Raw genomic sequence first — 72,089 nt, forward strand, 5'->3', positions numbered from 1 at the left:
TGAAAATAATTTTAAATAATTGGAAAAAATAAATAATTAAATTTCACCTATCGTTTCTCAATTTTAATATGTATAATTAATCATCTTTAAGTTTGAGCTTATAACACTTCAACTTTAATTTAATTAATATTAATTTATGAAACATAATATAATCATTTTGAGAAATTTCTTGCCTACATCAGGGTGTATAAACACCCAACTAATAGAAAACTATCTACATATATTTTTAAGTGGGACCTATCATGATTTTAATCAAAATGATAATTGTTGATTAGTTACGTGTATACACTCGGGTGTAGATAAGAATTACCCATCCATTTGTATGTTAATTTGCTGATGTCGCCTCTCTACATTCTCATCAAATTAAAAATTTTAATTTCTCACCTCAAACTTATTTTCTATAATATTTTCTTTCACTTCATAATAATAATTAAATTTGTAATATATTTTTATAGCTTTTGTTATTTATCTTACATATAAAATATTATCTATAATTTAATAAGATTTATATATGTTTTATTGATACTTTAAAAATTTTTAAAGGTTTAAGGTGAAGTTTGATATGTTGACGAGAAAACAAAAAAAGAAAATTTAATTTTTTTTAGTGTTTGATTGAAGTACAGGCATTTTTAATAAATTTAAATTTAAATATTTGTAATTTTTAATAATATTTTATTTAATTTGTTTTATAGATTTTATAAATTTATTTTATTTAAACAATATAAATTAATATAATTTAATTATAATTAATGAAATTTTAAAATTAAATTTATTTATTCAATAAAGCTTAAATAATTATTGAATTTTTTTTTAAGGATTTAAATAGCATTTTTATTTAATTCAGAGACGAAGACTTAACTCATTAAGTTTTGTATTTTATTAGTTAGTATTTTAAAAAAATTAAAGACTTAAATTGTCCATTCAATTTGATAAAAATAAAGTATTTTTTGCTATATTTAGAAACCTCAAAAGGCTCATTTGCCTATTAATTATGATAAACTAGCGGAATCCATAGCACGGTAAATAAATAAATATTTATTATTAAATTATTTTTTTTCAAAATTTTCTCTTAGCTAATTTAGTTTTAAAAAAAATTCTCTCTTTTGTTCTAGTAAAATTTTCAAACTAATTTATGGTATAAACTCAACTCAACTAAACTCAACTAAGCCTTTATCCCAAAAATTTGGGGTCGGCTATATGGATTCGCTTTTTCCACTCTGAACGATTTTGGGTTAAATCCTCAGAAATGTGTAATGCTTCTAAGTCATGTTGTACTACTCTCCTCCAAGTCAATTTAGGTCTACCCCTTTTTTTCTTTCTATACTCTAACCTAATGTGCTATACTTGTCTAACTGGAGCCTCCGTATGTCCACGCTTCACATGACCAAACCACCTCAATCTTCCTTCTCACAACTTATCTTCAATTGGCACCACTCCTACCTTTTCTCTAATACTCTCATTACGGACTTTATCTGGTCTAGTATGGCCACTCATCCACCTTAACATTCTCATCTCTGCAACTCTTATCTTAGATGCATACGACTCTTTTAGTAAAATAAATTGACTAAAATCAAATTACTTTCTAATTCGATAATATTTTAAATCTAGACTATTTTAAAATTTAATTCATTGATCTAATTGATATTTTGAATTTATAGTTATAACTACTATTTAAATATTTTGCTTAATTAAAAGCTTTCATTTTGGATTTTTTAAGAGATTTTCGAAAAAGAAAGTCCAAAATAAATTTTTTAGTTAAGCAGGATATTTAAGTAGTAATTATAAACATAAATATTATTAAATTCAAAATATCAATTAGACCAACAAATCAAATTTCAAAAAACAGTCCAAATTTAAAATATTATTGAATTAGAAAATAATTCGATTCGATCCAGTTTTTTTTATTTGGTAGAACTAATAAAGTTCAAATTGTTATAAAAAGAATTAAATAAAATATTTTTAATTAATTATATCATTAATTAATTTGAAAATTTTACTAAAACAAAAAAGAAGATTTTTTAAACTAAATTATTTAAGAGAAAATTTGAATAAAAATTAATTTAATAATAAAAATGTATCATTATTAAAAATTATATATATATATATATATATATATATATATATATATATATATATATATATATATATATATATATATATATATATATATATATATATACCTATTACTATCACATAGGATTTCAAAGCTATTAAATTTATAGTAAGTTGTAATTTTTAATTGTTTTTCCTTATACAATCACATAGGATTTCAAAACTATCACATTTCTATCAAATGTTAATATTTAATTGAATTTATTAAATTTTTTTCTTGTATTTCTTAAACAATTGTAATATATATTTATTATAGAATTTAATATTCTAAATACAATTTTTAATTAATTTGATCTTTCAAATTTAAATAATGAAAAAACATTAATTACTAAATATAATTATCATCTATTATTATATTCCCTAATTTTTAATTTGAAAACATCAATGACAATAAAATTAAGGCTTATGTTTATTTTAAAGAAAAATCAAAATCTTTTCATTGAAATATTTTTAAACACATTATTATTATTATTATTAAAAAATAATTTATTGTCATTAAAAAAAATTATGACTAACGTTTTAGAGTTTTAATATTTTAAATAGTAATGTTAAAATTCTCTAAATCCACCGGAAAAAAAAAAGAATAACTTTTTTTAATTAACAATGGTTTAATAACCTAATTAATTCTGATTTAAATTTTTTCTATCTCTACTTATAAATAGTTAATACCTTCCCATTTGACATACCAAACATTTTTCTTCTCAAGAAATATTCTCTTCTGATCTAATTACTCTTAAATCTTCTTTTAATTTGCTCTATTATTTTTATTGATTCTTTCAATAGTTATTAATTATTTATATATTTCTATTCATTCTTGTCTATCTATTTATATATATTCATTCTTATCTATCTATTTATATATCTAAAGTAGGCAGAGTTTTTATTGATGATGCCATGTGCACAAAATTTCTTCAATGTTCTGTGATATTTACTAGATCACGCTTCTATCTATCTCTATGAATAGCTTGATCTCTCTCGAAAACTATTAAGGAATGCAGGGAAGAATCTCATTATACCTAGGCATCCAAAGAAAAATAGAACCTCGTACTTCCAAATGATTGGAGCAAGGGCTGGGAGTCTTTCGTTGTGCCCCACCCCAAAGCTCGAGGTTTAGAGTTTTCCCTCCTTTGCATCCTCTCTCTCTTTCCCTTCACTCATCTTTCTCTTAGGGCACTCCATCAATCCCTTGCCTTGGTCTATGAACTCTTTGCTCAACACACTCTAGTGATAGCCCTATAAATTCGAATGGTACTGAATTTCATACCGGTGAAAATAGGAGCGCTCTTGCACTATATCGTTCTTCTAGTTCTTTCTATTTGACCCTATGAAGTGATCTCGTACTAAAGAAAAAGAAAGCAGGCATATAAAAATATTTTAAAAGATTCTTTTCGGACATGAAGTCATTAATTTCTACCACTTACAAGTTGAAACTGGCGATAGCTTTCTTATGAGATCATGGTAGGACATTGATCCAATAGAGTCTGAAAAATCATACCTATGACTGACGGGCAAAAACATTCAACTGAGCTGGAATGAATTCAATTCCAGCAAATAAAATTTAAGAAGGGGGTTGAACAAATGGATTGGAGACAACCCTTCCTCGACTTCGGAAATTTTGGCAACTTGAGAGCATAGTCCTTACTTGACTCCTTTTTAGGATTCTGCTGCTAAAATCTCTATCCCCTTTACTCTCTTATCCTTTAGTCACTCTCCGCATGAACAAGGAAAGGCAAAAGGCAAGGGCTATTTCAATTCTTCTTTATCTTTATATAAAGCATTCTCAGTCGCAGGACTAAAATAGAGGCTTTCCTTTCGACTTGACTAGTTACCTAAAATGGGAAGTGGAATCCAAAAAATAAAAAAATAAAAAAAGACGGAAGATAGAAGTTGGTATGAAAGTGGTTCTTCCTAACTCCTTTTAATTTCAGGAAAAATAGGTGATGTTATCATTAAAGCAGTACTGAGCTACAAGGAATGGATCAGAGGTGATAACAACACGGAAAGCAACTCCTTTTACCTAGATTCAAGTTATCCCAGGAAAAGTTTTAAGTTTTAGGATCAAGAGCGCATCGTCTACTTTTGAATATAATAAAAGGTTACCTTCAGAAATAGCTGCATTCATTCTGATATCCCCTAAATTTGTACACATGGTGTTAGCAAGAAAAACTCTGCCTACTTCAGTTATATAAATAGATAGACAAAAATCAACATAAATATAAAAATAAAATTTATAAATTGAGATTAATAACTCTTAAAAGAACTAATAAAAATAATAGAACAAATCAAAAGAAGATTTAAGAGTAATTAGATCAGGAAAAAATACCTGGTGAGAAGAAAAAAAGTTTGTTGTGTCAAATGGCAGAATGTATTAAATATTTATAGGCGGAGATAGAGAAAATTCATATCAGAATTAATTAGACCATTAAACTATTATTAATTAAAAAAGACGTTATTCATTAATTGAGAAAATTTTAACGTTACTATTTAAAATATTAAAACTCTAAAACATTAGCCATAAATTTTTTTTTAATGACCATAAATTATTTTTTATTTATAATAATAATAATAATAATATTATTATTATTATTATTATGTTTAAAATATTCTACTAAACGATTTTAATTTTCCTTTAAAATAAACATGAGTCTTAATTTTATTTCTATTAACGTTTTCAAATTAAAAATTAGGAAACATAATAATGGATAATAATTATATTTAGTAATTAATATTTTTTTTATTATTTAAATTTGAAAGATCAAATTAATTAAGAATTATATTTAAAAATTAAATTCTATAACAATTACATATTATAGCTATTTAAGAAATATAAAAAAAAATTAATTAAAAATTACTACTTGATATAAATATAATAGTTTTAGAATTTAATGTAATAGAACGGGAGAAAACCTATCCACTTTATTTATTTATATATATCTATATATATACACGAATTATAATACTCTTAATTTTTTATTATATAATATTAATAATATAAATTAAAAATATAAATGAACCACATTCCCATTCAAACACAAGTTTATTATAAAACATATAACAAATAATTTATTTCAATTGGAATGAGACTATGGATTAAAAATTTTTTATTATTTATATTTTTATTATAATTAAAGATGAAATTATTTTATTTTTAAATTAATCATTATAAAATAATTAATTAAATTATAAAACATTAATTCTAGATCTCACAAAATAAAAAATAATAATAATAACAATATTATTATTATTATTATTATTATTATTATTATTATTATTATTAAAAAAGATGAAAATATATACCCGATCAATATTATTTGTTTAAAATTTTAAATAAAAATTTAATTTTAAAATTTTTATTGTAATTTTATTTTATTCATAATTATCATTAAATGAATTAATAAAATATAATATAATAAAATAATGAAATAATCATACAAAACAATTCTAATTAATTATTTACATAACAATATTTTTTTATTTTCAAAAATATTTTTATTTATAAAAAATTTAAAAGTAAGTTTTTGAAATGATTAATGAAATATTAATACTTCATTTCAATTATGACAAATTTAAGTCTACTAGATAAAATTAATAGTAATTTTACAATATTAAATAAAATTATATCATTAAAATTTTTAGATAAAATTAAAAATATCTAAACATAAAATTTATGATAACTCATAGCATATAGAAATTTTACTTTATTTTTTAAAAAAAATGTAATAATTATGTAGTTTTTACCTCCATACATTGGATTGTCTTTCTTTTTACTTTTATCATAATATTTCTGTGGTTCACCTATTAAAAAAAAAAATAGAATGTATTACATATACCATAAAAGTTGTATGCATAGTAATATGGGTAATATTTACCTATAATAATAATAATAATAATAATAATAATAATAATAATAATAATAATAATAATAATAATAATAATAATAATAATAATTAATGAATTTAAAATTTTAAAGATTTTATTTTTAACATTGATTATATGAATTAGTTTAAAATTGTATAATAATATTTATATATTTATAAAAAAATATAAATGTTTAATTATAAAATTTTTATAATAAATCTAATCTTCTCTCTAATTTATTTAGAAAACAATAAATTTATTTTTATTATTTACAAATAATTTTATTTTTTTAATTTTTTATTAAATTTTATTTATTTATATGATCTTATCATTTTTACAAAATAGTTTCATGTTTTTATTCACATAAAAAATTTCAAATATAAATTTAATAATAACTTTTAACGTTAATACTATATTTTGGAGATGTATAATTTTTTTTGAAATTATGAGATAAGAATTATTATGCATTTTTTTTAAAAGAAAAGATATATTTAATAAAGTGCATTATGAACATACTAGGGCTAATTTAAAAAAAAAAAATTATATCATATCATAAAGGATAATCACCAGAAAACATGTGAGCCCTAAAAAAGAAGAAAAAATGTATCACACAAATTAAAAAATTTATATATTTTAATTATTTTAAGTATTATTATTAATATAGTTATTTTACTGCTTAACATAATTATTTTTTAGTGAAATATATATATATATATATATATATATTATGGAGATGTAATACTAAATTGCACAAACAAGTACACCAATGCCAATGCACAACGAAGCTGGTGAGGTCTCCCGTCAACGAAAGATTTATACGACGTCGTTAGGCTTGAGGCCTCATCCTTCAAGGCTTCAACAAGGCGTAAATTCTTATCAGCGATTAACCATTTTGTTCCCATTTCCTCTCTGCTCTTCCGAGTCTGCTCCAAAGCGAAGTTAGAAGCAAACCATGAGCAATCGCAGCTTCTTGGGATTGGAGCTATTAACCTCTACAACCCAATTCTCAGTCTTCACCACCACCGCTGCCGCTGCTGCTTTCTGCTCTTTTAATGAAAAAGTTTCACCAACAACCCTCAAATTTCCCTCTATATCGTCTCCCTCTCTTTTCCCGCCCACCAAACACAGAACAAGAGCAAAAAGTCACAGCTTTAACATCAGTAAGTGCCAAACTTTCTTGTTCCTACAAGTGTTTTCTTTGCTTTTAAAGCCTGAATGCTTTATGGGTTTCATTTCTTTTTAAGGTTCTAAAGCAAGTGGTGTTGTAAATGTTGAAGTGGAAAAACAAGTTGAGGTGGAAGTTGCAGAAGGGTACACTATGACCCAATTTTGCGATAAGATAATTGATGTGTTTTTGAATGAGAAGCCTAGAGTTAGAGAATGGAGAAAGTATTTGGTGTTTAGGGAAGAGTGGAACAAGTACAGAGAAAGATTCTACAATAGGTGCCAAACGCGGGCTGATATGGAGAGTGATCCAACTTTGAAGCAGAAATTTACTTCACTTGCGGCTAAAGTGAAGAGGGTATGTTACCCATGTCTTATTTTCTTTCTCTCCATAGTTCCCCTGAGAATTTCTGTTATTGTTAGCTTTGAATTTGCAGTTATTGCTTCGTTTGTTTGGTTCCAAAGAAATGACAGTCGCAAACTAAAAACCAATTGGTAGAGTGGGATTTTGATTTTGTTTTGGACGCTAGTTTTCTTCCCTTTTTCTAACGGCCAAACAGAGGGTTGATTGGCTATAGATACTCTTTTGGGTTTAGAGCTTCATTTAATTCTGTGTACTCAGGAATAAGCATTGCAGATTGATGAAGAAATGGAAAAAAACTCTCAACTTCTGAAGGAAATTCAAGACAACCCAACTGATCTAAATGCAATTGTCACAAAGCGGCGCAAGGACTTCACAGGGGAGTTCTTCCGTTACCTAACCCTTCTTTCAGAAACTTATGATGCTTTGGAGGACCGTGATGGTACATTACTGGATCTAAATTGCTTGGTTTGTTTTAGATTATTTGGAATCAGGATGATGATTGTAAAATAATATATTCTGTTAACTATTGGCAACTCGCCCTTTGTTTCAAAGAATTGTCTGCTTTTATATTAATACATCTGCATAATAGCTATGACTATGAGTCATATGATAAAAATTTTCCTACTACACTAATCTTGTTATTGCCCTTAATGACAAATTTTCTGAAAATGATTACCTATAAAGGTTTAGGTCACTCATCTGATGTGAATATCTATTTATTTGAACAGCAATAGCCAGGCTAGCGACTAGATGCTTGTCTGCTGTTAGTGCATTTGACAGGACACTGGAGAATGTGGAGACATTAGATGCTGCCCAGGCCAAATTTGATGAAATTCTTAACTCTCCTTCAGTGGATGTTGCATGCGAAAAAATCAAAAGCCTAGCCAAGACAAAAGAACTTGACTCTTCATTGATTCTATTTATAAACAGTGCTTGGGCAGCAGCAAAAGATTCCACCCATATGAAAAATGAGGTATAAATGTGAACCTTGTGTCCATTATCTCTCTTTTGGTGCTTCTTCTTGTTTTTAAAGGTAATCAGTGTATACTATCACAAATTGCATGGGCAAGGTGGTCGAGAGGCCTAACTGATGAAGTCTTATTTGGCTGCTTACTATATCCAAAACATATTTTTCCTTCTGTTTCGTTGGAGATTTTAACTATGATGCATTGGTTCTTGTACAATTGTTGACGCTTAAAAATGTCAGACTAAAAGAGTGCTGAATTCCATAGCTTGTACAAATCAGTGTTAAAGATTCCTGGCATTTGAAAAGCATATAGTTATATACTGAAACAATATTAAGTTCATTCTATGTCTGAGCTTTCAAAATTCAAAAAATGAATATAAACTTAAAAACATGTTGGAGATAAATATTAATGACCTGAATTGTCTGAGTATTTGTTAAATCTTTATTTGATGCAATTCCGTCCTCACTCCATCATTAGAGCATTCTAAATCTCTGGAGCTGTCAAGCGTTAGTGTCTAGTGTGTTTTCTTCATTAATATTTTACTTACTGAAAAGGTACTGACATGGATACTTCACTCAAAATTCTAGTTACTCTACAGTTCAAAATGGCTACATATACCAAATGTGCCCTAAAAAGACCTCCATTTAAAAAAAAAAAAAGACTTTTTCAGCATTGTTTTGTTGTGTTTGACATGAGTTCATCTTGTTCAAACAATTGATCTTGGACTTCCAATTTCAGGTTAAGGAGATCATGTATCGCATCTACAAAGCCACAAAGAGCAGCCTTAGAAGCATGGCCCCTAAAGAAATAAAGCTACTTAAGCATTTGCTGAACATTGCAGATCCTGAGGAGCGATTTTCAGCATTAGCAACAGCATTCTGTCCAGGTGATGAACGTGAAGCCAAGGACCCTTATGCTTTATACACGTAAGTGAGCATCTTAATTCCTCAGTAATTGCTGAGATTTGGGTGTCCTCTTAGCTGCATGACACATTTTGTTATGCTACCTTTTTGTGTTTGGGCAGTACTCCAAAAGAACTGCACAAGTGGATTAAGATCATGCTTGATGCATACCATCTCAATAAGGAGGAGACTGACGTCAGGGAAGCTAAGCAGATGACTCAACCTGTTGTCATACAAAGGTTGTTCATCCTAAAAGAAACTATTGAAGAGGAATACTTAGATAAAACCACTTTTCAAACAGAGACAGAAGAGGATGCTAAATCAGAAGACTTGTGATGTTCTGTTCAGTTTTTGTTGATATCTCTATTGCCTTTCACTTTTCTGGTAGATAGTAGTTTGTAAGATGATGCCTCAATTCTGAATTGTCAATCAAGCCAACAACCAAACGCTTTTTTCACATCATATTCTTGAAGAGCAAGGGAAACTTAGAAGAAATTTTCCATGATAGTTTCTGTTGGAGGTCTAATATTTCTCATGTAGGAAATCACCTGACATTTTTAGGTTTTTTTTCCTTCTTTCCTCTTGGAGGAGGGTTGATGCAGCCAAGGAAAAATTCATAGTAGAAGCTTAGGATTATGGTTCAATTTTACCGTTGAGTTTATAGGGAAATTATAAATTACTTTCTAGTTTTAGAGTTTTATTTACGTGTCTCTTTATAGTGTTATTAAATAATATGGAGTTTAAGAAAGCAAACATTTGGTCTTGTATTCATCTTTGAGGGATTAATTTTTTCTTTTAATATTTATAAACATTATGCTTACAAATTAATTTGATATAATTTTAATAGAAAATATATTTATAAATTATTTTTTTATTAAATATAATATTTTAATTAAATACATAATTTAATTAAACACGTAATTACCTAATCGTAGTGACAAATCATGAAAAAAATGTAAAAGCCGTTGTTTAATTCCATCATCATTTTCCTACTACAAGTTAATCCTTCCCTCTTGAAGAACTGTGAAGCCAAGTATAATTACCATGAGAAGTAGAAGTCAATATGTTTGGCATCAATAATAGCTTTCATTGTGAATGAGAAAACCAAGTAGCTTTAATTTGCTGTAGGAGATCATGGCGATGAAAACTAAACTCTTAATCTTATTAGCAGATCTTTTACTGCAACAGATCATAGAAGAAATATTCCAACATTGGTCGTTCTTGTTCGTACTGAACAACACGATGATGGCTGGTACTACACACATTTTTTTGTACTAACTGACCTCAATGGTACTGCACATCTTTGTTTCGTACAAGTAATTGCCATTTGCAAATAGTAGGTTTAAAGTCAATTTCAAGGAAATTTAATTTAATTTATTTTTAATTTTTTATTTAAATTAATTTTAAAATTTTAATTTAAGTTCAATAGAGCATAAATTAAAGCTCAATCAAAAGAAATTTAAATCATAAATTTTAATTTTTAAACTAAATTAAATTAAAATTAAAATTTCAAGATTATTTAAAAAATGAATTAAATTAAATTTTAGAGTGAAATTAAACATTTTGCTGCCATATCATTTTTTAATCAGTAAAAAGTTTAATTTAGTTCTGTATTTATTAATAAAGTTTAATTTAATTTATTTTTAATTTTTTATTTAAATTAATTTAAAATTTTCAATTTAAACTCAATTTAGTTTAAAAATTAAATTTTATGAGCTAAATTTTTTAATTTAAATAAAAAAAATTATGAAGTTTAATTTTCTTAAATTTAGAATTAAATTTCTCATTTTTTAATTTAAGTACAGAAATAGAGAAATTGAAATTTTTGGACAAAATTAAATCTAGGTTATTATTTTGTAACACCCCTGATTTTTTATATATTATTATTGGGCTTCGTGTAGGTATCCTCAATTCGCGGAAATTCGACAGTTGTCCGGATCTGTGAATTTCCGGCCAGACAAACCAGCTACCGGAAAAGTGTCCGAATTGGATCGAGGTTTTGGCTACCCCACCATTGTCAGGCATCCCGAGCGCGTTCCCGAAGTCGGAATCGGCAAAGGTAAACCCGAACCTTACTTTTTCGTAATTTTCTAGTGCTTAAATAGGATTAAAATCCATAAAATATTTGTGGTAGCTTAGAAAATTATGATTCTTTTTGCAATAACTTAGTAATATTTCTAAGGACCGCGGGGCAGAGTTTTATAATTTTTAGAGCTTATTTGAGTAGTTTTTGCAAAAATGATTGATTTGATGGGCCTAGGAGGGGCTGTGTGATGTGATTGAGTTGTGGATATATGGATTGTGGATATAGAAGTGTGTTTTGAGCCCTTTTGCAGGTTGGGTAGGTCCTAGGTATAAGGGAGACTCTGCTGGATTTTCAGCACGACTTAGGACGTATTGGGTCTTTTCTTGATTTGTATTGAGTCATTTGTATTAAATAATTGTAATATAATTTTTAGGTGAGCGGAATGACCTTCTTCTTCCGCCACCGCCACAGTGATTGCAAGTCAGTCTGTGAGTAAAATATTAATTTTAATTGTAATTTCGATATTATTATATGTCAGCATGCACATGCATCACTTATATGCATATAATTATGTAGTTAAACTCTAGGCACGATTTATGTTGCATTGATAACTGTTAAAGTGCCATGAATGTTGTTGCGGTAATTTGGAGCAGTGTGCGTGCGTTGGCGTGCGTGTGATGTGGTGTGGACTATGGATAGGACGGGTAGTCACGGCTTGAGTTCTTCGCTGGGACCAGATCCTTCGAGGGGTACTCACGGATTGAGATCTTCGCTGGGACACTCGATTTGGTTATTAAGTGGAAGTCCGAATGAGTTCTTCACGCACCAAAGTTGGATTTAAGAGAGTTGTATAGGGGATCAGCTCCCATATATTATGATTGATGTTACAGGGTGCGTGAGTGCTCCAAATTTACCTTTTTGATGTTATGATGTGAAAATGTTGTTGATGTTGCATTTCACTCTACAGGGTGCATTAGTTTTAGATAGTTATAGAGATTATGGTTAAAATTGATATTTTACTCTCTGAGTCGAACGCTCACTCCTGTTCAAAAATTTTTACAGGCCACAGGAGGATATTTTATTCTGGGTTAACCTGCTTTTCTACTTCGCAGGTTGTTTATCAATATTTGTGTAATTTTATTTACTCCTAGAATTTTCGCATGTGTTAGAAGTATTTATTAATTATGGTCTGTAATATTATTATCATGTTGGACCTGTAAACGTATAATGATATGCATGTTTGATGGATTGGATTAGGGAGCTGAGCTCCCATTTATTATTATGAGGATATGAGTATGTGGAGGGTGAGCTGAACTCCCCAATTGAGTATTTATTGTGTTTACAGGTCGGGTGAGTCGAAAACTCCCCGTTGGAAAGTCCATTTTATGGCCGGACTCTGTCCGTTTGTTTTCTTGATACTGGGCCCAAATGGGCCTTAGAGTTGGGTTAATGAACAGTTAGGCTTACTACGGGCCTGGGGGGCTTTAGGCCTGTGTCCTAGTCTGGTCCCACCATAGGTTGGGTCGTGACAGATGTGGTATCAGAGCTTAGGCTCCAGATTCATAGGGAAAAATTATCTAAGTGTTGGGAAGAGTCTACTAGGAGTCACATGCAGAGTATAAGATTCTGTTTCGTCTTTTCCTGTAATTCTTTGTTTCTAGATTCTACGTTATACCTCGGGAAATATAAGATTACCTCAGTTAGTGTCTTGATTTTTGTGGAGTACACAGAAATGTGAAATAGAGTTAGTAGACATGTGAGGTCTATCATGAGGATACGTACTCCAAGAAATGTTATATTTTTGTCAGTATGGGTTTAAAAGGTGTGCCCATTTCGTAAGGCACGAGTACATAAAAGTGAGTCTTAAAAGAAATGCTTGCCTAGATAAGGATGAGGATACCACTCTGGCGGTCATCGTAGATGACCCAGTCATAATAAGTTTGTGATAATAGAAGATTCGGAGAGATAAGAAATTAGGAGACCTAGTCTGTCAGACGTATCGTAGTAACTATACAATGTTCTCGATATGCGTGCATCGCAGATTATAGTACCGACATGAGATTATTGTGTAGAGTCGTACTTCCTGTAGTGCTTATGATGAGGATGTTTGCGAGTCTCTGCTTTGGTACAAGAATACCATAACAGAGTTCTATATCTGCAGAGGAGTTGGGAACTCCTAGTTAGGGTCTAGAGTTAGAATATTGAGAGGTCACAATGGGTGATAACTAGAGTCGGTGACTCGATTACCTAGCATGAGCTAGAGTTACAATAAGAATTGCCATCGGACTGCAGGTTTGGATTAGTTGCAAAGTAAAGGTGACACCTATAGAGTGAGATTATCTAGTATTCAAGTATGGAATTTTGGATGGTTTTTGCAAAGATGACAAACATTTGGTTAGAACTTAGTGAGAATAGTATACCTGGTGTGTATCAGTATGAAATAAAGTACAACCCTACTACCTAGGGAAAGTCGGAACTATGAATTGATGATTCACAGAGCTATAATATGATAGGAGAGTCATTAATTTGACATGGTTTTGGGCAAGGTGGTAAATGTAATATCTTTGTTGCAGCAAGTTAGGGTATAGTCCTATCTTTTCAGAAGGGATCGAAAGTTATTACTAATAATGGTGACCAACTAAATATTGCAACAGATGGGACTGTAGAGTGTGGTAGAGAGAAGTTGGCTCAGGTATCCTGCGGAGGATGCAAGTTCTATTATAGGAATCATATATAATCAGATCATGATGGATGTAAATCCTTTGAATTGGATGACGGGTTTGGGTGCCCGGAACCTTAAGTTTTGGCTAATTGAGTAAACATGGATAATAATAATAATAACAAATAAATAAAATTACTACGTAATCGGTTCTCGAGGTGGTAAGGGTATTATGTAAGCTAAAGGATAAGAATAGAGATCATACAATAAAAGTATGATCAGTAATTTCTTTGAGTTCCTTTCTAATTTCAAATTATTCAAAACAATAGTATAATCTAATTATAATAGTGTTAAGAGTAATAAATTAGCGAAGATAAATCACAGAAGGCCAATGGATAAAGAAAGTGCAGAATGAAAGTTTGGACAATTGATTGCAGATGCAATATAATCTAAATGCTAGTGGAAGTACTAGCTAGAGTGGTCAAAGGACCAAATTTGAGTAGCACAGACATATGATAACGCGATAGAGACTCTGAAAGATATAGTTAGCAAGTACAGCTATTATGTTAGGAAGAAGAATGGAACCAGGGATAGAATAGTCAAGTTCTATTTTGGGTAAGACAAAGGAAATAAATGAAAGGACAACCTAAAGAACGCATAATAAAAGGAACAAAGTTAAGATATAGGATAGGCTAAGTGTTATTCTTGGCAAGGAGAATGACAAGGATGGAAAACCCAAAATGGGACCACATTAGTGAGAAAAGTGATGGAGGTATGGAATACAATAATAATGAGTAAATGTTAGATGGTGTGCGATGATATTGCGGACTACCTAAATAGGTAGAGAAAGAGAAGTTAGTAAGCAGTAAGTTGAATAAAAGTCAGTCTAAGGGATCAAATAGGTATGATGAGAGGAAAAGAATGATAGATAATGACACATAGGTTTTAGGTTAGACTTTTGAGATAGTGAGAAGGTAGTTAGAGGTTCGTTATGAATGTCAGGCAAACATTTTTAGTGTGATCAACAGAATCACTTTGCAGTGACGCAATAACGACAGAGCAACAGTAGGGGTAGAATAAAAAGTGACAAGTATGGATGGTAATAAATCACTAGAAAGTTTAAGGATCAAATTAATGACCATAGATAAGGGTGGAATTAGTGTTTGAAGAATCTATTAGCGAGAGAAATCTTTCAGGATTCAACAAAGGTTAAGGGCACAATATAAACGATGATAGATATGAATCATAGGTCGAGTATAAGTAAAGTTAATAAATTATAAAATATTATGTCAGGAAGGACGATGGTATAGTAAAGGGTTCATGCAGATGATACCTTATAGGTAGAGCACAATTGTGCTAGGAGATGATGAAATTTGAAGAGAAAAACTAAGAAACATAGGTTAAACATTATTATATGGACAATCGGGCGTAGTTGAATATAGAGGATATTTTTCTTTCTTTTCAAGTTTAGCTTGTGTTTTTTATTCCAGAGCGTTATATAAGGAGCAGAGACTGAGGCAAGGAGACCTAGTTATTTGAGATTTTGATAGGTACCGATTCATATACAATTTCCTGATATGAGAATGACAGTAAGTGCATACCTAGTGTTAAGTATGAAAGGACGATCAGAGTAATGACAGGAGTTAAATTGAGTTAGCTACTAAGGCTTGCGACTGTTTTAAACTATGAGCTAGATGAAGTACTATTTATGGATGAGTTTCAATTGATGAAATTGTTGCTGATGGGTAATTTGAGGTTGAAGTTTAGAAAGCTATGGGCAGTATATATGATTATATTAAGGAGAATGAACACGTGAAGTATCTTGTTTGGAATTAAGGCATGACACATATTTCCTACAGCCGTGTTAGTTCAGATGGAACTTATAGTTTATGGGGTTCATATTCATCCAGGATAAGCAATTTCCTACTAAGGCTGGTAGGGAATGATAATGTTCTGATAGTTAAGTTGGAAAAAAGGGGGTACAAAAAAAAAATTCTCTATGGGTAATTATAAGTGTTACATAAGGTGAAGAATGTGCTGGTAGGAGTAAATCATAGGGTTAGAATTCTCGAAGTAATGAAACTAGTAATCAAGATAAGACTAAGAAATAAAAAGAAAGTTAAAGTTGATGATGGGATAGACATCTTTGAAGGAAAAGGTGTAAGGATGAGATAGGACTAAAATTAAGGAATAAGTACAAAGAGTTGAAAAGATACCAACAATACCAAAAATAGGAAAAGGAAGTGGATAAGATCCAAAGGACAGGAAGAGAGCTCGATAGAGTCGGTTATAATGATGAGGATAAGGAGTGTCTAACCACGCCTGTGTTAACACTACCTATGAGCGGTGAAGGATACACTGCATCGTGACGCCTTGAGTTGGCCTAGGTGTGTTTTGATGGGGAATGAAAAGTAGTGGCTTATGCTTCAAGGCACCAAGAGGCATGAGCGAACTATCCCACCCATGATTTGGAAATGGCGTGTAGTCTTTGCACTAAAAACTGGAGACACTACTGTATGGTGAAGTGTGCGAGATATACACCGACTATAAGAGTTTGAAGTACATCTTCCAACAGAGGGATTTAAACTTGAGACAGAGGAGATGGATGGAGCTCGGAAGACTATGATTGCACCATCCAGGTACCACCACAGGAAGGCCAATGTAGTAGTAGATGCTTTAAGCATAAATCTTACAGCGATTTGGCGCACATTTCAAAGAGAAGAGACCGTTGATTCAGAAAGTACATGAGTTGATAGATCAAGGTTTAATCCTAGATCTTTCAGATGAGGGGGTCTTGTTGGCTCATTTTTTAGTGAGGCCAGACTTGCGAGATAGAGTTAGAGTTTCCCAACACAGAGACCAACAATTAATGAAGATCATAGAAAGAGTACAGCTGGGTGAAGGTGGTGAGTTTGGATTTGCCAATGATGGCACCCTAGTGCAAGGTTCTAGGATATGTGTGCCCAATGTGGACAACCTCAGGAATGAAATCATGCGAGAGGCACACTATACACTGTACAGTGTCCACCCAGGTTCCACCAAGATGTACCATGATGTGAGAGATAGCTATTGGTGGAATGGCATGAAGAGAGGCATAGCAGACTTTGTGTCCATGTGCTTGACTTGTCAGAAGGTGAAGTTTGAACACCAGAGACCGTCAGGGAAGTTGCAAGAGCTCCCTATCCCAGAATGGAAGTGGGAAATGATCACTATGGATTTTGTGACTGGGTTGCCTCGTACCACACGAGGATATGATTCGATATGGGTAATTGTAGACCGCTTGACCAAATCAGCTCACTTCTTACCTGTAAAGACTACATACTCTGTGGCATAGTATGCCCGGCTCTACATTCGAGAAATAGTCAGATTGCATGGAGTTCCGGCTTCCATAATATCTGACAGAGGGCCCCAGTTCACTTTTCGGTTTTGGAGAAAGTTGCAGGAGGCACTTGGCACACAGTTGAACTTTAGTACGGCTTTCCACCCTCAGACAGACGGACAATCCGAAAGGACAATCCAAACACTGGAAGACATGCTTCGCATGAGTGTTTTGGATTTTGGAGGTCAATGGGATGATCAGCTAGCTTTGGTGGAGTTTGCCTACAACAACGATTATCACTCCAAAGATAGGAATGGCACCCTATGAGGCACTATATGGAAGAAAGTGTAGGTCTCTCTATGTTGGACAGAAATGGGGAAGCGAAGGTGCATGATGTAAACCTAGTGCAAGACACTTGAGAGATAGTTCCTTTAATCAGGAATGAGCAAAACAATTTCAAGAGGCGTAAGAGTTATGCACCAGACGGAGGATGTGGAGTTTGCATTGGGCGACTATGTATTTCTGAAGGTTTCTCCAATGAAGGGAGTCATGAGATTTGGAAAGAAGGGCAAGTTGGCACCTCGGTATATTGGACCTTTTGAGGTTACTGATAGAGTTGGAGCAGTTGCCTACCGGTTGGAGCTACCACCCAACCTCTCTCATGTTCATCCCGTGTTTCACATCTCCATGCTCAGGAAATACATTCCCGATCCTTCTCATGTACTGCAGTCGGATGTGATAGAGCTAAAAGAGAACTTGACATTTGAGGAGCAGCCTGTAGCCATAGTGGACTACCAAGTGAGATAGCTGAGATCAAAACAGATCCCTATGGTTAAGGTTTTGTGGAGGAGTCAGTCAGTGGATGAGTGCACCTGGGAGTTAGAACGGGACATGCGTAGCAAGTACCCTTATCTGTTCAATGTATAATCATGTGCTTTATTCTGCCTTGTGTAAAATTCGAGGACGAATTTTCTGTAAGGGGGGAAGAATGTAACACCCCTGATTTTTTATATATTATTATTAGGCTTCGTGTAGGTATCCTCAATTCGCGAAAATTCGGCGATTATCCGGATTGTGAATTTCCTACGCATGCACCACTACCGGAAAAGTGTCCGAATTGGATCGAGGTTTTGGCTACCCCACCATTGTCAGCATCCCGAGCTGCCTCAAGTCGGAATCGGCAAAGGTAAACCCGAACCTTGCTTTTTCGTAATTTTCTAGTGCTTAAATAGGATTAAAAATCTATAAAATATTCGTGGTAGCTTAGAAAATTACGATTCTTTTTGCAATAGCTTAGTAATATTTCTAAGGACCGCGGGGTAGAATTTTATAATTTTTAGAGCTTATTTGAGTAGTTTTTGCAAAAATGATTGATTTGATGGGCCCAGGAGGGGCTGTGTGATGTGATTGAGTTGTGGATATATAGATTGTGGATATAGAAGTGTGTTTTGAGCCCTTTTGCAGGTTGGGTAGGTCCTAGGTATAGGGGAGACTCTACCGGATTTTCGGCACGACTTAGGACGTATTGGGTCTTTTCTTGATTTGTATTGAGTCATTTGTATTAAATAATTGTAATATAATTGTCAGGTGAGCCGGGACAGCCTTCTTCCTCCGCCCAGCCGCCACAGTGATTGCCGTCAAGTCTGTAAGTAAAATATTAATTTTAATTGTAATTTCGATATTATTATATGTCAACATGCCCATGTATCACTTATATGCATATAATTATGTAGTTAAACTCTAGGCACGATTTATGTTGCATTGATAACTGTTAAAGTGCCATGAATGTTGTTACGGTAATTTGGAGCAGTGTGCGTGCGTTGGCGTGCATGTGATGTGGTGTGGACTATGGATAGGACGGGTAGTCACGGCTTGAGTTCTTCGCTGGGACCCGATCCTTCGAGGGGTAGTCACGGCTTGAGTTCTTCAGACCCTCGATTTGGTTATTAAGTGGAAGTCCGAGCTGAGTTCTTCGCTGGCACCAGGTTGGATTTAAGAGAGCTGTATAGGGGATCAGCTCCCATATATTATGATTGATGTTACAGGGTGCGTGAGTGCTCCAAATTTACCTTTTTGATGTTATGATGTGAAAATGTTGTTGATGTTGCATTTCACTCTACAGGGTGCATTAATTTTAGATAGTTATAGAGATTATGGTTAAAATTGATATTTTACTCTCTGAGTCGAACGCTCACTCCTGTTCAAAAATTTTTACAGGCCACAGGAGGATATTTTATTATGGGTTAACCTACTTTTCTACTTCGCAGGTTATTTATCAATATTTGTGTAATTTTATTTACTCCTAGAATTTCCGCATGTGTTAGAAGTATTTATTAATTATGGTCTGTAATATTATTATCATGTTGGACCTGTAAACGTATAATGATATGCATGTTTGATGGATTGGATGAGGGAGCTGAGCTCCCATTTATTATTATGAGGATATGAGTATGTGGAGGGTGAGCTGAGCTCCCCAATTGAGTATTTATTGTGTTTACAGGTCGGGTGAGTCGAAAACTCCCCGTTGGAAAGTCCATTTTATGGCCGGACTCTGTCCGTTTGTTTTCTTGATACTGGGCCCAAATGGGCCTTAGAGTTGGGTTAATGAACAGTTAGGCTTACTACGGGCCTCAGGAGCTTTAGGCTGGCCCAGGTCCTAGTGCCGGTCCGGCCCATATGTTGGGTCGTGACATATTTGGACAAAATCATGAAACTTATTATAGAGGTAATTGCATCTCAAACTAATTTTTTCAAATGAAAGAAAGGATAAATTATTATTTAATCTATATATTTTAATGAAATTAATTATTTGATCTTTATATTCTGAAAAATATACTATTTATCTCATGTATTTTACTTTCGTTAAACTATTTAATCTTTTCATTAATTTTTTCATAGTCAATACCAAATTATTATTTGAATTCTTCTATTCTAGTGAAACTAATTTGTAAATCCTTATATTTTAGAAAAACACATAGTTAGACTCCATAATTTAACTCTATTAACTATTTAATCTCATAATTATTTTTTATACATAAACTACCATAATCTTCTCCCTATTATTTCTCTCTTATCATCTTTTATTTCTCTCTCATTACTTATTTTTCTCTATACTTATATCTTCTTCCCTTATTCTCTTTTTATTTTTATCTGTTAATAAAAATAATACAAACTGTCTGTTAAAAAAGTTAATTAATTTCTTAAATTTTTAAGTAATAAAAAAAATATTTTTCTGTAGAAAAACATAAAGATTATGTTTAAAAAATTAAAAATTAAAAAAATATAAATTTAGATATAATTTGTACATGATAAAATTTCTATATTTTTAAAGTAATATATTTTTCAAAATATATAAATTAACAATTAGTTTCATTTAAATAGATAAATTAAATATTATTGTTTTTTAAAATATATAAATTAATAATTAATTTTTTTAAAATAGAGAGATTAAATAATATTTAAATAATATGAATAATAAAAAAATTTAATAAAAAATCAAATAATTTAAAAAAAATAAATATAAAATTAAATAATATTTTTTTAAAATATAAAAATAAATAATTAATTTTATTAAAATATATTCATCAAATAATAATTTTTCAAAAAAAATTAACAAAACGAAACTTTCTTTACGACAATAGTTTTCTATTATTCTTTCCTTCTTCCTTCGCAGAAAGGGTACTTTGGTCATTTGGACCGTACGACTGTTATTAGCCACTCATAATCTAATGCCTGTCTTCAACCTTACAGAGTAATCCAAAACTTGCAAATTCATCAAACTCTCTCAATAGTCAATAGCATCATTACACATAGAAATCCTACTCTCGCCGGGCCGGAAACTGTTGCCGGAGATCACCAAGCTTTCTTCGGTGACAAGAACAACTGGAAGATCATTCTACTTTCTGGTAATGTTGAATCATTTTTTAGCTACCATAGATGACGGACCTCTTCCATTTCAGTGGAATTGAAAGTCATTCCTGTTGATTTAATTATTCTGCTTCGGTGGTTACTGTTGTTGCGCGTAGCAGATTATGCTGTGTTTGGTTTCTTAATAAAATAAAGCGGGAGAAGAGTAAAACTTGAAGTTTTGGCTGTTTGAAATTTCTCTATTTAGAACTTGTATAGGCGCAAACGTTGACTGCATCACATGCGAGTTCCATTTGATTTTTTCTTTTTTAACTTTCCTTTCTGTCCGTTAAATTTATTTTCTTACAAAACAAACAGTCCTCCTCTGGGATAATTCAGCCTTAATTTAATTTACTGGTTGTGCATTTTATCAAATTGAAACTAAATCAAAGTTCAAACGAATATAATTCTTAATTTTCAAAGCCCTTGCAAATTGCATTTTCTGTACACTGAAATTTGCTAGATTTTTATATGTTTGTATTGTATCAGGTATGATTATTAGTATTTCAAATTTTAATAAATCTGGCTGTCTAATTTATTGATGTGATTATGATACGTGGAATAAATTATGTTGTATGCTAATAACCACCAAATTACTGCTTTATTATGTTGTGTGATTGCTGAATGGAGTTTATTTAATTAGGAAATACTTAAGAAATGGAGATGGAACAAGAGTTAGAGTGGCTTGAAGCGCAGAAGATAGCGATAAGTGTGGACCTTTTGGCTGCAGCCAAGCAGCAGCTTCAGTTTCTTGCAGCTGTTAATAAGAATCGTTGGCTCTATGAAGGCCCTACTCTTGAATGGGCCATCTATAGGTATGCATCTATAATCAAATTCCTGAAGTTGGCTTTTATGACTTGGGCACATCTTTTTATTTTTAATTTTTCCGATATTCAATTTTCAGTTCATTTGTTGCAGAATGATATGGACAGATGTTTGGTTTTTCTGGTTTTGGTCATCTCATATCGTGTATTTTTGTCATTTGTGCATTCATTTGGGAATTTTTGTATGTCTAAGTTCAAAATTACTTAGAATTTTGCAATACAAGTTGTGTATCTTTACTTTGGGGTGCAACTTGATATTTGCAATGATTTTCAAAATTAGATAGAGATTATCCACCTGTAAGTTTCATGGGATTTTTTTCCAAAGGCAATTAGTCATGGTTTAAAAATTTGGACAGTTTGGCATGTAATTATGTTGCTTATCTTTGCATCTTAGATTTGGCATGGAAGTATTTTGCTTACAAAGTTCTGATTTTTAGAAATGTTTATTTCAGGTACAATGCTTGTTGGCTTCCCTTGCTTGCCAAACACTCTGAGTCACCAGTTTCTGAAGGGCCACTGGTTGTGCCTCTTGATAGCGAGTGGGTTTGGCATTGCCATAGGCTGAATCCAGTAGGTTTCTGAAATGAAATATATGTAATATACAGATTTATAAATTTTGCTTTCCATGTTGAGTTGCTAATTTCTGTTTCATGGCTTTGCATTCAGGTAAGGTACAAAACTGATTGTGAGGAACTTTTTGGAAGGATACTGGACAATTCTAATGTTGCATCTTCTGTTAAAGGAGTCTGCAGAAAGCAAACTCAAGAAATTTGGAAAAAGTTGTATCCAGATGAGCCTTATGACTTTGACTTGACCAGAGCTTTATCTGCAGCTACCAATGAAAAACTTTTGGCAACTGAAAAATGCACCAAATATGATTTGGTTTCAGCAGTTAAAAGGCAGAGTCCTTTCTGTTATCAGGTATTAACTATCTTTGAATTTATTGATGAATAGTATAGATCAGGAACTATGTAATTTGCCTTGATGTTGAAATCAACTTTCAATTGAGAAATATAATTATATATATATGTAACAATTCTATAAAGTTTTCTCAAATATTTCAATGGTTTTCCAGTTTTTCAACATGTTTATTCTAGTATTATTTGGACTAAGGCTTTCTATAGCTCAATTAGTCTATGCATTTGTAAGGGCATCAAGGGAAATCCTCTTCACATGGATGATGCTTCCCACACATATCTCATGGTTTCTGTCATCCTGACTTTTTCCCCTTTTATTGTCGATGTGTTTTTGCTCCATTTGTGACAGGTGTGCAGACCTCATATTAACTATGATATTTTTCTTGAAGAAGCTGTGGCCAGATATAAGGGGTTTTTGCATCTAATTAAGAGAAATAAGGAACGATCCATAAACCGCTTTTGTGTTCCAACTTATGACATTGATCTTATCTGGCACACACACCAGCTGCATCCTATTTCTTATTGTAAAGATTTGATTGAAGCACTTGGCAATATATTAGAGCATGATGACATGGATTCAGACAGGACTAAAGGAAAGAAGCTAGATGTTGGGTTTTCTGGAACTACCAAGCAGTGGGAAGAGACATTTGGGACAAGGTATTGGAAGGCAGGTGCAATGTATAGAGGCAGAGAACCATCTCCTCTCACAAGAGTTCCATTCCTGCCAACTCTCTTGAGAAAAGATGTACTAGCATCACATGAATGTCAAAAGATGATTCAACTTCCAGAAGTGAAAATTGTGGAGGTAGTTTTCACGATCCTTGTTACTTATCCATTTCAAATTCTTGATCTCATCTAAGTAAGATGAAAATTGAAAGAAATAGGCATTGATGTCAATCCTTTGTGCTTAATCTCGGTTTGCATTATTTGTCATTAAAATAGCTATAATCTGTGCTTGTACTGTATTCTTTTTTCTTTTTAACAGACAATGACTTAGAGGTGTTCTGCTGACCATTGGCTGCAATCTTAATCAATTAAAAGTAGTTTAAGGGGCAATCACTGTAGCTTCCAAAGACTTCAATTCCCATCTAGTATCTTCAGTCTTCAGTCTCATTTTTTAAATGTTTTCTGGTTTTTTTTTTTACTACTGCAGGTCCTTTTGGAGATTGTGGGAGTTAAAAACATACCAGAGGGGCACAAGGGATGCCTTCTTGTCAGATTTAGTAAAAAGCAGCCTGATGTATTCTTCAATGCTAAGCAGAAAATAACAATTCTGTCAGAATCTGAAGAAAAACAGGTTGCTTCTTTCCAGTGTGAACCTAAGGGAGAGCTGTTCTTTGAACTTATTTCACATTCATCTTCCAACTTACTAGTAAACAAGGCATTTAGAACAATGGGTACTGCTTCATTATCTTTGCAAGACTATCTGAATCCAGTTTCTAAACTTTCAATTGAAAAATGGGTGGAATTGCAGACCAGTTCTGGCAATTTGAGCTCAAAGCCGATCTGCCTACGAATTGCTGTCTCATTGACTGTTCCCATCCAATCACCATATGTACTTCACATGGTTCGTTCAAAATCACTTTCAAAAACTTGTTTTTTCCCTCTTTCTGGAAGGGTTCAACATGCTAAAGTTTGGACACACATCACTGATGAAAATGATGCGGAGGTCATCAGCCTGCAAATGAGGTATCCTTGTGTCTACGTCTTATCCTAAACTATCTGTTAGGTCCTTGCGTGTTGAGGGACATTAATGCATATACCAGCTAGCACAAAGTTATTGTAATGCTTTAGTTGCATATTACTAAAGAAACCTTAGATTGACTAATCAGACAAACCTAACATTCAAATTTCAAATACCATATGACCATGTATGGTTGCATGAAGAAACAAGCTAGTTGATGGTTTCAGGACTCATTCTCCTATTGAAACTCCATTTAGGAATATTTTTAATTCATCATGGCAAATTAGCTGATTTATGATACGTGTCTGGTATGTCTTAGACTGTATCTCCTAGATCAAAGGACTTTATGCAAGATGGATTGTAAGAATACTTTGGCAAAAATGTATGCATGTGCATCTTCCCAGTGATATATGATACTGGTAGCTCTGAAATGGTATGTTGCTTTGTATTCTGAAGTCCTAGTTGTGTTATTTACTGGCTTGGATTATGTTCCAGGGACTCAACAGTGGCAAAGACAACCGACAAGAGCATACTTAAGAAGCAAGTAGTTGGTTCTATGAAATCTGGTGAGATACGTGTACTGGCAGAGTTTACGAGGACTCATTGGTCATTAATGGATTCTCAGTGGTGCCTTCAGTTTAAAACAAAATCTGATGAAGATGGTCATTACTGTGATCTCATTGGCAGCAGGACGGTAATCATCTTTTGCCTATCACCTGTTTTCTTTTAGAATCATTTTCTGTGTATTATAAAGTATTCTTATTCATAAATGAGCTTTTTGATTACAGTTAATTTTGTCCATTTGGTTGTAAATCATGCTTGTTACTTTATATCATGAAAATCTCTCCAAGTAGGTTGTTCAATTGACCCAGAAGCTTGAGATTTGCATATTACATTGCATAGTTTTCTCCTCAACGTTGATAAGGTTTGCATTTTCTGATTGTCACCTTAATTGATTTGGCTTATGCACACCTCTACAACTTTGCTTAATTATTTTTTTAACTTTCTTTGGCTATAGATTCTTTTATCGTTTCAGTTCAGGTGCCCAGCAGATCATTCATTATATCTATTTTCTTGGTACAGATAAAAGTTTTTCATGGCAGAAAGCTGGATTTTGAGCCCAAACGCTGTGAGAAGCAAAGAAATGAACAAGATTTTGTCACCGCAGTTGAATTTTCTGCAGAGGATCCATATGGTAAAGCAGTGGCATTGCTCGACTTGAAGTCTGGGTCTGTCAAGGTACAATTTTGCCTTCTCATTAAATCTGATTAGAATTGTAGTTAGAGGTCTTTTTGGCCCCATTTCTCTATGCATTGCCCTTAATTTAAAACGAATTAACAGGTGAAAGAAGAATGGTTGGTGTTGCCTGCAATCATTTCAGCTTTTATACTTGCTGATATTTTGAAAAATAAAGGGGATAGGGGCTTCATTATTAACAGTGAAAATTTGGAGTTGGATGGTAATATTGAAGAGGTCAGTGGGTTAAATGAAGAAACCAAACAAAAGACTACTGCAAAAAGCAAAGAGGAGGTGAATGTGGATGACATAAAGAGTGGAGGCTGTGGAGGTGGTTGCGGTGGTGCATGTGGAAACGTGGAAAGAAAAGTGGAGTTGAATGTGGATGAAATAAAGAATGGAGGCTGTGGTGGTGGTTGTGGTGGTGGATGTGGAAACATGGTAAAAAGTGGGAGCTGTGGGGGTGGCTGTGGCGGCGGTTGTAGTGGGGGATGTGGAAGTATGGTAAAGAGTGGTGGCTGTGGTAGTGGATGTGGTAGTGGTTGTGGCGGTTGTGGCGGTGGATGTGGAAGCATGTTCAAGAGTGATGGCAAAGCGCCTGGAGATACAGTGGAGAGTGGTGGTTGTGGTGGCGGTTGTAGTGGGGGATGTGGAAGTATGGTAAAGAGTGGTGGCTGTGGTAGTGGATGTGGTAGTGGTTGTGGCGGTTGTGGCGGTGGATGTGGAAGCATGTTCAAGAGTGATGGCAAAGCGCCTGGAGATACAGTGGAGAGTGGTGGTTGTGGTGGCGGTTGTAGTGGGGGATGTGGAAGTATGGTAAAGAGTGGTGGCTGTGGTAGTGGTTGTGGCGGTTGTGGCAGTGGATGTGGAAGCATGTTCAAGAGTGATGGCAAAGCGCCTGGAGATACAGTGGAGACTGGTGGTTGTGGTGGCTGTGGAGCCAGTTGTGAAGATAAAACATCACATGAAACTATTGTTAGGAACCCCCACATGGATTCTTCCCCCATAGATTCATCCATCTATGCGAATGAAGCAATAGTCGCTTGATCACTATGAATTTATAAGTGCCTGCAAGGAGCATTCTTAATAAAGTTCATTAAAAAATGGAAACTCTTAAATTCAATAAAAAAAAAATCATGATCATGAAGTGTCATGAAGAAATAAGGTTCTCTTCATTATTGCCAAGTACAGTGGTATATATCTCTACATATGGTGTCTATTACACAAGGTTCTTCCATCTTCTTTGAGTCATGGGTCGAACCGACACTCCTTGTGTTTCCTACTTGGATGTTCATGAAACTAGAGTATTGGCATATTTCTGGTTCCTGTATTGGAGTGAATTAGCTATCAAAGTGATCTGACAAGTCTGCCTTGGTTCAATTACATTGATATTTCAGTTTTATTGAGCAGTGAATTTTATTATATTATAAAATAATATAATATATGAACTTTTCCTTTTTCCAGTCAGAGTCAACAACAGGACTTTGTGCGAAATTATGCTCTGCATCTGAACCGTGAAAGCTATTAGAAATTTGCAAATATCCCAAAATTACTGCATATCTTGTCAATAACAAGTGAAGATTTGTATTTCACATTCAAGGTTATTATGCTGAAATCAAAACAAATCCATTGGACCTACTAACTCCATTAGCTATTCAGAATATCTTACTCTTCACTCTAGAATGGGATGAATTTAACCTTTGGGCTAATTATTTAAAAAAACAATTTCAACTCGAGATCTAATTTTCAATTATAATTATTTTTTTTTAAATATAATTGAGGATTGTGATTGAAATTCAAACTCCATATCTCAATGGAGACGATTTAATATACATAATAAGAAATGTGATTAAATTGCAAATTTAGCATTTTAATTCAAAATTTGCAAATTTATTAATATCATTGGACAATGAATTTTGATATATTAAAATTTTATAAAATTAAAAATAGAGAACATTTTTTATACTTTTATAATGTAAAAGATTATAAAATTGAAAAAAATTTAAATTAACACATTAAGAAAAAAAAATTATTGACATTAATTATTCGAAATAATAGGTTTTCTTTTGGCATGCCACATCAAATTTTAAGAATTTTTTTTTTATAATCCTCATATTAAAAAGTTAAAGGATAAATGAAAAGTATGTAAAAAAAAAAGTAAAAAGAATAATCACATTTTGGACAAAATTAAAGAAAAAAAAAAGGAATCATTAGTGAATAATTATTTTAGACAAAAAAAAAGGCTACTAATTGATGAATAAATAACTTGAACAAAAATTGAAAAAAAAAAGGTGAATGATTGATGAACGCACATCCAAGATGAAATTTAAAAAAGTGATTAATTAGTACACACACATTGAGAAAATGTCACTGATCGGTGAACATTTATCATGGACGAAAATAGAAAAAAAAAAGTCATTAATTCATAAATACATAATTAGCAACGTTTAGTAAAATGTTTCTAAATTATACTAAATAAGGTCGGCCCAGACATAGCCTAGTGGCCAAGATATCGCTCACTCTGAGTAATGCCCGTATTTGAGCCTCCCAAATAAAATATACATTTGACAAAAAAAAACAATACTAAATAAGCTTATTAGAGACTTTTTAAATAAAAAATAATTTAATAATTAGGTAATTTTTCATTAAGGACTTTTTTATCACAAAATAGTCATCTCATGAGATGAACCTGTAATGTGTTCCAAAAACTATAGGATAGGTGACTATAGTGACATTTCATGTGATAAATATTTTTTTTTATTAAGTTTTGGAGACATTTTCAACATGTCTTTAATTTTCATTTTTCTTTAGCGGTAGTTGTAGTTTATAACTCTCTCTCTAGTTTCTTAGAAAGAGAAACTCTTTTTTTTTTTTTTTTTTCTTTCTTCTTTTTTAGGTTTTACCAAGCATTCTACCTTTCAATGGCCTTCATTTGCCCTTTCTAGGCAAGGGAAAGGTAATCCCCCAACTTAGAAGAGTGGGTTTCACCCTCCTCCCTTCTCTAGGTTGGGTTGTAGATAGTGTTCTTTTGGGTTGTTTTGTGCATACTTGTGCTTGCATGTGAGGGCTTTATTGAGATCTATATGGAGGAGTTATGTTCATAGAAGCTCTGCTCTTAGTTACATTTTCTAGATCTGAAGTGTGTAGCTCAGTGGACAGGGTATCAATAAAGCTTAGGACTAATGTATCCGCAAGGATGGCATCTATGTGGTCATACAGTTGATCTAGTTTTAATGGTCATCGACCCCTTAAAGTTACAATAAATTGAGACATCATTGAGCTCTGCCTTCCTACTCCACTCGCTTGTCACTAGGGGTATAAACGAATGACGCTGGGCCAAATTTTAAAGAGTTCAAGCTTAGTTCGTCGAAATTTTTTAAAGTTTGAGAGGAATATTAATAAGTTCAAACTTGACTCATTTAGAAAACGAGTCGAGCTTATATTGAGCTGAGTCTCAAGTAGTTTACAAATACCTCAGCTCATTTACCACCTTAATTAATGAGGTTTAGGTTTAGGGTTATAAAGTTTAAATTGCTTAATTTTGATTAGTTCTCATATACAATTAACTTAATTTTCATAAAAAATTAAATTTAAATTACAAATAACTATATTTTATAAATACATTTTATCATAGTTTTAAACAATATATTATTTTTAAAACATTCATAAATAATTTATAATACAATAAAATACAATAATTAATATAAATATTTTTACAAACCAATTTGTTCACAAGCTTGTTGAATAAACCGAGCTAAATAGTACTGACCTCAAGCTCGACTCATTTATTAACAAGTATAAAAATAAGGATTGAGCTCAGCTAAGCCTTAAGCAGTTTGCAAGCAACTTGTTTTGTTTATACCCCTACTTGTCATTGAAAAGCGTTTGTTTTTTAGTGATTCTTGAGGTCCTTATAGATGCTTTGGGGAGAAAGATATCTATGAATGGCTTCAAAAGGCTTCTTGAGCCTCGGTTGTTTTATTTCAATAGTGAAACCTTGCTTTCCACTTCCAGATGGTGGAGACTGGTGGCAACTACTACAGAAACTTTATTCTTTAAGCATCGATTGGTTTAGTTAGGGTTATTACGTCTCTTTAGGCCTTATTTATGAGAAGGCTAACTTGTGTGAGCCTTAAGTTTTCTTTTCTCTTTTTAGGTTATCGGGTTTGTTTTGTTCTAAATGTTCTTAAGCCCTAGGCCTTGTATTTTTACTCAAATACATATATGCACACTTTGTGTTTAATTATTATAAAAAAAAATTAAAAATGTAATAAATTTTCATAAAAATTAAAAAAGTGACAAATCAATTTTTAAATGTTTATGGATGCATTTATTCATTTATCATGTAATTATTCAACATTTCAACCTAAATAATGACACATCTATTTTTCAATTAGACGGGCGAGGCATAAACTTGAACACATTTAAACAATTCCTTTTTTATATTCAATGGAGATTTAATAATCAAATAATAATTGATGCGCTATGGAGATAGTCACCTCCCTAGTCAATAGAATCGATTAATTTCAAAATACATAGATAAAAATACCTACCTAAGTAATTTGTGAGCAACTTGTTTTGTTTATACCCCTACTTGTCATTGAAAAGGGTTTGTTTTTTAGTGATTCTTGAGATCCTTATAGATGCTTTGGGAAGAAAGTTATCTACGAATGGCTTGAAAGGCTCCTTGCACCTCAGTTGTTTTATTTCAATAGTGAAACCTTGCTTTCCTCTTCCAGATGGTGGAGACCAGTGGCAACTAGTACATAAACTTTATTCATTAAGCATCGATTGGTTTAGCTAGGGTTATTATGTCTCTTTGAGCCTTATTTATGAGGAGGCTAACTTGTGTGAGCCTTAAGTTTTCTTTTCTCTTTTTAGGTGATCGGGTTTGCTTTGTTCTAAATGTTCTTAAGCCCTAGGCCTTGTATTTTTACTCACATACATGCACGCACACTTTGTGTTTAATATCATACTACTCCTAACTGGATAAGTGATCCTTTCATCAAACAAATTACCATCATCTTACATTATTTGTATATGCAAAAAGAGATCCCACAATTTTGAATAAAGAAAAAGACGCAATTACTTCTCTCATCTTCCAACTCAAAATTCAAAGTAATGGGGACCCAAATGCCTCCCCATATCTTCAAAATAAGATTCTTGTCCACAAATGATGAATCCTTTATTTAATATAATCAACAGAATCTTCACCATTCTACACGAACAATGAAATCTCCCAGTCTTTCATTTTCGTTAGCGTTTGGATCCAGAAATTTGAATTTCTACTAAACTTTGAATTTTATAATATATAATTTTTTTTTACACAAATTTATCCATTTCAAATAAATTATGAATCACATTGATATATTTAACCAATTAAATAATACATTGAGCTGACCAACAACATGACCAACTTGGTTTATAAGAATAAAAGAATTTAGTTTAAATAATTTTTTTTGTGCATTTTTATATTTACAATAAAAAATTTTAATTCTTTTTAATTTAAAAATAATAATGATTTTCAATAAAATAGAAATAAAGTATGATTATGTGATAATTCAATTGAAAATTTTGTAACAAATTATTTATTACAAATGTAAGTTTCAACTTTGTGATATTAAAATTATTTTTAAAATTATGAAGTTTTAAATTTAAATTTCAATAAAAATTAATTATAAAAAAATGGTTCAACTATAATTCATGGAATTGAAAAGAAAATAGAGATTTTCTACAATTCCATAGGGGAATAATTTTAAACGGAACTATTAAATTTGATCTAAAACTTGACTCAATAAAGGATTGAGCTAATGAATTGACACAATATAAATTGACACAATATAAATTATCCGACTACTTAGATCAATGTCACGTATTTCATAAGGAGTTGTATTATACATTATCACTCAAATACCTTGCAGGGGTGTAATATATTAAACCCAATATGGGTTACATGTATCTATTTAATATTAAACACATCAAAGCTCATAAAATATCATAAAGAACCCTAGTACAATCAATTGGATACCCATCATACTCTAATAAGTCGTCTTGCAAGTCCTTCCAATCTCAAAGCCGACCCCTATCACTTATTCACTCATGACCAAATTGGCCTACCTATTAAGTGAATCTAATTATGAGTATTTGAAATATATATTCAATATACAATAACATCTATGCCCAAAGCATGTGTTGGTTAGACGGCTCAAACACTCGTTTCACTCACCTAGAGTTGAGCATTTGGTTCAAACCAAATCGAATCAAAATAAATCGTCAAAATCAAATTAACCAAATTAATATATTTTAGAAATCGAATCAAATCGAAATGCATGAAAAACAAAATCGAACTGAACCACTCTAATTCGGTTCAGTTCGGTTCAAATCGATCAATTTTTGTGTTTTGATGAGTTTTTTATTTAGACTTGATTTTCAAGTTATTTAGTCTGAGTTGAGCTTGATTTGAACCTAATAACCATTAATCAATGAAATTAAACAATACATACATATATATATATATATATATATATATATATATATATATATATATATATATATATATATATATATAAATACATATAATTCATAAAATCCCTATAAAAATAAAGTAATTTAAAATTTAATAAAGCAATTTGGTTCTGTTTTGTTCTGTTTAACTGATTTTTCTCTTCAAAATCGAACCAAATTAAAATAACCGAAATTTTTAAAATGCAAAACCAAACTGAATTGAATTACTGAATTAGGGCAATTTGGTTTATTCGGTTCAAACCGAATAGTACTCACCCCTACACTCACCTCTTAGACTGTTTGCCCCTTATTTACAAGTCAGCTTCATCTTTCACTTATCCTAACATACCTACACCCATAGACTTCCCATCATTGCCATTTCAGGTATGTCAGAGCCATCATTACCCTTATGATATGTGTAGACACCATATTTTAGCCCGCTATTAAATTCACAATTTATAAAAGTTGTAATACAATTTCAAAATTCATGAAAATGTTCTTTTCTTGAACGGATTTCTGATCTGAACATTGCCCGATCTTAATAAGTTACTTCATTTATGGTCTGATCTCAAGCCACCTTTCCAATTTTATAATATTCCAAATCACTCTTCAAATGTTTCAAGTTTCGATCAATATTCGGTCTTAAGGTAATCCTATCTCATGTTCATGTGCAATGGTTTTCTAATCTCTTTAAGGCGTGGTCTCATGTTCTTTGATTGATAACCGATCTCAGGATCATCTAGTTCTATGTTCAATTTTATTGATTTTCGATCTCAATTAGTTTCATGAGCACTAATAATTTTAGAGTTAATTTTTTTGATCTATTCAGTATTTGTGCATCTAATGTGGTCTGATATTTTTTCGATCTCATCAAGAAAATTGATCATCAAAATAGTTTATTCATTTCACGAGAGTACAAAGTTATTCAGCGGGAGGGTCTTCCCCAACCCTATCTTCAGTTATATTTTCAACATTCACTCCCTCCTCTCTCTCTTATTCACCCTCGCTCTCAACCTCGGCACCCGGGGCAAGCTCCTCGAGCTAGGTGAAGTCCTCTTTGAGATAGCGTTTGATGAGCTCGGCAAGGAGATCACTATGGGCTTTCATATAAGCCCCAGCTTCCTTAACCATAGCCTCCTCCTCCTTCGCTTTGATCTCATCGGAGAACTTAGCCCAAACATTGTCGAGTTCTTTCTCTAGCCGAGCTGCCCTCTCTTCACGAGACTTTGCTCGTTGTTCTAGTTCGATGATCCGAGCATTTGCAGTAGAGAGTTGGTTCTGCTCTGCTGCCGCATCTTGGGTCGTCTTTGACATCTCCCTCTTCATAAGATAAACCTTCTCTCTAATCGCGTGCTAGGTCACCATCGCTTCCGAGCTCAAACTCATTAAGAGGCTGAGAAGATCATTGATACTTTTGGAGCCCATTTGGGTTCGATCCTTAAGAAAGCAGATGATAGGGCTCAAAACTTTCGCCAAGTCAAGGTTGCCCTGCACCGATCTGTTCTTCTCCAGTGATTGGAGTAGTATTCTAGCACCTTGCGAGAGAGGTCGCCCAGACGAAACTCCCTACCCTGAGGATCCGCCCTCTGTAGTCAAAGAAACCAAAGGTTGGGAAGGAGGTTCTGATCGAGGAGGAGGTTCAGGAGTGAGGATCTGCACTTCTGGGATCGATTGCTCTTGGATTTGAACTTCGGAGCTCATCTCTTTAGTTCGGGCTCTCTTCTAAGTCTCAGCTCTTTTCATTTCTAGCACTTCCTACTGAGCTCCTTATTACGCTTTCGAGCTTCTTTCGCAGCCTCACCTTTTTCCATATCTGCACAGAAAAGCAAGTTAGTGAGATCGCTAGGACTAAGAGATTAAAGATTTGGGTTTTACTCATCCCGGGGCCGAGGTCAGAGAGTTGCAGCTAGATGTTCTCGTGGGCGATCACACTCATTATCCACCATTTCAGCTTGGTAAGGATCACATCCGAACATGAGTATCTGCGAGTGATCGCCTGGTTTTTCAATTCCTTCACCATGGCGTCCTCAGCTTCGTTTAGAGTGATCTTCTTTTCTGGCTTTGGGACCAAGTAATTCCAACTACGTGGAATGCCCATGAAACCACGAGGATCTTTACTCCTAAGGATAAAGAACTTATCTTTCCAATTTTTTAGTGAGGAAGGGAGATCAGTGAAGAGCCCGCAGTTCAACTTTGCTTGAAAGAACCAAAATTCATCATCTTTTCACCGAGCAAGCCTATGCAGTTCGACGAAGACCTTCACTGTGGGCTCAAGTCCCTTAGCTCGACAAAGACCTCTGAAGGCCGCCAGAGTCTGCCAGGAGTTCGGATGTACTTGAATTACGCAAACTCGGTGATACTTCAGAACGCCCTTGTAAAATTGTTCCAAAGAAAATCGCAACCCAGCTTTTAATTGCTCTTCGTACACCATAATCAGATCTACTTCATTGAAGAAGTGATCGGCTTTAAGATCCCCGTGACACCTAATGTGCTCGAACGAGTCGGTTGGGAGATTGAATTCTAGGCTAATTAATTCGAGATCGGCTATCCCAAGGATTGATGGGAGCTCGTCCACAAGTAGATTCTCTTTCCTCGTGACTGGAGCCTGCTGTTGGCTTGGCCTAGTGGGCTAACTGGCGATCGGAATGGTAGCTACAATAGGCTCGGATCACCCACTCAGTCCGGCCTCATCACCCTCTTCAGAAGACCACAAAAAGTGAACAGAGGGAGGGCTTGCAACTCTTTGACCCTAGGTGTCGCTCATTTTCAGGTGATGAAGTTAAAACTGACTGAAAAAAGATCAAATTATTACCAGATTGCAAATCGACATCAGAAAAGTTAGGGAAATTGAGAGAGAAAGATGAGAGGCTTGAGGGAATGGGGAAAACAAAGTGTGAAAATGACTGAATCCCCTCCTATTTATACTCGTCCGAGCATTAAATGCTCGCGAGACCCTAGGTAGCGCATCGATAATGAAAATTTTAATTGTATCCCAATTCCATATGTACTTCAAGATAAGATTCCAAAGGGGTAAGGATCGGACATTTGAGGCCAATTGAAAGGACTGACCAGAGATTGAGTAAGAGAGAGTCCGGACAAAAGTGATCGGTTGAAGAAGGTATTAGATAAAAGAGATCGAAAAAATAATCGGAATAATGCGAACAACAAAGACTATAATGAATAAATAAAAAAATAAATAAATAAAATAAAATAGAGTCAATCTTAAATAAAAGTCCATTTCATTTCCAAAAGATTACATTATTGGGCAGTCTTCCCCAACTCGATCATTAATTACAGATGTACCTACATTCTACCCTACATTCTACACATCCTACTTCTACAGTTCAGACACCTCCACAGTTCGGACACCTCTCGATCTCAAGATGTCGTTCAAGAGATACGTGGAGATTGGGAAGGTAGCTCTCATCAACTATGGTAAAGAATATGCAAAGCTCATTTTCATCGTCGATGTCATCGACCAAAACCGAGCTCTGATCGGGACCCCTGAGATGGTTAGGAGCCAAATGAACTTCAAGAGGCTGTCAGCAATATCAAGATTGAAATTAGCAGTCCCCTAGCTCGAGATCGATTTTTGGCCTAGACTGGTAGGCCAATTAGAGATCGGAACAGCAATCATTTTGGACTTAGATCAACTGTTTAGTCCAGTTCCCTCGCCATCATCAAATGATGTTCTCGTAATTCTTTGACCGTCGATATCATCCATTTTCAAGTGATAGGCAAAGGAAGTTATCGAAAAAAGATCAAGAGGGTTGTCATGATGAAAATTAGCGCCAGAGATGTAAGGCATGGAGGAAGGACACGTCAGAAATTGACCGGAGAAGGAAAGTGAGAATGTGAGAATGGTAGCCTACTACTCCCTAGTATATATATAGGCCTAGGCATTTAATGCTCACAGAACTCAAAGTGGCTCATCAGTAAGTGGAGAATTTAATGCTTCCCCGTTATTCCATGTTCACCGACATAGACCAAATGCAGAGGATGGATAGGAAAGAGATCGGGAAGCGAGAAGACAGCGGACATAGAAAGGGTTGATATAAGAGGTCAGACGAGAAAGTCTCAAAGTTGTCAACCATAATGAGAGATCAGGTAGGGGAACAAGATACAAAGATCGGATTGATCAAGATATGGCTAATAAAGATCGAAAGGTTTGGGAAATAAAGAGTTTAGAAATTACTTTCAGTCATGACCCTTGATTTGCAAGATCAACTCCCCCACCATTGGATTTGAGTTTATTAAAGCATTTAGGGTACAATCCAATCTCCACCATCCACCCCATTTGTAAGGATGAACCCGAACCATTGGATCTGAGGTGGTTAAAGCATCCTAGTACATCTCAATCCACACCATTGATTTCATTGCTAAGGACAGATTTTGGGCCATTAGATTAAAGTAAATAACAGGTTCAGCACCTTTCATTCCCAGCCTTTGAATTCACTCTATAAGGCAAAACTCTCAACCGTTGGATTAGAGAGAAAAGATAAAAGAGTCCTTAGCTAAATCCTAGCCTTCAATTCTTTGGCTCTTTAATTCCTGACCTTCGAATTTGGTCCTTCTAAATCCACACCCTTTAATTTTGCCGTCTGAAATCTTGGTCATTCATTTGAAGACCCCCGTTCCCTATAAATACTTGAATGCTTCACTGTAGAAGAGGTTAGGGTTTTTGGGAATCTTGACCTGGGGTTTTGGAATCAGTCTTTTGGTCTGAAATTCTTGGTCTTTGAAGTTTCCTTCATACTTTTTTCTTCGATCTTTAAATTTCAATCACTAGTTTTTACCTCTCTTCGAAAATATAGAATCACTGGTGCAAAAAAGGTTTTAGAAATGTGTTTTCTAAAGAATCTTGTTTCCAGAAGTCCCAATATTCTAATCCCTTTCTTCAGTAAATTTGTTCAATAGCTCGGTGGCCCAGTCTTGATTCATCAGTGGGATCCTGCCCCATTCGCTTTCGTTATCACAAAAGTGCTCTTGGTCGACCCTGCCTTAGCAACCTCATTTGGAAGCGAGACCTCAGCATTAGCTCTCCCATCACCTTCACAGTTCTTTATAGGTAAGTGCCTTGATAGTCTTTCCTCCGATTAGGTACTTTTGAGCTATATTGGTTACGTAAGCTAGAATCTGAACTTTCAAAGCATGTAATCGCTCCGAACTTCTAGAGTAAATTAGGGTTAGATTGACTTATCTTACAAATATTACTTTTTGCTTGTTACAGTAACACATACATCATTTCTAAAGTGTTTATCTCTTTACTTTTAGTAGTGTAAAAATAAGAGTTCGAGTGGTACAAATGTCACTTAGAGTTCAAAAGGATAGTGAAGAGTTCGAATAGGAGTGAGGTAAATACGAGTGTTGACATGGAGAGTTCAGGTTTGATAAGGAAGACCGGGAATAATAGAAGTGGGAGGTTTTGACATAATGAATCTGGCTCAATATAAAGAGTTCAGGTTAGATTAGAGAGATCGAAAATAATAAGGGCGAGAAGATCAGACATAGGTTCAGGTAGATATAGAGAGTTTGGGTAACTAACAAGAGATCGAAAATAAAGAGAGTGATAAAAGAGTTCAGATTGGAAGAGAGAGAGATCGGAAAACAATATGCGACTAGCCATTTCACATATCCACAAAGAATCGTTTTATTCTTTATATCATTCTTCCAATGTTCCTGTCTTTTTAGCGGGAGTTCAGGAGAGAGTCATTTCCTTGAATCCCCGCAGTTTTACGTTTCTACTGTAAAGTTCATCCTTTATAAGCACGGGAGTTCGAGAGAGAGAATCCTTTCCTTGAATCCCTGCAGTTGTAACATTTTTATAAAGCTCGTCCTCTATAAATACAGGAGATTGGGAGAGAATCCTTTCCTGGAATCCCCGCAGTTTAACATTTTTCTTGTAAAGCTCATCTTTTATAAACACGGGAGATCGGGAGAAAGTCATTTCCTCGAAATCCCTGATGTTGATTTATTTTCACAGAAACCCTACGAACGCTTGTTTTTAACAAAATGTTTGGTTCACGGGAGTATATTGGGACCCAATGGAGAGTCCTTCTTGGAGTCCACACGCTTATATTATTAGGGGAGAGTTCTTCCTTCAGTTCAGTTCAATCAAACAAAATATTAAAATGGCAAAAATATTAAATAGATTAAGATGAAATGATATGGATAAAGGTTTTACGGATAATTATACCGATGATGGGACTTTTCTTCATTAACTGAGAGTCCTTATTAATGAAGGGAACTCTCTAGGTCTTAATTAGCATATTCCTTTTGAATTAGAGTCTTAATTAAAAGGAATGAAAATCTATACCTGTGCTGGTTCATGTATATTCACTACACATACCGTACCCTCAATTATTTGGATGCCAATAATGAGGTGCATGATGAGTAAGCTGAGAGTCCTCCTGCAGCATCCCATGCAGAATGGGAAGGTCTCGGCTGGAGCGGTCCTCTGGGAGGACAAGACTCACTGGTGCCCTTATCCAAATGGGGGACAAGAATGAACCGAATCACACATTAAAATGGGGGAAATTGATCACTAGAGGTGCCTTTTGATGGAATGGCCTGGAGAATTGAAGAACTCCTAGGTTAAGCGTACTCGCTTGAGAGAAATTCTAGGATGGGTGACCTCCTAGGAAGTTCTCCATTCCACCTATGAGACAAAATCATGAGGCTCAAGATAGGGTGGGCCAAAGCGGACAATTACTCTAGTGGTTAGAGCAGGGGCGTTATAGATAATATTAGAGCCGAACCCCCTCTAGTAGATGTGTGGTTCGAGAATGAACCAAGGGGAAGCTGGTGGGCCTGTAACATCCCGTGCAAAAAGGGAAGGTCTCGGCTAGAGTGATTTTTTGGGAGGGCAAGACTTGCTGGTGCCTTTGTCCAAATGGGGGGTAGGAATGAACCAAATCATACATTGAAATGGGGGAAATTGATCACTAGAGACACCTTTTGGTGGAATGGCCTAGAGAGTTGGAAGAACTCCGGGGTTAAGCGTGCTCGCTTGAGAGAAATCCTAGGATGGGTGACCTCTTGAAAAGTTTTTCATTCCACCTATGGGACAAAACCGTGAGGCTCAGGATGGGGTGGGCCAAAGCGGACAATTCCTCTAGTGGTTGGAGCAGGGGCGTTACATTTTCTTACTCATTACGAATCTCTAGGGACCAAGTAATACCTCTTCAGGATGAGAGCCCTAATTTCGAGGAGGGAAGAATCTAATAAAATACATTTATGTATAATAAATTTAATAGACACCATCCCAGCTCACTTTGAGGTCGTCCCGTTTACTCGTGTTCTTGGAAAATCCGAAATAGTGAAATATCAAACATTCCTCTAATAAACAATGAGAACCAACATCGTAATTCTAATCCCAAAAGTTATCGGCTTTAAGTTATAAAGAGCACATCATTTAAATCTACTTGCTCTCGTTGAGGGACGATGTAGGGTGCCTAGTACCTTTCTCACACTTCCCGAACCAGAATCTCTGTTTTAGAAGTGGTTTTCTAATTTTTTTTAAAAATAGAAAATAAATGGTTTTATTTAATTTCTCTTAAAATTAAAGTTGCGACTTCTCACTTTCTACTTCGGTGAGAATCATCCGGCAACAGCAAAACCTTTGCGACAGTATGACGTAGTCAAACCTTAGGCAAATACCTAGTTGAATAAAACAATTCCACTTGGCATAGATCTCCATGTGTTAATTTCTTATTGAATTCCTTATAGTATATATAAGCACTTATTATTACAGGTAAAACATTCTTGAACCTCTTTCCTTATTTATTCTTATTGCTTTACCTTTCTATCACATACTAACTTAAGCATTGGAATGCCAAGTGGAAGTATCTCCTTAGCCCTCTAACCTTTATAGTCTTGCAAGAGAAGTAGCCGAATCCCTCTCCGGCCTTATCTAAACCACCTAGAAGCAGTCATAGCCTTCCTCACACTTCACCAAATTATCCAAAGTAGTCATATAAGTACCCTAAGCTTTCGTATTTCCTTATTTCCATGCCAAAAGCATGTGCTGCTTAAACAACTCAAACACTCATTTCACTTACCTCTTGGACTATTTACCCCTTATTTACAAGTCGACTTCATCTATCACCTACCCTAACATGCCTATACCCCTTGTAGACTTCCTATCACTGCCATTTTGGGTATGTCAGAGCCATCATTACCCTCAAAATAGGACATATTTAGACTTTAGGCAAAGATCTAATTGAATAAGACAATCCCACTTCGCATAGACCTCGATGTGTTCATTTGTTATTGAATTTCTCACAGTATATATAAGCATTTATTACCATAGGTAAAACATTCTTGAACCTCTTTTCTCCTTTATTCTTATTTTCCTTTTCCTTTTTATCTCATACTAAATTAAGTATCGAAGTGTTGAGTGGGTGCATTCCCTTGGCCCTCTAACCCTTGTCTTGTAGGAGAAATAGTAGGATCGCTCTCCAGCCTTTGTTTGAATCACCCAGAAGTAGCCGTAACCTTCCTTATTCCCTAAATTTTTGTATTTCCTTATTTCCACAATTTACACCTTATCCACATGATTACATCTTATCCACGTGTCATTAATCTAAATACCCTAGTATCACTAGTTATCATGAATTTTTCATTTAATCAATAAATCACTACTTTAATTAATGAATTATCAAAAATTAATTATATAAAAAAATAAATAAAAATATATTAATTAAATATAATAACTATTACTATAAAATTAATATTTAATTATTTAACATTAAACTTTTAATATTTATTCAATTATATTTATATATAATCTAATGATATTTTTAAATTTCATACAAAAATAATATTATTATTAAATATGTTTTTCTAACATTTATAAGAATATAAATATCTTTTAATATTTATAAAATATTAAATATATATTAAAAATAAAAATAAGTAAACAAATATATTATTTTATAAAATTTATTATATAAAATAAAAAAATTTTAATAGATAAATTTCTTTTGGACCTAAAATTTTTATTCACTGTTTATGCAGATCACTGGTCATTATTTTTTATTATTCACTTTTTCATCTGATTCAAATTCAGTTGGATTTAATATTTGACTCACCTTAACAAGCCAAATTTATTGGTTAATAACACTAGTTTTAGGATAAAGAGATGCTCAGAATTTAAAGAAAATTATTTAATTATATTATTTTATATTTGAAGAATAAAAATATTAAAAATTTATATGAAAATATTTAAATATTTTCATATAAATTTTAATAATATTATTAAGATATATGTAAATATAAAATAAATGTTATTAATTCTTATTTAATTAAAATTATTAAATTATATTAATAAATATAATAATTAATATATATTTAATTAATTTTTTCAATAACATTGATTGAATGATTCACTCATCGATTAAATCGTTGACTCGTCAATTGAACCAATAACCATTAATCCTATTAATCCTATCCTCAATTGGATCAATCTCCAGGGTCGGTTTAATAACTATGGTATTAACTACTACAGAAACAGAGATCAAAGAAGCATAGAGAAAGACTTGAACACAAACGTGATACATAATTATATTGAAATGTTATAGATCAACAACTCCACACATGATTATAAAACTAGAATTAATTATTCTGTGGAAGAAGCAGTTACAACTTTATCAGCAAACAAAGATGATGGATGGGTCACAGCAACACTCGTCAATAAGGCAGCAGCAACACAAAGCTGCAAGGCTGTAGTAATCAACAACAAGGGAAACAAACAAGCATATAATCAAGATTCGACAATAAATAAAGCCAAAACAAAGCTAAATTTCTTGGAAAAATATGTGAAGTTTTAGCTAGTTTTTTTAGGGGAAATAAGAAGCAAAATATGCGTGTGGAAAAATCATATGGGTAGAAGAAATTACCATCCTTCAAGGAAACCAGGCTCTCTTCTGGGTGGTGGTGCAGCATATTGTGGAGGGGCCATCACTGGGGGTCCTTGATAATATCCTGTCAACAAAATCAACCACCCAAAGCAACAAACAACACTTAATTTATTTATTTATTTTCAGAAGAAAAGAAGAGAGAGAAAGAGAAGGGCCGGGGTGTGGGAGGGAAAGGAAAGAAAAACCAAACGAGAAGTGAAGAATTCTTCACCAATAAGACAAATCAGGCGAAACCCATCAAAATCTCAAGGAAGAAATGTCACAAACATGTATGCACAATCAAGAAATTGTATACTCAAAAAGAAAATGGTACCTTGAGCAGGGTAAGGATAAGCATACTTGGGGTCACTCATTTCCGATAACCAAAAACAAAACAAGACAAGAACAAGATTTTCAGATTTTAAGAGCTGAGACTGTGTATGGAAATTTAGGAGACAGACGACAAGAAGCCAGGAGGCCAAGGACTTCTCGAGACTTGCAAAATATGACTCTCCTGTGTTTGGTTTTATATCAAAAACAGAGAAAGACCAAGACCACCTTCATGGGCCTTACAGAGAAACTACCTTCAAGTCTTCATATTTATTTTTTTTTTTTTAAATATTATTTTTCAAAAGTTATTCTCTCTCAATTTTCCATTCCTCTCCTTTTCTTTCCGTCTCAGTTACTTTCATAGAAACCGCTTTCTTTCTTCCTCAGAAGATGATGTGGGCACTCCCCTACAATGGGAAGCTCTAGCTGAGCAACTCTTAAACCTGCCTTTAGACCCGGCCGGTACAAACCATAAATCGGATTGGGGATCGAGTTTCAGTTTCTGCGTTGATCTAAAACTGGGGTATATTGGGTTGATTCTGATTCCCCCTTTCTTATTTGAATCAAAACCGATTTATAATCATTAGTTTAAATCAATAGTTTCAAATCAAAATGATATGAATCCAAAAATTTTTATTTTTTTAAATTTATATTTAGATAGTTTAATTTTTTTACATTAAATACTAAATAAATAATATCCAAAAATTTATTGTAATTTAATAATAAATGAGATCGAACAAATCCACAGTTTCAGTTTCTGCATTGGTTTAAAACTGGGGTATAAGAGAGTTGATTCCGTTTCCCTCTTCCTTATTTGAATCAAAACTGATTTATAATCGCTGATTTAAATAGTAGTTTTGAATCAAAATCATTCGATTCTAAAAATTATTGTATTTTTAAATTTATATTAAATTTATATTCTGATCTTTTATTTTTTTTATTAAAAATTAAATAAATAATATCAAAAAATTTATTATGTTAGAATTATGACTCAAAATCCTAATAAGATTTGAAAAAACATTTTTTATAATTTGAGTATGATAAATATTCCTCAATAGGATAGTTGAATATTTCTTATATAGAGTAAAACTCTTATTTTATTGTTGTTCCAAAATTGAGTGGGACTCATAATCAAATAATGATTGAGAGAATTAGTACTATAAATAGGAGAATGATAGAAAATGTTATTTGGCTTTTGCCCATTGAAAATAATGGCTTTCAGCTCATTGAATGACGTTGTCGCCCATTGTAGAAAAGTGCATTGCCAATTGCTAAGGATTTGACTTTGTCCATTGATGAGGGGCTTTTGTCCATTTTAATGGAGAAAAATTTCTACTTAAGGTAGAGTAAAGATATAGAATTCAAGAGGAATGAATTATTGTTTATTGATGAGAGGGCTCTTGTCTATATAGTTGAAGACACCCTTTATAATATAGTATTGTAATAGTAAATATATTAAGTTATGTCTAAAGAAGACTGAAAAAGACTAACTAATATATTTATTATGAGCAATTTAATATTATATAAATTTTTTTAGATGTAATTAGATTAATGAATAATATAATTTTAAATTTATAATAATAATTTATTACTCTTCACAGTTTATACACTTTCACAATGTATAATATATTATAATTTAATAATACATGAGCCGAATTATGAAACCAGCCAAATTAACAATTTTAATTTAAAATCGAGTCAAAACCGGCCCATGGCAATTTGAACCTGCGTTGTTACGTGGGGCTAGGGAGACACAGACTTATTGTCACTAGTGATGAGCGAATGAGGTGAAAGGTGGACAATTGCAGAAGTGCCAGCAGTTTATTTGGAGGAAAATATGGAGATTGGGTGCCCAAATAAAAAGATGGTCCAATATTTGGGTGCTTAACTACCTTAATAATTATTTTATTAATTTAATAAATTAAAATCATTTTTTTTAAAAAGGTCTCCTTTTTGGGGAGGGTAATTAGTGGAGAGACACTGACTATGCAACCTTCTCTTTGCCTTGAATATATTATTTTAAATAAATTTATTATTTTATAGAGGCTGATTTGCGTAAACTTTAATTAAACCAATGCTTTAAGAAATCATTTTCTTTCCTTTATTTTTATATTATTTTATCAACTTTTAGAAGAAATTATTGCTTTTATTAGTATGCATCTGCACATTATTCCTTCAATTCTTGTTGAAGAAGGGTATTCCCTTTCTTATTTTTTTTCTGTCAACTTGGATATGCTGTAAGATTAAATTAATATAACATGCAAAACATAAAAGTCAAAAGCCTTAGGGTTACATTAGCATTTCTCCTTCTTAAAGGATAAGAGCTAATAGAGATATTGATAAATGATAATTAGTTATATAAAAAGGCATTTTTAATATTAAGTGATTAGACCAATAACGTGGAGTTAAGTTCAAGTAAATTTTATTAATAAAATTAGGGATTTAAATTATTACTGGAAGAACTTTATTAAAATATAAAAAATTTACTATTTAATTTTTATATTTTAATAAAAATATTTAATTTTTATATTTGTCACGACCCAACCTATGGGCTGGACCGGCACTAGGACCTGTGCCAGCCTAAAGCCCCCAAGGCCCGTAGTAAGCCTAACTGTTCATTTACCCAATTCTAAGGCCCATTGGGCCCAAATTCAAGAAAACAAACGGACAGAGTCCGGCCATAAAATGGACTTTCCAACGGGGAGTTTTCGACTCACCCGACCTGTAAACACAATAAACAATCCATTGGGGAGCTCAGCTCACCCTCCACATACTCATCAACATAATAATAAATGGGAGCTCAGCTCCCTCATCCAATCCATCAAAACAGACTTAAAATATTAAGTTTACAGGTCCAACATGAATATAATATTACAGACCAAATTCAAATAATTACTGCTAACACATGCGGAAATTCTAGGAGTAATTAAAATTACACAAATATTGATAAACAACCTGCGAAGGAGAAAAGCAGGTTAACCAAAACAAAATCCTCCTGTAACCTGAAAAAATATTGAACAGGAGTGAGCGTTCGACTCAGAGAGTAAAATATCAATTTTAACCATAATCTCTATAACTATCTAAAACTAATGCACCCTGTAGAGTGAAATGCAACATCAGCAATAAATTCACATCATAGCATCAGAAAGGTAATTTGGAGCACTCACACACCCTGTAGCATCAATCATAACATATGGGAGCTGATCCCCTATACAGCTCTCTTAAATCCAACCTGGTGCCAGCGAAGAACTCAAGCCGGACTTTCGCTTAATAAACCAAATCGAGGGTCCCAGCGAAGAACTTAAGCCGTGACTACCCCTCGAAGGATCGGGTCCCAGCGAAGAACTCAAGCCGTGACTACCCGTCCTATCCATAGTCCACACCACATCACACGCACGCCAACGCACGCACACTGCTCCAAATTACCACAACAACATCATGGCACTTTAACAGTTATCAATGCATCATAAATCGTGCCTAGAGTTTAACTACATAAATATATGCATATAAGTGATGCATGGGCATGCTGAACATATAATAATACCGAAATTACAATTAAAATTAATATTTTACTCACAGACTTGACGACAATCACTGTGGCGGCTGGGCGGAGGAAGAAGGCTGTCCCGGCTCACCTGACAATTAGATTACAATTATTTAATACAATCTGACTCAATACAAACAAAGAAAAAGACCAATACGTCCTAAGTCGTGCCGAAAATCCGGCAGAGTCTCCCCTATACCTAGGACCTACCCAACCTGCAAAAGGGCTAAAAACGCACTTCTATATTCACAATCCATATATCAACAGTTCAATCATATCACACAGCCCCTCCTGGGCCCATCAAATCAATCACCCATCACAATACGCAAAATTTCAATTTAGTCCTTATTATTGATCATTTTTGCAAAAACTGCCCAAACAAGCTCTAAAAATTATAAAACTTTGCCCCGCGGTCCTTAGCAATATTACTAAGCTATTGCAAAAAGAATCGTAATTTTCTAAGCTACCACGAATATTTTATGGATTTTTAATCCTATTTAAGCACTAGAAAATTACGAAAAAGCAAGGTTCGGGTTTACCTTTGCCGATTCCGACTTCGGGAACGCGCTCGGGACGTCTGACAATGGGGGGCTAGCCAAAACCTCGATCCAATTCGGGGACTTTTCCGTGCAGTGCATGTCGGCGAAATTTGCAGACCCGGTCAACTGTCGAATTTCCGCGAATCGAGGATACCTACACGAAGCCCATAACACGGGGGTTAGTACATAAATTTTTCAGAATTTTCTAAGCTCATTAAATGCTCGGAAAAACACTGCGAAGTTTCGTGGGACCCACCGAAAAACGGTGTCGAAAAATTTTGAAATTTATGTCGTTGCGAAGCTCTCGACGAATGGAGCGTGCTGGTGGCCTCGGTTTTCTCGTGGGATTCACGGTTTTTGAGAAATCTAGCCCAAAAGTCGAAATGGGCTAAAATCTTCCCGAGCAAAAATCGGACAATCCGCTCGATGGATTTCGGCGTTCTTGGTGTCTATGGAAAGCTCTCGCAGAGTTGATGCTTTTGGAGACTAGACCCGGTCCTATTGGTGGCGGATCGGTGGATTTGGCCGGGAAGTCGAGCAAGGCGCGCCTGTGAGGGCATTTGCGCGCATTTTTAGGCCGTTCGGAGGCGGCCGGTCAATGCTGGCGGCCAGCCGTCTGTTGGTCAAGGTGGCGCTGGGCGTTGAGAGGAGAGAGATACGAGTGAGAAATGGTAGAGGGACGACGCGGGGAAGGGAAGAAGAAAAAGGAAAAGGTCGATTCGATCGATTCGATTCGAATACAAAATTTTGAATTTTACTCGCCTCGGGACCGAAAACGAGGTCCAAAAATTTCGAAAAAATTCCAGAAAACTCAGAAAAATACGTAGACTCCAAATATATTTTTAGTTTTGCCACGTGGTCTTTAAATTAATTTTTAAAAATCATCAAAGTTTATATTTTTGGAAAATCGAACCCGATTTTTAAAATCTGAAAAATCTCAAAAAAATTCCTAAAATTTAAAAAAAATTAAAATACCAAAATACTCATAAAAATTAAAATTTCGGGGTGTTACATTCTTCCCCCCTTACAGAAAATTCGTCCTCGAATTTTTACACAAGGCAGAATAAAGCACATGATTATACATTGAACAAGTAAGGGTACTTGCTACGCATGTCCCGCTCTGACTCCCAGGTGCACTCTTCCACTGACTGACTCCTCCACAAAACCTTAACCATAGGGATCTGCTTTGATCTCAGCTGTCTCACTTGGTAGTCCACTATGGCTACAGGCTGCTCCTCAAATGTCAAGTTCTCTTTTAGCTCTATCACATCCGGCTGCAGTACATGAGAAGGATCGGGAATGTATTTCCTGAGCATGGAGATGTGAAACACGGGATGAACGTGAGAAAGGTTGGGTGGTAGCTCCAACCGGTAGGCAACTGCCCCAACTCTATCAGTAACCTCAAAAGGTCCAATATACCGAGGTGCCAACTTGCCCTTCTTTCCAAATCTCATGACTCCCTTCATTGGAGAAACCTTCAGAAATACATAGTCGCCCACTGCAAACTCCACATCCCTTCGCCGTGCAAGTGCATAACTCTTACGCCTCTTGAAAAGCTGTTTTGATCGTTCCTGATTAAGGGAACCATCTCTGAAGTGTACTGCACTAGGTCTACATCATGCACCTTCGCTTCCCCCATTTCTGTCCAACACAGAGGAGACCTACACTTTCTTCCATATAGTGCCTCATAGGGTGCCATCCCTATGCTGGAGTGGTAACTGTTGTTGTAGGCAAACTCCACCAAAGCTAGCTGCTCATCCCATTGACCTCCAAAATCCAAGACACTCATGCGAAGCATGTCTTCCAGTGTTTGGATTGTCCTTTCGGACTGTCCGTCTGTCTGAGGGTGGAAGGCTGTACTGAAGTTCAACTGTGTGCCAAGTGCCTCCTGCAACTTTCTCCAGAACCGAGAAGTGAACTGGGGCCCTCTGTCAGATATTATGGAAGCCGGAACTCCATGCAATCTGACTATTTCTCGAATGTAGAGCCGGGCATACTGTGCCACAGAATATGTAGTCTTCACAGGTAAGAAGTGAGCTGATTTGGTCAAGCGGTCTACAATTACCCATATCGAATCATATCCTCGCGTGGTACGAGGCAACCCAGTCACAAAATCCATAGTAATCATTTCCCACTTCCATTCTGGGATAGGGAGCTCTTGCAGCTTCCCTGACGGTCTCTGGTGTTCAAACTTCACCTTCTGACAAGTCAAGCACTTGGACACAAAGTCTGCTATGTCTCTCTTCATGCCATTCCACCAGTAGCTATCTTTCACATCATGGTACATTTTAGTGGAACCTGGGTGGACACTGTACAGTGTGTAGTGTGCCTCTCGCATGATTTCATTCCTGAGGTTGTCCACATCGGGCACACATATCCTAGAACCTTGCACTAGGGCGCCATCATTGGCAAATCCAAACTCACCACCTTCACCTTCTTTGTACTCTTTCTATGATCTTCATCGCTTGTTGGTCTCTGTCTTTGGGAAACTCTAACTCTGTCCCTCAAGTCTGGCCTCACTGAAAAGTGAGCCAACAATACCCCCTCATCTGAAAGATCTAGGATTAAACCTTGATCCATCAACTCATGTACCTCCTGAATCAATGGTCTCTTCTCTACTGAAATGTGCGCCAAACTGCCAGAAGATTTTCTGCTCAAGGCATCTGCCACAACATTGGCTTTTCCCGGGTGGTACTGGATGGTGCAATCATAGTCTTTCAGAAGCTCCATCCATCTCCTCTGTCTCAAGTTCAAGTCCCTCTGCTGGAAGATGTACTTCAAACTCTTATGGTCGGTGTATATCTCGCACACTTCACCATACAGGTAGTGTCTCCAGATTTTTAGTGCAAAGACTACAGCCGCCATTTCTAAATCATGGGTGGGGTAGTTCTGCTCATGCCTCTTCAGCTGCCTTGAAGCCACTACCTTTCCATTCTGCATCAAAACACACCCTAGGCCAACTCTGGAGGCGTCACAATACACGGTGTATCCTTCACCACTCACAGGTAGTGTCAACACAGGGGCAGTGGTTAGACACTCCTTAAGCTTCTGGAAACTCACCTCACAGTCATCTGTCCAAATGAATGAAACATTCTTCCTGGTCAACTTAGTTAGGGGAGCCGCTATCCTGGAGAAATCTTGTACAAAACGCCTATAGTAGCCAGCTAAACCCAGAAAACTTCGCACCTCAGTGAGTGATGTAGGCCTAAGCCAATCGATTCTGACTTCAATTTTCTTGGGATCCACTTGAATACCGTCACTAGAAACCACGTGTCCCAAGAATGAGATGCTTTTTAGCCAAAATTCACATTTCGAAAATTTGGCGTATAGCTGGTGCTCCCTCAAAGTCTGCAACACCATCCTCAAGTGCCACACGTGTTCTTCCTCGGTCCGAGAGTATACCAGAATGTCATCTATGAATACGATGACAAAACGGGTGTTCATCAAGTCCATGAAGGCTGCTGGTGCATTAGTGAGTCCAAAAGACATCACCAAGAACTCATAATGACCATATCTTGTCCTGAAAGCCATTTTGGACACGTCCTCATTCCTGATTCTCAACTGATGGTAGCCTGATCGCAGGTCTATCTTGGAAAAGAATCTAGCTCCTTGGAGCTGATCAAACAAATCATCGATCCGAGGAAGTGGATACTTGTTCTTCACAGTGACCTTGTTCAGCTGTCTGTAGTCGATACACAACCTCAATGACCCATCCTTCTTTCTCACAAATAAAACAGGAGCGCCCCAAGGTGAAGTGCTCGGACGTATAAAACCCTTGTCCAAAAGCTCCTGTAGTTGCTCCTTCAGCTCTTTCAATTCTGCTGGTGCCATCCTGTAAGGTGGCATCGATATGGGGTTTGTACCCGGCACAACATCAATGCAAAACTCTATTTCCCTTCCTGGTGGCAACCCTGGAAGCTCCTCAGGGAAGACATCCATGAATTCTCTGACAACAGGAACATTTTCCATGCTGACACCTTCTACAGATGTATCTCTCACCAATGCCAAATACCCTTGGCATCCCCGCCTCAACATTTTTCTAGCACTAATTGCTGACACCAAATTATACGGAGCCACGCTCCTGTCACCATCAAAGCTAAACTCTTCCACACCAGGTATGTGGAAATACACCTTTTTGTTCCTGCAGTCTAAGGTGGCAAAATGAGTTGCCAACCAATCCATCCCCAGGATTACATCGAAATCCATTACTGGTAGAGGAACCAAGTCTGCTGGGAGGATCTTTCCATCCACTACCACTGGGCTACCCGGAAAAACCATATCTACATCTATGTTGTCACTAAGTGGGGTAGCTACCGACAAAGGGCATTCTAAAGTTGTAGGGTTTCTACCCAACCTCATGGCAAACACAGGGGAGACAAATGAGTGCGTAGCACCCGGATCTATCAAAACACGAGCCTCATAAGAACAGACCAGAAGAATACCTGCCACAACTGCATTGGAAGCCTGAGCATCCTGGTGGGTCAGGGTGAAAACCCGAGCTTGACCCCTACCCTGAGTGGCAGAACCCTGATACTGGCTTCTACCTCCTGATCTGCCTCCAAATCCACGTCCCCCTTGTCCTCGGCCTACCCAGGCCCGAATCGACGCTGCCATGTTGGAAGTACCGGATACAATCGCGAGGAACATTTGCAATGAGAACCTGTGACCCCATCGTGGCTCGGCCAACACGGGGCATTCCCTAGCAAAGTGACCTGGTTGGCCACACCTGAAACATACTCCTGAACCCATCAAACAAGGTCCTGAATGTCCTCTTCCACACTGTGCACAAGGTGCCAAAGAGGATCTGAACGAGCAGCTATCGCCACTGAATCGTTACCATCTTTGGATCCGTACCCTGGTCTGAACCCTCGGGATTTGTGTCTAAAACCACTCTTCTTATTCCTGCTTCTTCCTCTGTAAGTAGTTTGGCCACCACTATCCGTAGTACCCATGTGGGGAACACCTGAAGAACCCTCCGCTCTGTTTTTCTTTGCTCTACCGCTGTCATCCACAGCATAACTAATCTCAATCTGTCTGGCTCGATCAACCACCACATCAAAAGACTGATCAGACATCATGGCCAGGTTCGCATACCTCCTGTCAAGCCCCTTTAGGAATCTTTTCACCTTCATAGTCTCTGTAGATACTGCTGTAGGGGCATATCTGCTCAATTCCAGAAATTCTGTAGCATATTCATCTACAGACCTGCCATTCTGTCTTAAGGCCTCAAAGGCCCACTGTTTCTGATCTCTGAAGCTTTCTGGCACAAACCGATTGATAAAAAGTTCCACAAACTGAGCCCATGTCAATCCCTCCATCCGAGGTAACACGTAGTCATTCATCCATTGTCTAGGCATAGGCCCCATGACATGCTGCACACACTCTATCAGTCTTCTATCACCAATCAGACTTGCTCTCTGTCTGCAGGAATCTAAAAACCGATATGCATCGTCTGACACATCATAGGTTCCAGGCACCAACTTCTTGAAATTTATAATCTGTTTGTAAGATTCCTCTCTTGGTGCGGTGGACTGCTGCTGCTGTGGAGGGTGGACCATATACTGCGCCATCATGTCGATGGTTCTCTGCAGACCAGCTAGAGTAGCTGCCATGGGGTCCATGGGACCCTGTGCCATAAAGGACTGATCCTGTACTGGGGGTGGCTGCTCCTCTACTTGAGCAGCTCTAGGCCTCCTACCCCGCCTCCTCGGGGCAGGCGCCTCATCCTGTGCCGACACCTCGTCGGGCACATCTGGTTCTGGTGCAGTGGCAGCTCTCCTGCTTCTACGCATTTTCCTGAAATTCAGCAGCATTAGCCCACAAAAATTCAAAACTGCTCATTACACAGCTCTATAGACTCATATTTACACACAATATATGAAGCAGAAACTAGAAGCAAAGACGACAATGCAAGACGAATATGGACCCTATTTTTCCGCATGTGACACCTAGTAGACTCTTCCCAACACTTTAGACAACTTTTCCCTAAGAATCTGGAGCCTAAGCTCTGATACCACATTTGTCACGACCCAACCTATGGGCCGGACCGGCACTAGGACCTGGGCCAGCCTAAAGCCCCCGAGGCCCGTAGTAAGCCTAACTGTTCATTTACCCAATTCTAAGGCCCATTGGGCCCAAATTCAAGAAAACAAACGGATAGAGTCCGGCCATAAAATGGACTTTCCAACGGGGAGTTTTCGACTCACCCGACCTGTAAACACAATAAACAATCCATTGGGGAGCTCAGCTCACCCTCCACATACTCATCAACATAATAATAAATGGGAGCTCAGCTCCCTCATCCAATCCATCAAAACAGACTTAAAATATTAAGTTTACAGGTCCAACATGAATATAATATTACAGACCAAATTCAAATAATTACTGCTAACACATGCGGAAATTCTAGGAGTAATTAAATTACACAAATATTGATAAACAACCTGCGAAGGAGAAAAGCAGGTTAACCAAAATAAAATCCTCCTGTAACCTGAAAAAATATTGAACAGGAATGAGCGTTCGACTCAGAGAGTAAAATATCAATTTTAACCATAATCTCTATAACTATCTAAAACTAATGCACCCTGTAGAGTGAAATGCAACATCAGCAATAAATTCACATCATAGCATCAGAAAGGTAATTCGGAGCACTCACACACCCTGTAGCATTAATCATAACATATGGGAGCTGATCCCCTATACAGCTCTCTTAAATCCAACCTGGTGCCAGCGAAGAACTCAAGCCGGACTTTCGCTTAATAAACCAAATCGAGGGTCCCAGCAAAGAACTCAAGCCGTGACTACCCCTCGAAGGATTGGGTCCCAGCGAAGAACTCAAGCCATGACTACCCGTCCTATCCATAGTCCACACCACATCACACGCACGCCAACGCACGCACACTGCTCCAAATTACCACAACAACATCATGGCACTTTAACAGTTATCAATGCATCATAAATCGTGCCTAGAGTTTAACTACATAAATATATGCATATAAGTGATGCATGGGCATGCTGAACATATAATAATACCGAAATTACAATTAAAATTAATATTTTACTCACAGACTTGACGACAATCACTGTGGCGGCTGGGCGGAGGAAGAAGGCTGTCCCGGCTCACCTGACAATTAGATTACAATTATTTAATACAATCTGACTCAATACAAACAAAGAAAAAGACCAATACGTCCTAAATCGTGCCGAAAATCCAGCAGAGTCTCCCCTATACCTAGGACCTACCCAACCTGCAAAAGGGCTAAAAACGCACTTCTATATTCACAATCCATATATCAATAGTTCAATCATATCACACAGCCCCTCCTGGGCCCATCAAATCAATCACCCATCACAATACGCAAAATTTCAATTTAGTCCTTATTATTGATCATTTTTGCAAAAACTGCCCAAACAAGCTCTAAAAATTATAAAACTTTGCCCCGCGGTCCTTAGCAATATTACTAAGCTATTGCAAAAAGAATCGTAATTTTCTAAGCTACCACGAATATTTTATGGATTTTTAATCCTATTTAAGCACTAGAAAATTACGAAAAAGCAAGGTTCGGGTTTACCTTTGCCGATTCCGACTTCGGGAACGCGCTCGGGACGTCTGACAATGGGGGGCTAGCCAAAACCTCGATCCAATTCGGGGACTTTTTCGGTAACGGGTCTGTCTGGCCCGAAATTTGCAGACCCGGTCAACTGTCGAATTTCCGCGAATCGAGGATACCTACACGAAGCCCATAACACGGGGGTTAGTACATAAATTTTTCAGAATTTTCTAAGCTCATTAAATGCTCGGAAAAACACTGCGAAGTTCCGTGGGACCCACCGAAAAACGGTGTCGGAAAATTTTGAAATTTATGTCGTTGCGAAGCTCTCGACGAATGGAGCCTGCTGGTGGCCTCGGTTTTCTCGTGGGATTCACGGTTTTATAGAAATCTAGCCCAAAAATCGAAATGGGCTAAAATCTTCCCGAGCAAAAATCGGACAATCCGCTCGATGGATTTCGGCGTTCTTGGTGTCTATGGAAAGCTCACGAGTAGATGATTTTGGACACAAGACCGGTCAATTGGTGGCGGATCGGCGGATTTGGCCGGGAAGTCGCAGAACGCTGCCGCAGGGCGTTCGCGTTTTTCCGGCCGTTCGGGCGACACGGCCATTGGTTGGCTGGCGGCGCGCTGGCTCTGGCTGGTCGGCGCCGTGGCTGGGGGTGGAGAGGAGAGAGAAACGAGAGAGAAAAGGGAGAGGGACGACGCGCGCGGGGAAGGGAAGAAGAAAAAGGAAAAGGCCGGTCCGATTCGACCGGTCCGATCCGGTCCGGTTTGATTCGGCCGGTTCGATTCAGAATACAAAATTTTGAATTTTTACTCACTCAGACCAAAACGAGGTCCAAAATTCAAAAATTTCAAAAAACTCAGAAAAATACGTAGACTCCAAATATATTTTTAGTTTTGCCACGTGGTCTTTAAATTAATTTTTAAAAATCATCAAAGTTTATATTTTCGGAAAATCGAACCCGATTTTTAAAATCCGAAAAATCTCAAAAAAATTTCTAAAATTTAAAAAAAATTAAAATACCAAAATACTTATAAAAATTAAAATTTCGGGGTGTTACAATATTTTAAAAAATATACTATTTAATTTATATATTTTATTTTTATTAAATTATTTAATCCCTTTGTTAAATTTTTTTTATTTTTTATGCTATTTAAACTACTATTTAATCTAATTATTTTAAAAAAAAGTAATTAATTAATTCTTATATTTTTTAAAACACTCCTATTTAATCTCTTTATTTTGATGAAATTAATTAATTGATCAAGGTATTCTGAAAAATATAGCATTTTGAAAATTATATTATTAGATAAAAATAGAAATTTTATTGTGTGAACATTAAATCTAAATTTATATATATATATTAATTTTTAATTTATTGGATATCATTTTTACAGTTTCACCGTTAGAAAATAATTTTTTTTTATTACTTACAAATTTAAGGAAATTATTAATTTTTTTATATAGATAATTTGTATATTTTTATTACCAAATGAAAATAAAGAGAAAATGAGAAGAAGAATTATGCGAACACTGAGGATAAGTAAAATGGAGAGATAAAAATAAAAAAAAAAAAGAGAGAAATAAGAAGAGAGGATTAGGATAGTTTAGATATAAAAAAAATTATAAGGTTAAATAATTAGCAGAGTCAAATTATATAGACTAATTAATTTAATTTTCTATAATATAAAAAATAATTAATTAATTTTTCTAAAATAGAGAAATTAAATAATAATTTGACAAGTATTAACTATAAAAAAATTGATAAACTAATAATTTATCAGAGAAAAAATAAAGATTCTAAATAATATGATTTTTAAAATATAAAAAATAAATAATTAATTTTATTAAAATATAAATATTAAATAATAATGAACCCTTAAAATATTGCTTCCGATCAGAATGTGAGAAGCCGTCGTATTTAAAAAGAAAAGAATAATTATTTTTTAATTTTTACGTTAAGAAAAAAGTAGGAAAAATAAAATAAGCGTTAATGATTTTAGCTGAGTGGGATACAACTGGAGATTTTTTTTATAGAAATAGATTGGAGTTGTAAAGTGGAAAGTAGAGGTGTTTTCTTTTGCGCCCTGTTTGGATATTCGAAATGGGAGGAGAAAAATAATAAAGGGAAAATAAAGTGAAATACTCACCTTTTCTTATTTTGTAAAAAATTAAGAAAGAGGAAAGAAAAGTGTATAATAATTAATAAATGTCCTTCGAATATTTTTCACCAAACAATGAGAGAAAAAATAAAGAAAAAAAATTTTCTTTTGATCATTTTCCTTCTTTCCTTCCTCGTGATGATCCAAACAAGGCGGTCTCTTTATTTCAAAGAAATGTATCTGAGAACCATTACATTATATAAATTCATTCATTCATCTGTGCGCCGCCACCGCTATAGGTATAATCACATTTAAGTTAAAGTTGATTTTAGTGAAAATATCAAAATATATTTTATTATATTTTGTATTTAAAATAATTTAATTTTTAAAATTTAATAAAATTTCTAAATTGGTTTCTATAAATTATAATTATTAAAAATATAAATTAATTATTTTCATAAAATATCTTTAAATATTATAACTATTTATAAATAAGTCTTTATATAATTAATAAATCTCTAAAGATTAATTTGTAAATAGTTATAATTATTAATATAAATTAATTATTTTAAAGTTCTTATGTTTTTGTTAGTGACAAATTCATCTTATATTTTAATAATATAATATAAAACATAAATATAATTTAATGGTTAATTTTGTAAATTTTCATCCTATTAATTAAATAGTTAATTTTGTAACTAATAATTGTTTTACAACTATTAATTATGTGAAAAATTTTAACTTGTAATTTATAAATTTTTTATTTTTAAATTAAAAATTAAAACAATTAAAATTTTTAATTTTACCACATCAATGACTATCTGGTTAATAAATCAAAACTTTGAAAACTATTTTGTTTCATATTGAAATTCATAAATAAAGTATATTTTAATTTTTTTTAAATTAATGGTAATTTAAAAGAAAAATTAGATTGAGGAACTAATCCATAGGTTTTTTTTTTTTTTTATTGTTAAGGATAACATGAGTTAGTTTTAAAAATATAAGGATTAATATGTAAGTTTTACTAAACTTTAAGGATTAATATACAGATTTTGTCTAATTTTAGATATAAAATTATTTCAATTGAAAAATATATTATAGACATTTTGGTCATTTAATGACAACTAACTATGATTTTAACGATATAAACTAATTATAGACTAATTAAAATTTCAAGTATTAAATAAGTGAATTTTAAAAATATATAAAATAAATTATAATTTATATTATTTTTATGCTAGAAAAAAATATAATATTATGACATATAAATATTAAAAATTTGTAAAAAAAAATTGTATAATAATAATAATAATAATAGAAAGTATCTTTAAATTAATATTAATTTAAAAAAATTTAAATAGTCATTTTTAATTATTTTAATATTAATTAAAACTTCCCCTTTTATTATTATTTTATAAAAATAATTACGATAAAAAATAAATTTTAAATACTTTTAATTAATAGTTATTTATTAATTATTTCATAATTCATTGAATATTTCCTTTTTATTATTATTAAGTTAAAAAAATATTTATGATATCTTATCTAATATTTAATATTTATTATTTTTAAATTCATTGAATCTTCTTTTTCTATTATTATATAAAAATAATGTTGATAAAAAATAATTTTAAATATTTTTAATTAATAATCATTTATTAAATTTTTCAGAATTTGCTGAATAATTTCTCTTTTATTGTTATTAAGGTAAAAAAAAAATAAAGTTTTCATAAAAAAATTCAAAATTCTGTAAAAAAAAAAAATTAACGAGTTGCTTAAGAGAGAATCTTGTAAATATACAATAGTTTCCTTTTATTTCAGCTTTAATATATAAATTTATATAAAAAAAAGTAATATTCATATTTTTTTATAAAATTTAGATAATTTATGATTTAATCTTTTAAAATTTATAATTTAAATCTCTTATTTTCAAAAAAATATATATATAATTTTCAAAATATGTTTTTGTTAAATTTTAACAGAACTATTCCGTTAGTAATAGTTTTAATAATAATTTTTGACAATACATCAGAAATTAATTTATAAATTACTCAAACAATTACTAATATTTTTATGGATAAATCAATTTCGTCTCTATGTTATAATTAATATTTGATTTTTTTATATATTTTAGAATATTGATGAAAATGTTTTTAAATTTACAGTTCCCTCATACATTTTTATATTTTTTAATTTTTATCAAATTAACTATTAATTAAAAGATGATTAATGAGTTACTAATCACAGATAATTTGATTGGTCTCCTTTCATCCTTAATATGAAGAGTGAAAGGGTTTATTTTTGTTTTTTATTAATAATTAAAAAAAAAATATATATATATATATATATATATATATATATATATATATATATATAGCCAACTTAAATTTTAATATATATATATTTTTTGAAATATAAAAAATTAAAATATTAATTATAAAATAACAAAAAAAATTATTTATTTTGTGGTACACGTATTGTATAGAATCTGATAGAGACATGCTATGAGGTTGACCACCTACCAAACCAGCAAAATCATATGATACTGCTGCGTCATGCCTAACAACTCCATTTCCTACTCTTCCCACGCATCCAATGTCATCACAACATACCCATTTGGAAGTAGCTAACAGAAATTCAGAATTTTGAGTTCTGTCTTATTTGTTTCCACATTTCATTATTGGTTCGAAACTGTAGAAGGACATTGAGGCCTGACTCAAGTTCAGGCCCTTTGGATGAAAATCATGCTTGTGGCAGCAATACAGTTGCCCCTTTGATGGCATCAATAAGCTTCAATGGTAACAAAATGCTCTAAATCTCCTAACATTAGGACATGATTGCCTAATGGCATTACCCTTTTCCCTTGCTCATTTGCAATGCTTAGATGTATGCAAGGATCTATCAAGATGCTTGTTTCAGTAGACATGGAAGAAATAGTATGTACGCGGTCAAATCCAACGAGTTGTTTTTCTGGAGTGCCTTTAAAAACTTTTGGCACTCTGGAGAACAACATCAAAACATGGCTTCCATCCATATCTCCAACATTCATGACAGATATTTGCACATAGAATCTCAATGAATTGCAAGAAGTCATCTCGTCAATGTATATATAACCAAGTGTCTCTCCTTTCTGGTGTAGTATTCTCTTTCTGGAAGTAGCTGTCAAAGATTCTGACAGACTCAACTTCCTTGGTGCCGACAAGAACTTGTAAGTGAAACTGGTGTAGCTTAAGCCTTCACCAAATCCATAGACTTGATATCCAGTGTAAAAACGGTAGGTTCTTCCAGGATAACCACGAAAAGGATCAGCTCGCATATTCATATCAGTCATTGGTATCTTGGTGAAAGACTCAGGATACCAAGTCATTGGAAGTCTTCCACCTGTAATTTTAATATGCAAACATAAAACTAAGTTCAGCAAAAGAACAAGAACCCACTGATAACAGAGAAATCAAATAATTAATCCCACGGTGTCTGTGGTAGTGTTTGAAGTCAGAAAAATGGTAAAGCATTTCAAATGACCATGTTAAATTTTAAAACCATTTTATTATCTTAAGAATGAGTTGTTTCCATCTGCTTGTAAAATTTCTGGCAAATGGGTCCATTTTAGATGATGAATTTCTATCTTCAAATGCCATTAGAATGGTAATTTCATTTTTTATGCGGTCTGAAACCTTCCTATCAAATTGAGGTTAAGGATTTAGGTTCTACCAAAAAATGCAGCAGAGTCCTTTTCTTTCTTTCAGCTAATAGTACAGAAAAGTTTTAAAGTACAAACCTGGATTATGGTCTCCAAAGATGACTTCCGCGAGTGCTTTTGCACCAGCTTCACCAGGGTAACCAATCCAAAGAATGCTAGCAACTTTCGGGTCTAGTTTGGCAAATGATACATCAAGCGGTCCTCCACCAGTAAGAACCAGAATCACTGGCTTTTTACTAGCTGCTGCAACAGAAGATACCAGAGCCCTTTGTTTACCAGGTAACAAAAGACTAACCCGGTCAAGATCTTCAGTTTCTTGTGACAAATCAAGCCCAGCAACTACAATTACATAATCAGCACTTTTGGCAATATCTATTGCTTCGTGAAATTGAGCATCAGAATAACAAGAAACATCAGGGCAACCAACTGAATAAGATGTCTCTGTTACATGGGATTTTAGTCCAGCAAAAAGGCTGAGTGGATCACATGGATATCCTACAATATTAAGAAAGAAAATTAATTTATCAAAGCATATATGGAAGTCACAGAACCTCAACAAGGATGAGAAAACCCTGCAATTACATGACCTTTGCATGTTTGGACTTGACTATTTGTGTAATGGTGCACCACATTTGGAAATTAAGATAGACATTTTTGTGAATTAGATCAAAGGTTGTGATGAAAACAGTGAAAACTAAACTGTTTAACTTGCTGTAGGTGGCAATTTAACAGTCTAATCTAAGACTCTAGTAACTGAGCCCAAAGAAAAAAAATGAAAAGATTAAAAATAAAGGTGGAATTTGAACTTAATATACCACAATCTATAGCATGTAATACCTGTGTAGTCACCACCCAAATTCGTTGCATTGTTTGCCAGTGGGCCAATAATAGCCAGGGAAGAAACAGCTTTCTTATTCAATGGCAGGAACTTCTTATCATTTTTAAGAAGCACAATGCCCTGCCTTGCTGCTTCAAGTGCTATTTTCTTATGTTCTTCAGTACAAACAGCTTCAGGTCCCAGTTTTCCAAACTGCCCTTTTTGGGGGTCTCCATCAAACATCCCAAGTCGGAGTTGAACCGAGAAAAGATTGAGAAGAGCTCTATCTATATCCTCTTCTCGCAACTTACCTTGATCAACTGCTGATTGAGCATGGCGGATCACATATGAACCACAATTAATATCCATACCTACATATAACGAACTCTCTTGTTACGAATGGATAAACACATATAAGCATTTATTGATAAAGATTATAGACAAGTTCAATAGAATAAGGGACAATTATACATGCCTGCTTTAAAAGCAATAGCAACTGCATCCTCAGGGCTTTTTGTATAGTTCTGATACTCGAAAATTGTGGCCACAGCATCACAGTCTGAGACGATGTATCTGTATTTGTCAGGGTTTACATATGATTACAGACAACCAAGTTTCCATGATTCCATCATTTCATATTACATAAGCTCTCAAAATGCTTACCCTTCAAAGCCCCATTCTGTTCGAGCTTTTGTTAAGATATCCTCTCTTGCGCATGCAGGCACTCCATTAACTTGATTATAGGAACACATTAAGCAACTTGCTTTGCCTTGTTGTATGCAACTACGAAATGGTGGCTGATATGTGTCCTCTAAATCTTGCTCTGTAACCTAATTGGCAATGGCAAATCAAGTGTCAAATCAAATAGATTTAACATTCAATTTGAGATTCAGTCCAACAAATCTTGCTAAGTACTTGAAATTGCAAAAGAGTTCATTTGGCTAGGACTGCATTTGAAATAAACGAGGATTTGGATGTGTTTCAACTTTCAAGTGAAGAATCATAAAACAATCAACATGATGTCAAATTTCAAATGCCACTTTATTTAAAATTCTTATCTATTCAAATGGATCATAAAATGATTTTCAAGCAACCAAAGCAATTATATTAAGGGTGAATTAAGCCATATGAGGCTAGGACTTTGTTAGTTCCTTGCCTCGGCCACTTGATGATTATTCAATTACTTTGGGTCCCCAAGGTGGGCTACTAGAGGAATATCCGCTGGAGGGCCACCTGCAACGGCAAGCACTCCTATAGCTGATATTTCCCCTGCCTTAGGCAACTCAAGAAGAATCACAGCAATTGTGGTAGACTGACTCTCAGAAGATCAATTTGTCATCTTATTTTGAGGTAGCCAATGATGTTATGATTGAAGGAAAGATTTTAACTCTTTAGTATTTTGAAGAAGACCTTAGAAGTAGCACAACCTTAGAAGTAGCACAAGGAGTAGCATTGGTGTAGCTCCTTCGGTGAGAACCCTTCAAGTCTGTTATTCAGCTTGATGTGTTATGGAATTTGGCCTTCTTGTGATTGTTGTTGTGAAGTTAACTAAGGGTTGGGGTTGGGTTGGGGGGGTGAAGAGGAAGAAGGCAAATGGGTAGGAGAGAGGGAGAGGAACTAGGACGAGGAGAGTTAGGGATTAGAATAAGGCAAATGTAGTCATTTTATAATAGACTAATGGCAAAAGGCTTTAAAATTAGATGGAATGACAAAATAATAAATGGAACTAAAAGTTAGGGATGTACTAGGGTATAAACAAACCAAGTCAAGCCAAACTTTTAAGAACTTAGGCTTGGCTCATAAAAAAAATTTTGATCTCAAGTTCAACTCGTTTAGAAAACGAGCCAAATATCAATATGCTCTAGCTTGGCTAGTTTAGAAAACGAGCTAAGCTAAGTCTCAAGCAGCTTGAGAGCAGTTCTACTCATTTACATCATTGATGAGTTTTAGATATAGGATTATGCAGTTCAAACTACGTTAGTTTTAATTAGATCTCACATAAAAATTAACTTAATTTTCATAAAAAAATTAAATTTAAATTATGAATAACTATATTTTATGAATACATTTTATATATTGATTATATCATAATTTTAAACAATATATTATTTTTAGAGTAGTCATAAATAAAATAATTATATTTATAATATTATGGAGTACAATACCTAATATAAATATTTTTTACAAACGAATCCACTTATTTAACGAGTTTCATCACAAGCCTGCTCGTGAGCCCGTTTAACGAGCCAAATTCTGCAAAGCTTGAATTCCGCTTATTTTACTGAGTAAAGCCTCAAACAGCTTATGTGCAGCTTGGCACGTTTACACTCCTAGGATGTACCAATGAGTTTCTCAAAATAGAGGGACTAACTAATAAGTAATAGCAATACACAAGGACTTGAGCATAATCCACCCCTACTTTAAACTGAAACAACCTAAACCCAGTTGCAATTGGTTAAACAGTAAGGATATCCAAGTGAAACGAAGTTAAGAAAGGAAGTCCTCCCACAACCAAATTCTTTTCTGAAGCCTACTAACAGCTGCAAACTATACCCAGTTGAAATTGATTAACCAATACTATAAAAGGTCTCACAATAATCATTTTTACTCACTCAGAAATTTACTAACAATTATGAAATGGATTAAAGAATTCCGTGAAAATGAAAGCTTACCACAGCGTTGAAGGAATATCTACTGAAATTGCCCCATTTTTCCAAGTCATAAGCAGTAAAATGTTTGCAACAAGCAGACAGCATAAGCCCATCACCAACTTCTCTTAACACCCTTTTCTCTCCAAATCCGTATCTATCGTTTCCTCGACCACCACCACCAACCTTCCAATTCCCACCTTGGAAACCCTTGACATACTCAATAGCATAAGCAGAAGCCACCATAGGATCCTCTCCAGGAGTTTCTTGGCCTCTTCCCCATCTGGGGTCCCTAAAAATATTAATATTAGGAGCCCAAAATGTCAACCCTGCTTGCCCAACATTGTACATTGCTCTAGCCTCTATAGCAACAGCCGAACCAATCAAGAACCAAAGAGTCCTATTAAAAGCAGCAGCTGATACAATAACTTGAGGGAAACCTGTGGCCGAAAAAACAGGCCCACTTCTAAAGGAGACACCAGGGCCATTAGTGGCAATTCCATGAAGAGACTCAGACCACCACTCATAGGGTGGGATGCCAAGTCTTGGGATCCCTGAAGCATTGTCTGATAGTTGTAAGATCTTTTCTTGGAGGGTCAATAGAGAGATGAGAGAGTGAGCTCTTGCAGGAACAGATAGGGATTTATTGCAGAAAGGGTAGGAGTTATGGTGTGGAGACTGGCATGGGAACTGAGGGATCACTGATTTGGAGATAGAGATGGAGAGATTGAGAAATACTAGGAAGAAGAAGCAGGATCTCCAGTGAAGGGACATTGGGGTCTCAAAGTTGGCTAAAAGACCCTTTCCCCTTGGGTACTTTGAAAGTTGAACGTTGAGTTAGGAGGATTGGAATGGTTGGTCTATATAGTTGGTTATGATGTCAAACTAATAATTGGAGGATTTTGGGGGCTATCTGCTGGATCCTTATCAGAGTTAAACTTATATGCTCAATTTGGGAACTTTTTTTCTTTTATTACCTTTTTTATATAAAAAATTTGGAAGTATAAATGGAATTATTTTCAAGTTTTGTCTATACAAGACAATTATTTAATTATTTGTTGAGTCATTTGTAATTTTTAAATCAATTTTCTAATTATTTTTTATATTTTAAAAGATATAATTCAATGCAAATATTATATATATGATAAATATATTTTAATAATTAATTTTTTTATCAAAAATTTTAATAATTAATTATATTGAAATTCATATAAAATTCACATAATCAATTATAATAATAGTCAGATGCTTCAACATTTACGACTTACTTCCTTTTTGTTGATTCGCTGTTGAATGAAATTTTCAGATTTTCTACTAAAATTAAAATAATGCTTGATTCTTTTGAAAAAAAAAATACATATTATTTTATTATATTTAATAAACCTTTGTGCTAATTTAATTGTTACATAGAACAGGAAAATATTTTTTAAAAGGGAAAAGGAAAATATTTTAAACACATACCAATGAGAACAAAAAAAATCATAAAATAATAAAGATGGATAAGTAAATTAATCTTTTGAGAAAAACATAAATAATCATTAATAATATTAAAACTTTAAACATTACAACCTACTTCTGCATATTAGATGTAGAGTTTTCTATCATAAATAATAAAATTAAGTAATTTTTTTAATACGATAATATTAGATCTTTATGCTTGAAAATGATCTTGATAAAGATATAAATTCCCCAAATAGTTACTAGTCCTTTATTTATATTTAATTTGGATGACAAAATAACATCTTTGAATCTTTCATGCCTATATTGTTTTTTCAGAAACTTGATGTATATGAAACACACAGATAAGTTCAAGCCATTATGCATCAATGTAGAAACAGGTCTCATTACTAAGCTCCATTGATAAAATATTCACATTTCCAGCCAAATAAAACAAACAATTGTACTTTTATTTATAATAGCTAAACCAAATCCTTATGATAGAAGGGGTAACTATAAAAATTGAGAGAAATAAATTCAAGATCTATCAATAAGAATAAATCTGATAACAAATTTCTAATATCCGTTCCAAAAGAACATAGATCTGAGTGTTATTGAAAGAAAACACAAAAAAACAAATATACAAAAATAAGAAAAGAAAAGGAATAAGAAAAGATCTAAAGGAGGGAGGAAGAGGCTATAACCAACAACAAGCAACCTCTCCGTCAGATCTAGTTATTACCCTTGTAACTTTTAACTTTAATTAATGTTGTTTGGATACTTAAAAGAAAATAGGTTAACTTTTCGCTTCATTAATATTTACGCTTTATTGGGAGGTTAAGTGTTAACTTTAGAGGCCCAGGTCAATAATTACCCGACTTAAAGGTTAAAATTTATAAGGGTAATATTTAACCCTTAATTTTTACCTTAAAGAGTGTTTGGTACGATATTAACAATAGTAATTGTTATTCTTATAACTTTTAACCCTTATTAATGTTATTTAGATAATTAAAAAAAATAGGCTAAATGTTAACCATGAAGGGCCTTCGTTAATAATTTCCCTTCTTAAAGATTAAAACTTATAAGAGTAACATTTAATTGTAACACCCAAATTTTTAAATAATTATTTTGTTTTGATACTGATGAATTCATTAATATAATTGTTCAGATAATCAAAATCAGTCTTCTTCTTTCGTCCAGTCACCACAGTGATATCTAATAGATTTATGAGTAGATATTGATTTTATTTATGATTCCAATATTATTATATATTCAAGGCACACTCATGCATCATTTATAAGTATATGTATATAGCTATTATTAGGCATGCCTTGTGTTGCATTCTTATTTGATGAAATCGATATGGGTGTCGCCTTAGGGTAATTTGAAGCTCTGTGTGCGTGTTGGTGCGTGTGGCGTGGTACTGGATATGGGTAAGACGGGCAGATTGGTTGAGCTAGTATCGCTGGGGCCCGATCCTTTTTGTGATAAGTCAGGGTGAGTATGGCTTTAAGTTGATTTCGCTGACCCCCACATTTAGATTATTAAGAAAAAGTCCAGCTCGAGTTGATCTCGCTAGCAGGCATTAGATTAAAAGAGTTGTATAGGGGCTCAGCTCCCATATGTATACATATGTTGATGTGACATACGGGTGTGTGAGTATTTCAAATTATTCTTTATGCAAATATTATTTGAATTTAGTTGAATATTTTGGTATTTGCTGCATTTCATCTTTAGGAATGCATTAGTCTTAGGTAGTTATAGAAATTATATTTAAAATCAATATCTTATTCTATGAGTTGAATACTCACTTTTGTTCAGCTATTTTTCCCAGGTGACAGGAGGGCTCTTTGAGATTTACATGCTTTCTTTCTCCCAGGTTTATGAGCAGAAGTTTTATTATGATTTTATTTTCTTATTTTTTTAATCTAGAACTCCACATGTACTAGTAGGGTTCTAAACTGGTTGGGACTGTAATGATTTATTTCTTTGAATTTGTAAACATATTTTATGGATATATTGGAATGTATGAGATGGGTAATCACTATGGTGAGGGAGCTGAGCTCCCACTTGATTATCTAATTACTTGAGGATTGTGACGGTGAGCGAAGCTCTCCAAATTGAGATATTTTGTGCTTATAGGACGAGCGAGCTAAAAACTCTCTATTGGATAGTCTAATTTATGGTTAGACTATATTCATTTATTTCCTTGAAATTGGGCTATAATTATGGACCTTATAGTTGGGCTAAAAATAGTTAGGCTTACTACAGGCTTTGGGGGTCTTATGCTGACCCAAGTTCTAGTATTGGTTCGGCCTAGAATTTAGGTCATGACAAAGTTGGTATCACAGCCTAGGCTTTAGGTTCATGGGAAAGTATGTACCTAGAGTTGTCATATGCGAAGTATAGGATCCTATTTCGTCTTCTTCTGTAATTCCTTATTTTTAGATTATGTATTTCTTTCTTGGGTAGCATAAAAGTGCTTCAATTTAGTGTCTCATTTTTTGTGGAGTGCATGTGATGTGAACTTGAGCTATCATACGTGCTGAAGTCTGCTGTGGAGATATATGCTCCAAGAAATAATGTGTTTCTGTCAGTTTGGGGCTAAGTGGCATGCTTATCTAGCACAAGCATGAGTACATAAAAGAGTCATGACAATATAGTTGCCCTAAATAGGAGTGAGGGTACTATTACTGGTAGTCATAAGTGGATAGCCTAGTCATAGTAAATTTATATTATCAGGGGGTTAAAGAGAAATGAGAGGTTATGAATCCTGGTCTGTTAGGACGTACCGTAGTAACCTATACAACATTCTCGATGTTTGTGCTGTAAGGTATAAATTACAGTACCAACATGAGATTATTGTGTAGAGTTGCGTGCTTCCCTGTGGTGCTCCATAATAAGGGTGTTTGCAGATGACCTCTATTTTGGTATATTTATGCTAGAACAGAGTTCTATTTTTGCAAAGAAGTTCGAAACTCCTACTTAAGGGTCTAAAACCCCTGAGCTAAAATATTAAAAGGTCCCAGTGGGGCAGTAACTAAAGTCAGTGACTCAGTTACCCTAGCAGGAGTTAGAGTATAGCAAGAGTTGCCATAAGATTAGAAGTTTCAATATAGTCATAAAGTAAAGGTAACACCCGCAAAGTGAGACCATATGGTCTCTGATGTGGTGTTTTGGATAATTTTGGCATTACAATGGACGTTTTGCCTAAAATTTAGTGAAAATAGTATCTTCTTTATGTAGCAGCAAGGCACAAAGAATGACTTTGCTTCCCTAAAAAGCAGATCAAATGCTATGAATGGTGTTCATATCTTATGAAATGACGCTTTAAGGAGTTTGCAGTATGATAATAGAGCAGATAACCTAATATGGTTATGGTAAGATGACAGATGCAGTACTTCTTTTGTAGTCAGTTGTGATGTAGGGTATGGTCTTGTCTTTTCAAGAGAGACAAAAGGTTACTACTATTGATGGTGACCTACAGAATAGTGTCCCAAATGGGACTGTAGAGTGTGGTAGAGAGTTATCAACTCAGGTATCCTGGAAAGGGTACAAGTTCCATTGTAGGAGTCATAAGTGATCATATCATGATCGATGTACAGCCTTTGATTTGAATGACAGATTTGGGTACTCAATATCTTAAGTTTTGGATAAGTGAGTGGATATGGGAAAATAAAATCCCTATAGATCCCCTCTTTGAGATAGTAAAGGGTAGTATGTAGTCTAAAGGACAGAAATAGAAATTGCATAGTGAATGCATGGCTACTATTCCCTGAGTTTCACCTTAGCTTCTTATTACTCAAGACAAGAGTATACTCTAAGTAAAGGAAAGGATAAGGACAGAAGTTAGCATAGATAAATCATAAAATATGTATATATATAGAAGAAGTGTAGAAGGGAAAGATAAAATAGTTGGTTCAGATGTAGCAGGAGAAACAAGACGAATACCAGTGAAAGTGCTAGCTAGAATGGTCTGACGACCAATTCTGAATAACACCAAGGTGTAGATGATTGATAGAGATAGTGAAAAGGTATAAGTTTTTGGCATGGCAATAAAGTCAAGAAAGAGAATAGAGCTAAAGAATAGAATAGTTAAAGTTCAGATTTGGGTAAGATAAAAGGAGTTGGCTAAAGAACAAACTGAAAGGCCCAAATTAGAATAAGATTAGGAAGAGTAGAGTCAAGATATAGAGGAGGCAAAGTGCGATTCTAGGAAAGGTAGCAAGATAAACAGAAAAGTAATGATAGAGAGCTTAGAAAAGAACGGCATTAGGGAGAACGTTTGTCAAGGTATAGAACCTAGAAGTGCAGAACTTAGAGTAAGTCATAGTTGATATAGTGTTAGGAGCCAGATCATGAAGCTCAGAGTTATAAGATCTGGAATAGATTTTATCTGTTTTCTGTCCCTAAGGTAAAATGAGGGGCAATGGGACAAGGACTTTTTAGATTGTTAATAGTATGAGAAAAGATAGGTGAGGTATGCAACCAAAGTAGGTAGTAACCAGAGGGTATGCAATAGTAACTTGAATTTTCTTATTAGACAAAAAAGCAAAGTCAGTAAATAGTAAATTGAATAAAACTCAACCTAATGGATTCAAATATGCCTGATGATAGAAAAGAATGAGGGATAATGGTACAGAGATTTGATGCTAGAATTCAGAATGGTGAGACCTATAGTCTGTAATCGGGAGTTAGGCAAGTGTTTTCAGTGTGACCAACTAGGTAACTTTGTGAGGAAACATGAGTGACAGTTTGATAATAGGTAATAAAACAATAGTAGAGGACAAGATAGGTATAAATGTTACTCACAAGTTACTAAGAAGTACAAAGATCAAAGTAATGAATGAAAGACTAGAGATAGTTCTGGAAGGATTGGATAGTAAGAGGTATTTTTCAGAATACCGCAGAAGACAAGAACACATGATAATAATGCTAGGTATGAAATACAAATGGAGTGTAAATAGATATAGTAAATTATGAGATTATATACCAGGCAGAGCAGTGGTACAATAAAGAGTTGGTGCACTGAAATCTTATAGGTAGAGCACAATAATTGCGAAGAGATGATGAAAATTGAAGAGGAGGATCAAGAGATATGGGTAAATTCAAGATTGAAGTCTGAAAAGTTGTAGGCGATAGATGTAGCTATATCAAGAAGAATGAATGTGTAAAGTATCTTATCTGGGATTGTGGTATAACACCCATTTCTCACTACCGTGATAGTTCAGGTTAAAATTATAAGTTCAAGGATACCAATCCAACCATGAAGAGGAATTCCCTACAAAAGATGGTAGGGAATGATAATATTTTGATGGTCATATTAAGAAGGAGATACAGGAAGAATCATCCATGGGGAATGAACTTGTGTTCCATAAAATGAGTAGTAGGTTAGTACTATAGTGTGATACTATATAGTGGATGTGCTAGTAAAAACCAATCACAGAGTTAGAATTCTGAAAGTAATGGAGTTAGCAACCAAGTTAGGATTAAGAAATAATAAAAAGGTGTATTTCCATATTCCTAGAGTGCAAGAGTTTAGCTTTGATGATGACAAAAGTATATCTCTATACAATCTAGTTTCAGCTATAAGTGCCAGAAAGATGTTAAGGCATGGCTATCAAGGTTATGTGGCACTAATGAGGGACACATTTGTTGAAGGCACTTATGTGAAAAATGTACCTATTGTTAGGGAATTTATGGATTTTTTCCTGAGGAGCTTCCTGGAATGCCACCTGATAAGGAGATTGAATTCTATATAGATATTGTGTCGAGTATTAACCCCATTTCTGTATCACCCTACAGGATGGCGCCAGTGAAGTTAAAAGAATTGAAAGAACAACTGTAGGAACTTCTGGATAATGGCTTTATCTGGCCAAGCACATCACCTTGGAGTGCTCCTATTTTATTTGTAAGAAAGAAGGATGGGTCATTGAGGTTGTGCACTGACTATAGACAGCTGAACAAGGTGACAGTTAAGAATAAGTATCCGTTCCCTTGGATTGATGAGTTGTTTGACCAGCTACAAGGAGCAAAATGCTTCTCTAAGATAGACCTACGATTGGGTTATCATCAGCTAAGAATAAGGAGTGAGAATGTGATAAAAAAAGCATTCAGGACTAGGTATAGTCATTATGAGTTCTTGATGATGTCGTTTGAACTCACTAATGCCCCAACAGCCTTTATAGATCAAATGAACAGGGTGTTTAGACCATTCTTGGATCGCTTTATCATTGTTTTCATAGATGATATTTTAGTATATTTTCAGATTGAGGAAAAACATGCTTGACATTTAAGGATGGTGTTACACACCTTGAGGAAGCATCAGCTGTATGCTAAGTTTTCGAAGTGTGAGTTTTGGCTGAAAAGCATTTCATTCTTGTGACATATGGTCTCTAGTGAAGGCATTCAAGTGGATCCCAAGAAAATTGAAGTAGTAACTAATTGGCTTAGGTCTATTACAGTCACTGAGGTGCAAAGTTTTCTAGGCCTAGCGGGTTATTAGAGGCACTTTATATAAATATTCTTCAGGATAGTAGCTCCTTTGACACAGTTGACTCAAAAGAATGTCTTATTTTTCTAGTCAGATGAGTGTGAGGAAAACTTCCAGAAGCTTAAGAACTATTTAATTTTAGCTCCTATGTTAACTTTACCTATGAGTGGAGAAGGGTATACAGTATACTATAATGCTTCTAGAGTTGAATTAGGGTGTGTTTTAATGCAGCATAGTAAAGTGGTGGCTTATGCTTCTAGACAGTTAAAGAAGTACGAGCAGAATTACCCCACTCATGATCTGGAAATGGCAGTTGTTGTCTTGGCACTAGAAATCTGGAGGCACTACTTATATGGCGAAACGTGCGAGATATGCACAGACCATAAAAGCTTGAAGCACATCTTCCAGCATAGAGATTTAAATTTAAGGCATAGGAGATGGATGGAGCTGCTGAAAGACTATGATTATACTATCTAGTACCACCCAGGTAAAGCAAATGTGGTGGCAGATGCTTTGAGCAGAAAGTCTTTTGGTAGTTTGGCTCATATAACAACAAAGAGGAGACCGTTAATACAAGAGT

The 72,089-nt window shown here is 34.3% G+C and overlaps 3 protein-coding genes and 1 long non-coding RNA gene across 4 annotated transcripts; 2 read left to right on the top strand and 2 right to left on the bottom strand.

Annotated features, from left to right (window-relative positions):
- The first annotated feature begins 6,745 nt into the window (after positions 1-6,745).
- LOC110639919 (uncharacterized protein At4g37920) lies at positions 6,746-10,131 on the top strand. Its single transcript, XM_021791044.2, has 6 exons — positions 6,746-7,130; positions 7,215-7,492; positions 7,772-7,937; positions 8,227-8,471; positions 9,205-9,392; positions 9,491-10,131. The coding sequence occupies exons 1-6, from the start codon at positions 6,923-6,925 to the stop codon at positions 9,702-9,704; spliced, it is 1,299 nt and encodes a 432-aa protein (XP_021646736.2). The 5' UTR covers positions 6,746-6,922; the 3' UTR covers positions 9,705-10,131.
- Positions 10,132-21,100: 10,969 nt separating this feature from the next.
- On the top strand, positions 21,101-27,341 carry LOC110639908 (glycine-rich domain-containing protein 1). The gene is made up of 9 exons (XM_021791022.2): positions 21,101-21,277; positions 21,922-22,093; positions 22,555-22,672; positions 22,769-23,023; positions 23,369-23,824; positions 24,173-24,708; positions 25,199-25,397; positions 25,787-25,942; positions 26,045-27,341. Exons 2-9 carry the CDS (start codon positions 21,936-21,938, stop codon positions 26,984-26,986), a joined length of 2,820 nt encoding a protein of 939 aa, XP_021646714.2. The 5' UTR covers positions 21,101-21,277; positions 21,922-21,935; the 3' UTR covers positions 26,987-27,341.
- A 14,641-nt stretch (positions 27,342-41,982) lies between these two features.
- Positions 41,983-42,977, bottom strand: LOC110639895 (uncharacterized). The gene is made up of 3 exons (XR_002491987.2): positions 42,677-42,977; positions 42,343-42,427; positions 41,983-42,166 (listed from the first exon to the last, which is right to left on the bottom strand). It is a non-coding gene; the product is annotated as an uncharacterized LOC110639895 (long non-coding RNA).
- A 16,064-nt stretch (positions 42,978-59,041) lies between these two features.
- On the bottom strand, positions 59,042-64,470 carry LOC110639914 (probable beta-D-xylosidase 6). Its single transcript, XM_058154382.1, has 6 exons — positions 63,604-64,470; positions 61,595-61,761; positions 61,407-61,504; positions 60,952-61,302; positions 60,193-60,609; positions 59,042-59,795 (listed from the first exon to the last, which is right to left on the bottom strand). Exons 1-6 carry the CDS (start codon positions 64,351-64,353, stop codon positions 59,197-59,199), a joined length of 2,382 nt encoding a protein of 793 aa, XP_058010365.1. The 5' UTR covers positions 64,354-64,470; the 3' UTR covers positions 59,042-59,196.
- Positions 64,471-72,089: the final 7,619 nt, after the last annotated feature.

Source organism: Hevea brasiliensis, chromosome 10 (assembly GCF_030052815.1).
Source record: "Hevea brasiliensis isolate MT/VB/25A 57/8 chromosome 10, ASM3005281v1, whole genome shotgun sequence".
NCBI classification, from domain to species: domain Eukaryota; kingdom Viridiplantae; phylum Streptophyta; class Magnoliopsida; order Malpighiales; family Euphorbiaceae; genus Hevea; species Hevea brasiliensis.

What these genes read in the sequence shown, in the direction of transcription:
- LOC110639919 (XM_021791044.2), top strand. Translation starts at nt 6,923, where the DNA reads ATGAGCAATCGCAGCTTCTTGGGATTGGAGCTATTAACCTCTACAACC. An exon ending in TTGCGGCTAAAGTGAAGAGG is followed by an intron (nt 7,493 to 7,771) that starts GTATGTTACCCA and finishes TAAGCATTGCAG; the next exon opens with ATTGATGAAGAAATGGAAAA. An exon ending in GACCCTTATGCTTTATACAC is followed by an intron (nt 9,393 to 9,490) that starts GTAAGTGAGCAT and finishes GTGTTTGGGCAG; the next exon opens with TACTCCAAAAGAACTGCACA.
- LOC110639908 (XM_021791022.2), top strand. Translation starts at nt 21,936, where the DNA reads ATGGAGATGGAACAAGAGTTAGAGTGGCTTGAAGCGCAGAAGATAGCG. An exon ending in AGAGTCCTTTCTGTTATCAG is followed by an intron (nt 23,024 to 23,368) that starts GTATTAACTATC and finishes CATTTGTGACAG; the next exon opens with GTGTGCAGACCTCATATTAA. An exon ending in GTCATCAGCCTGCAAATGAG is followed by an intron (nt 24,709 to 25,198) that starts GTATCCTTGTGT and finishes ATTATGTTCCAG; the next exon opens with GGACTCAACAGTGGCAAAGA.
- LOC110639914 (XM_058154382.1), bottom strand. Translation starts at nt 64,353, where the DNA reads ATGTCCCTTCACTGGAGATCCTGCTTCTTCTTCCTAGTATTTCTCAAT. An exon ending in TGCTATTGCTTTTAAAGCAG is followed by an intron (nt 61,303 to 61,406) that starts GCATGTATAATT and finishes CGTTATATGTAG; the next exon opens with GTATGGATATTAATTGTGGT. An exon ending in CTTTGGAGACCATAATCCAG is followed by an intron (nt 59,796 to 60,192) that starts GTTTGTACTTTA and finishes TTAAAATTACAG; the next exon opens with GTGGAAGACTTCCAATGACT.